The 72,089-nt window shown below is 40.3% G+C and overlaps 2 protein-coding genes and 1 pseudogene across 3 annotated transcripts in view; 2 read left to right on the forward strand and 1 right to left on the reverse strand.

The window, feature by feature from the left end:
- Positions 1-2,504: 2,504 nt before the first annotated feature.
- On the forward strand, positions 2,505-5,251 carry LOC136127041 (steroid transmembrane transporter SLC22A24-like; annotated as a pseudogene).
- Positions 5,252-19,369: 14,118 nt separating this feature from the next.
- Positions 19,370-53,190, forward strand: LOC136127535 (organic anion transporter 7). Of its 2 annotated transcripts, none has more exons than XM_065883090.1 (10): positions 19,370-19,963; positions 20,842-20,945; positions 35,697-35,851; positions 35,954-36,122; positions 37,180-37,303; positions 48,227-48,342; positions 49,013-49,227; positions 50,851-50,959; positions 51,416-51,619; positions 52,516-53,190. In XM_065883090.1, the coding sequence occupies exons 1-10, from the start codon at positions 19,562-19,564 to the stop codon at positions 52,574-52,576; spliced, it is 1,659 nt and encodes a 552-aa protein (XP_065739162.1). In that variant the 5' UTR covers positions 19,370-19,561; the 3' UTR covers positions 52,577-53,190. The 2 variants fall into 2 exon arrangements, with proteins under 2 accessions (XP_065739162.1, XP_065739163.1); XM_065883091.1 differs by having other exon boundaries at positions 19,562-19,963; positions 52,519-52,576.
- Positions 53,191-65,452: 12,262 nt separating this feature from the next.
- The window catches only part of PLAAT5 (phospholipase A and acyltransferase 5), a 22,955-nt gene continuing 16,318 nt past the window's right edge, over positions 65,453-72,089 (reverse strand). Inside the window, 4 exon segments of the mRNA XM_065882873.1 lie at positions 65,453-65,545; positions 67,333-67,590; positions 69,533-69,624; positions 69,627-69,645. Of these exon segments, the coding sequence (XP_065738945.1) occupies positions 65,453-65,545; positions 67,333-67,590; positions 69,533-69,624; positions 69,627-69,645 (462 nt within the window).

Consider the following 72,089-nt stretch of genomic DNA (forward strand, 5'->3'; position numbering starts at 1 on the left):
ATTCATATACACTAATGGTGAAAAATCTGAAAGAGAAATTAAGGAAACACTTGCATTTACCATTGCAACAAAAAGAATAAAATACCTAGGAATAAACCAACTAAAAGAGACAAAAGACCTGAATGCAGAAAACTATAAGATGCTGATGAAAGAAATTAAAGATGATACAAAGAGATGGAGAGATACACAATGTTCTTGGATTGGAAGAATCAGCATTGTAAAAATGACTATACTACCCAAAGCAATCTACAGATTCAGTGTAATCCCTATCAAACTACCAATGACATTCTTCACAGTACTAGAACGAAACATTTCTCAATTAGTATGGAAACACAAAAGACCCTGAATAGCCAAAGCAATGTTGAGAAAGGAAAATGGAGATGGAGGAATCAGGCTCCCTGACTTCAGACTATGCTACAAAGCTACAGTAATCAAGCCAGTATGGTACTGTCTAGAAATATAGATCAATGAAACAGCATAGAAATCCCCAAGATAAACTCAAGCATATATGGCCACCTTATCTTCGATAAAGGATGCAAGAATATACAATGGAGAAAAGACAGCCTCTTCAATAAGTGGTGCTGGGAAAACTATACAGCTACATGTAAAAGAGTGAAATTAGAATACTCCCTAACACCATACACAAAAATAAACTCAAAATGGTTTAAAGACCTAAATATAAGGCCAGACACTATAAAACTCTTAGAGGAAAACATAGGCAGAACACTCTATGATGTAAATCACAGCATGATCCTCTTTGGCCCACCTCCTAGAGAAATGGAAATAACAACATAAATTAACAAATGGGCCCTAAAGAAACTTAAAAGCTTTTGCATAGCAAAGGAAAACATAAACAACATGAAAAAGCAACCCTCAGAATGGGAGAAAATATTTGTAAATGAAGCAAGTGACAAAGGATTAATCTCCAAAATTCATAAGCAGCTCATGCAGCTCAATATCAAAAAAACAAACAACCCAATCCAAACATGGGCAGAAGATCTAAACAGACATTTCTCCAAAGAAGATATACAGATTGCCTACAAACACATGAAAGCATGCTCAAAATCACTAATCATTAGAGAAATGGAAATCAAAACTACAATGAGGTATCACATCACTCTGGTCAGAATGGCCATCATTAAAAAATCTACAAACAGGGGCTTCCCTGGTGGCACAGTGGTTGGGAGTCCACCTGCCGATGCAGGGACACGGGTTCGTGCCCCGGTCCGGGAAGATCCCACATGCCGTGGAGCAGCTGGGCCCGTGGGCCATGGCCACTGAGCCTGCGCGTCCGGAGCCTGTGCTCTGCAACGGGAGAGCCCACAACAGTGAGAGGCCCGCGTACCGCAAAAAAATAAAAAATAAAAATATCTACAAACAATAAATGCTGGAGAGGGTGTTGAGAAAAGGGAACCCTCTTGCACTCTTTGTGGGAATGTAAATTGATACAGCCACTATGGAGAACATTATGGAGGTTCCTTAAAAAACTAAAAATAGAACTACCATATCACCCAGCAATCCCACTACTGGGCATATATCCTGAGAAAACCATAATTCAAAAAGAATCATATAGGGCTTCCCTGGTGGTGCAGTGGTTGAGAGTCCGCCTGCTGATGCAGGGGACATGGGTTCGTGCCCCGGTCCAGGAAGATCCCACGTGCCACAGAGCGGCTGGGCCCGTGAGCCATGGCCGCTGAGCCTGCGCGTCCGGAGCCTGTGCTCCGCAACGGGAGAGGCCACAACAGTGAGAGGCCCGCATACCGTAAAAAAAAAAAAAAGAATTATATAGCTCACTGTTCAATGCAGCACTATTTACAATTCCCAGGACATGGAAGCAACCTAAGTGTCCATCGACAAATGATAAAGAAGATGTGGCACATATATACAATGGAATATTACTCAGCCATAAAAAGTAATGACATTCAGTTATTTGTAGTGAGGTGGATGGACCTAGAGACTGTCATACAGAGTGAAGTAAGTCAGAAAGAGAAAAACAAATACCGTATGCTAACACGTGTATAGAATCTAAAAAAAACGCAAATGGTTTTGAAGAACCTAGGGGCAGGGCAGCAATAAAAACACAGACATAGAGAATGGACTTGAGGACACGGGTAGGGGGATGGGTAAGCTGGGACAAAGTGAGAGAGTGGCATGGACACATATACACTACCAAATGTAAAATAGACAGCTAGTGGGAAGCAGCTACATGGCACAGGGAGATCAGCTCGGTGCTTTGTGTCCACTTAGAGGGGTGGGATAGGGAAGGTAGGCGGGAGATGCAAGAGGGAGGAGATATGGGGACATATGTATACATATAGCTGATTCACTTTGTTATACAGCAGAAACTAACACACCATTGTAAAGAAATTCTACTCCAATAAAGATGTTAAAAAAAGAGGGTCTCAGCTGTAGGAATAATGTGGTTATCAGGGGAGACCACAGAAACCTAGTTCAGCTCCTTTGGGGCAAAAATTCACCCAGCCCAGGGTGTGTAACAGCCAAGGATGCCTCCATCCATCTTTCAGAGTGTCAACCTCTCACTTGAACCTCAAAATAAACTGAATGCTGTGGACTGTGTGGATCACCGTCACCATGGTCGTGGAGAACAAGCTGGTGATGTTGAAAAAATCAAAAACTGGGTAATTTTGTCTCGCATCCCCAAAAAGAACAGAAAACGATTATTTGTTGGAATGTTGGTTGTGCTTTAGAAAAGGAAACTAAATGAAATATAAATGACTGATTCCAAACAGCCAATAAGGAAAGACGAGATGAGATGTTTGGGATCCTGGTGGTTGATCTTTGTGCTTCACTGCTGACCTGCTTTAGGCCCTTAATTTCCACAATGTCTACTCTTTAGAGATGTGAGATCTGTGACTGTGTGGTGCAGGCTGGTCTGTTCTCCAGCTTCTTTGCCTTCTTCTCCCTGGTGAAGATAAAATGCAGAATAAAGCTGATCCTAAAACTGAAAAAAAAGTGATTGTATTTTGTTAATTATTTTAATCTAAATTCAGTGTAAACAATAAAAACACTTGTTTTCTGTTCTTTCCACAGGAAAATCATAAAGCAGTTCACTTCTGTGTGTCTCAAATTCCATTTTCTGGAAGTGACTGAAGACCCTGTATCAGCCTTATTTTAGCTTGATTAGAGACCATTGTACATGCCAAAGTCCAAATTTGACTTTACAGAAATCACTGAGCCCAAGCACATTCAGAGAGTAAAACTTTAAACAGATTTAATGGTCATCAGAGAGAAGTATCTTTGGTAAATTATTTTCTCTGTGACTTTTCTAAAGAAGAAATACCTCCTGATTCCAAAAGGACTGGGGACATTGCTTCCACTGCTCTGTTGCAGTAGTGAGGTCACAGGAACCATTGATGAGAAACTGGTGTGAGGTCACATAGACTTAGTGTCAATTAGTGAAAGGAAATGTTTTTCTCCCTTTGAAGTTGTAGCTAAAGTCATCCTGACTCTTCGTGAGGATCACCTGTACACAATGGCCTTTGAGGAACTCCTGGATGAATTTGGTGACCTGGGGAAATTCCAGATCCTTCAGCTGGTTTTTTTTTTTTTTTTTTTGGCGATACGCTGGCCTCTCTCACTGTTGTGGCCTCTCCCGTTGCAGAGCACAGGCTCTGGACGCGCAGGCTCAGGGGCCATGGCTCACGGGCCCAGCCGCTCCGTGGCATGTGGGACCCTCCCGGACCGGGGCACGAACCTGCGTCCCCTGCATCGGCAGGCGGACTCCCAACCACTGTGCCACCAGGGAAGCCCCTTCAGCTGGTTTTAATTCTTCCTTCTCTCATGATAGTAGTTTGTCATCTACTATTGGAGAATTTCACTGCAGCCATTCCTAGTCATCGCTGCTGGGTCCACATCCTTGATAATGGCACTGTCTCTGATAATGACACTGGGACCCTCAGCCCTGATGTCCTCCTGAGAATCTCCATCCCGTTAGATGCTAGCTTGAAACCAGAGAAATGTCATCATTTCCTCCTCCCCTAGTGGCATCTCCTTCACCTGAATGGGACCTTCCCCAACATGACTGACCTGGACACGGAGCCCTGCGTGGGCGGCTGGGTATATGACCGAAGCTCCTTCTCCTCCACCATCGTGACTGAGGTAAAGGCCCCATCTACCTCTCGTGAGTTCATGTTATGGGTGTTTACAATAGCATAAAATAAACACAGTTCAACCGTTCAGTTGCTGAGTAGATAATGTAGCCACCTCTCTTTCATTCTTTTAGGAAAAGTGATTGCTTATCTACTTAATTGCCAAGCACTTATAGCACAATTGATGACAGTGAAATCAACAAACTAGACATGAATTTCACTATCACAAAGCTTTAAATTTAATGTGAAGATTGATGGTTGGATAAGTACTTGATATAAATTGTGGAAAATTATTCTTGGTCGTTTGCTCTCAACCTAGTTGCAAATTGCAACTATTTGTTAGTTTTTTAAAAAATTCCATGTCCTGGCTACTTGTCTGAGAAACAAATTGGAGTGCATTTCACTCTGGGTGTGAAATCTGGGAATCAGTGTTGAAAAAAAACTTCAGTGGGGCTTCCCTGGTGGTGCAGTGGTTGAGAATCTGCCTGCTAATGCAGGGGACACGGGTTCGAGCCCTGGTCTGGGAAGATCCCACATGCCGCGGAGAAACTAGGCCCGTGAGCCACAACTACTAAGCCTGCGCTTCTGGAGCCTGTGCTCCGCAACAAGAGAGGCCGCGATAGTGAGAGGCCCGCACACCGCGATGAAGAGTGGCCCCCGCTTGCCACAACTAGAGAAAGCCCTCGCACAGAAACGAAGATGCAACACGGCAAAAATTAATTAATTAATTAATAAACTCCTACCCCCAACATCTTCAAAAAAAAAACTTCAGTGTTTTCAATGTGTGCAAATATTGCGGTCTACTGAGGTATGCAGTGTTAAGTGAATGTAAAGATTGGCCCCAAGATAACCTAGGAGAGTTAGCTGAGGAATTCTAGAAAATATATGCTTAAGCTGAGACATGAATGATTCAGATGAGTAGATGTAGTAAAGGAAGCCATAGGCTGTGTTCACTGAGGGCTATTGGAGTCAGTGCACATCAAGGGATACAAGATGCTGTGAAGCTCCTCTGTGCTGGTTTCCTTCTCTTCCGGTGGGACCTCGTATGTGATCATCAGTCACAGAAACGAGTGGTTCAATCCCGATTCATGGCTGGAATGCTGGTGTGGGGCCTCATATATGGCCATCTCTCAGACGGATGAGTGTCTCTAGCTCACTGCTGCCCTTCCTCTGTGGTGTTTTCACAGTTTATGATTAACTGTTTCATAAAGAAGTCTTTATTGAGCTCCCCCAGTATACAATTTAAACTGTTGTGGGTTGCCTTGGTTCCCAGGGAGCTATAGATGGAATTGCAGAATTAGACTCATTGTGATAAATGCCATTTTGTTGCCACAGAGCTCTCTGTACTGGACACAGAAATGACCTCTTTATGAGATCTGGGAACATTTCAGAACAGCATTTAGAGGCAAGTTACCCTAAACTTCATTTATAGAGATGAGAAGGAGTTGCCAATGGGAAGTAAAAGGAATGCAGGCCTTTGCCATAGCTTCTATATTAAGCACCTTACAGATTCAGTGAGCTAAATGCTGTGGCTTCCTACATCAGTCACCATGCTGTGGTTACCCCACTGCAATTAGTATTCATTCTATAAAACCTGGTGCTTTGTTACTTGGTGCTGAAGTTGAATTAAGACATGTTGTGGCTATAATCTGGATGTTTGATTCTGTAAAAAAAAAAAAAAAGCCTCGTTAGAGGTAATACTTGCAAGCATGTAAGGTAATTAATCTGTAGACCCCTGGTGTTATAACTTGTGTGTGAGAGGTTTGGGTTATTCTGTTTCTGGCAGTAATCATTTGAAAGTAAGAGGACTACCATGGCAGCCATACATGCAAGTCTCCTGTAGGGGAGGTGAAAGGCTTAAAGTATCCCTTGTTGTCTGTAAGCCTAACATCATTTAATCCTACAGCTGAAAATTGTGGACTCTGAACGTATCACCTCAGTGTAATTCATAAAAGATTTCAGGGTCAGAGTGCTCATATTGGCCAGTCTTCCAACTGAACCCTTTACGATGATTCACAGTAAAATGCTGATTGATCTCTTTATATGGGCATAGGGTGATAGATATGTGTGGCTGTGTGTGGAAGTGGGTTATGACAGGTGATGAGTGTGGAAACTTAAGGAAAGAAGAGGGAGTCTTATAGCTAAGCTAAAGATTTTAAACTAAAAAGCTTCTGAATACCATCATGAAAAGGAAAAACAAAGTGGGATTATGTCAAACTAAAAAACTTTGCAAAGCAAAGGAAATGATCAACAAAGTGAAAAGGAAACCTACAGAATGAGAGAAAATATTTGAAAGTCATATAGCTGATAAAGAGTTACTATCCAAAGTTTACAGGGAACTACTACAACCAATGGCAAAAATCCACAAATAACCTGACTTTTTAAATGGGCAAAGGAAATCAATAGGTATTTCTCCAAAGATCACATAGAAATAGTGAACAGGTATATGAAAAGATGCATAACATCTCTAATCATTAGAGAATTACAAATGAAAACAACGAGATGTACCCTTATGCCAGTTCAGAAGTCTAATATATCCAAAACACTGTTTTCAAGACCAATGTCAAGGGGCTTTGTCCTTATCTTTTTTTCCAGGAATTTTACTGTTTCGGGGTATTGTGTAAGTCTAATCCATTTTGAGTGAATTTTTTCAATTGTGTATATAGGGGTCAAACTTCATTCTTCTCTATGTGATTATACAGTTTTCTCAATACGATTACTGAAGACACTGTTATTGGCTTCTTTACCACATATGGTATCTGAAGACTTAATTTCTGGGATCATAAATCTTTTCTATTGGTTTATGGTCTATTTTAATGCCAGTACCATTCTGTTTTATTACTATAGCTTTGTAGTATATTTTGAAATCAAAAGTGTGATGCTTCTAGCTTGGATCTTCTTTGTGAGGATTGCTTTGACTATTTAGGTCATTGGTGATTTCACATAAATTTTAGGATAGTTTTTCTATTTCTGTGAAAAATGTCATTAGAATTTTGAAAGAGATTGCACTGAATCTATAGATGGCTTTGCGTACTACGGACATTGTAAAAATACTAATTTTTCTAATATGAACTTGGGTCATCTTTCCATTTATTTATGTCTTATGTTCTTTCATCAAAGTCTTGTTTTCAGTGTCCAGATCTTTCATCTCCTTGGATAAAATTATACCTAATTATTTTATTGTTTTTGATGCTATAGTAAATGGGACTGTTTCTTTCTTTCTTTTTTTTTAACATCTTTACTGGAGTATAACTGCTTTACAATGGTGTGTTAGTTTCTGCTTTAAAACAAAGTGAATCAGTTATACATATACATATGTCCCCATATCTCCTCCATCTTTCGTAACCCTCCCTCCCACCCTCCCTCTCCCACCCCTCTAGGTGGTCACAAAGCACCAAGCTGATCTCCCTGTGCTATGCGGCTGCTTCCCACTAGCTATCTATTTTAGGTTTGGTAGTGTATATATGTCCTTGCCACTCACTCACTTAGTCCCAGCTTACCCGTCCCCCTCCCTGTATCCTCAAGTCATTTCTCTAGTAGGTCTGTGGGGACTGTTGTTTTATCAGCTTTTTCAGAACTTCTTTTTTTCTTTTTTAACATCTTTATTGGGGTATAATTGCTTTACAATGGTGTGTTAGTTTCTGCTTTATAACAAAGTGAATCAGTTATACATATACATATGTCCCCATATCTCCTCCCTCTTTCATCTCCCTCCCTCCCACCCTCCCTATCCCACCCCTCTAGGTGGTCACAAAGCACCAAGCTGATCTCCCTGTGCTATGCGGCTGCTTCCCACTAGCTATCTATTTTACGTTTGGTAGTGAATATATGTCCATGCCACTCTTTCACTTTGCCCCAGCTTACCTTTTCCCCACCCTATATCCTCAAGTCCATTCTCTAGTAGGTCTGCATCTTTATTCCCATCTTGTCCCTAGGTTCTTCATGACCATTGTTTTTTTTTTAGATTCCATATATATGTGTTAACATATGGTATTTTTTTCTCTCGTTCTGACTTACTTCACTCTGTATGACAGTCTCTAGGTCCATCCACCTCACTACAAATAACTCAATCTCGTTTCTTTTGAGCAATATTCCATTGTATATATGTGCCACATCTTCTTTATCCATTCATCTGTTGATGGAAACCTTGGTTGCTTCCATGTCCTGGCTATTGTAAATAGAGCTGCAATGAACGTTTTGGTACATGACTCTTTTTGAATTGTATCTCAGGTATATGCCCAGTAGTGGGATTGCTGGGTGGCATGGTAGTTCTATTTTTAGTTTTCTAAGGAACGTCCATACTGTTCTCCATAGTGGCTGTATCAATTTACATTCTCACCAACAGTGCAAGAGGGTTCCCTTTTCTCCACACCCTCTTCAGCATTTATTGTTTCTAGATTTTTTGATGATGGCCATTCTGACTGGTGTGAGATGATATCTCATTGTAGTTTTGATTTGCATTTCTCTAATGATTAATGATGTTGAACATTCTTTCATGTGTCTGTTGGCAATCTGTATATCTTCTTTGGAGAAATGTCTATTTAGGTCTTCTGCCCATTTTTGGATTGGGTTTTTGTTTTTTTGATATTGAACTGCATGAGCTGCTTGTAAATTCTGGAGATTAATCCTTTGTCAGTTGCTTCATTTGCAAATATTTTCTCCCATTCTGAGGGTTGTCTTTTCATCTTGTTTATGGTTTCCTTTGTTGTGCAAAAGCTTTGAAGTTTCATTAGGTCCCATTTGTTTATTTTTGTTTTTATTTCCATTTCTCTAGGAGGTGGGTCAAAAAGGATCTTGCTGTGATTTATGTCATAGAGTATTCTGCCTATGTTTTCCTCCAAGAGTTTGATGGTGTATGGCCTTATATTTAGGTCTTTAATCCATTTTGAGTTTATTTTTGTGTATGGTGTTAGGGAGTGTTCTAATTTCATTCTTTTACATGTAGCTGTCTTGTTTTCCCAGCATGACTTACTGAAGAGGCTGTATTTTCTCCACTGTATATTCTTGCCTCCTTTATCAAAGGTAAGGTGACCATATGTGCGTGGGTTTATCTCTGGGCTTTATATCCTGTTCCATTGATCTATATTTCTGTTTTTGTGCCAGTACCATACTGTCTTGATTACTGTAGCTTTGTAGTATAGTCGGAAGTCAGGGACCATCACTCTGATCCCAAAACCAGACAAAGATGTCACAAAGAAAGAAAACTACAGGACAATATCACTGATGAACATAGATGCAAAATTCCTCAACAAAATACCAGCAAACAGAATCCAACAGCACATAAAAGGATCGTACACGATGATCAAGTGGGGTTTATCCCAGGAATCCAAGGATTCTTCAATATACGCAAATCAATCAATGTGATACACCATATTAACAAACTGAAGGAGAAAAACCATATGATCATCTCAATAGATGCAGAGAAAGCTTTTGACAAAATTCAACATCGATTTATGGTAAAAACCCTCCAGAAAGTAGGCTTAGAGGGAACTTTCCTCAACATAATAAAGGCCATATATGACAAACCCACAGCCAACATCATTCTCAATGGTGAAAAACTGAAACCATTTCCACTAAGATCAGGAACAAGACCAGGTTGCCCACTCTCACCACTATTATTCAACATAGTTTTGGAAATTTTAGCCACAGCAATCAGAGAAGAAAAAGAAAGAAAAGGAATACAAATGGGAAAAGAAGTAAAGCTGTCACTGTTTGCAGATGACATGATATTATATAAAGAGAATCCTAAAGATGCTACCAGAAAACTACTAGAGCTAATTGATGAATTTGTTAAAGTAGCAGGATACAAAATGAATGCACAGACATCTCTTGCATTCCTATACACTAATGATGAAAAATCTGAAAGTGAAATTAAGAAAACACTCCCATTTACCACTGCAACAAAAAGAATAATATATCTATGAATAAACCTACCTAAGGAGACAAAAGACCTGTATGCAGAAAATTACAAGACACTGATAAAAGAAATTAAAGATGATACAAATAGATGGAGAGATATACCATGTTCCTGGATTGGAAGAATCAACATTGTGAAAATGACTCTACTACCCAAAGCAATCTACAGATTCAATGCAACCACTATCAAACTAGCACTGGCATTTTTCACAAAACTAGAACAAAAATTTCACAATTTGTATGGAAACACAAAAGACCCTGAATAGCCAAAGCAATCTTGAGAAAGAAAAACGGAGCTGGAGGAATCAGATATTTCTTTGTTAGCATGTAGAAATGCATTTGATCTCTATATGTTGATTTCATATCCTACAAAGTTACTGAATTTGTAGATTAGTTCTAACAAATTTTTTTGGTTGAGTTTACAGGATTTTCTATGTACAAGTTCATATCATCTGCAACCACAGAGAATATAATTCCTCCTTTCCAGTATGGATACATTTTACTTCTTTTTCTCTCCTGGTAGCTCTGAGTAGGAATTCCAGGATTATGTTGATAGGAGAGGTGTGAGTGGGCACACTTTTTTCCCCTGAACATAGAGGGAAATATTTCAAAGTGTCACTACTATGTGTGATGTTATCTGAAGACCTGTTGTATATCATTTTTATTATGTTCAGGTATGTTCCTTCTATACCCAGTTAATTGGGCACTTATATTTTTATTACAAATACGTAGACATTAACAACACACTCTTGAACAAACATTCCACTGAAGAGGAAATTGAAAGAGGGTTTTAAAAATATCTGAGACAAACAAAAACAAAATCACAGCACACCATAATTTCTGAGATGTGGCAAGATACTAGTAAAAGTGAATTTTATATTAACAAATGTCTATGTTAGAAAGAAAAAAGATCTTAAATAAACAATCTAACTTTATACCTCAAAGAAGTAGAAAAGAGAACAAACTAAGCCAAAAGTTAGTAGAAGGAATTAACAGTCAAGATTACAGCAGCATTAAATGCACCAACATTCAAATTATAGGGGTCCCAGAAGAAGAAGAGAAAAAGAAACGGACTCAGAAAATATTTGAAGAGATTATAGTTGAAAACTTCCCTAACATGGGAAAGGAAATAGTTAATCAAGTCCAGGAAGCACAGAGAGTCCCATACAGGATAAATCCAAGGAGAAACACGCCAAGACACATATTAATCAAACTATCAGAAATTAAATACCAAGAAAAAATATTAAAAGCAGCAAGGGAAAAATAACAAATAACACACTAGGGAATCCCCATAAGCTTAACAGCTGATCTTTCAGCAGAAACTCTGCAGGCCAGAAAGGAGTGGCAGGACATATTTAAAGTGATGAAGGAGAAAAACCTACAGCCAAGATTACTCTACCCAGCAAGGATCTCATTCAGATTTGACAGAGAAATTAAAACCTTTAGAGACAAGCAAAAGCTAAAAGAACTCAGCACCACCAAACCAGCTTTACAAAAAATGCTAAAGGAACTTCTCTAGGCAGGAAACACAGAGAAAGAAAAGACCTACAATAACAAACCCAAAACAAATAAGAAAATGGTAATAAGAACATACACATCGATAATTACCTTAAATGTAAAAGGATTAAATGCTCCAACCAAAAGACATAGACTGGCTGAATGGATACAAAAACAAGACCTGTATATATGCTGTCTACAAGAGACCCACTTCAGACCTAGGGACACATACAGACTGAAAGTGAGGGGAGGGAAAAAGATATTCCATGCAAATGGAAATCAAAAGAAAGCTGGAGCAGCAATTCTCATATCAGACAAAATAGACTTGAAAACAAAGACTACTACACGTGACAAAGGACACTACATAATGATCAAGGGATCAAACCAAGAAGAAGATATAACAATTGTAAATATTTATGCACCCAACATAGGAGCACCTCAATACCTAAGACAAATACTAACAGCCAGAAAAGGGGAAATCGACAGTAACACCATGATAGTAGGGGACTTTAACACCCCACTTTCAACAATGGACAGATCATCCAAAATGAAAATAAATAAAGAAACACAAGCTTTAAATGATATATTAAACAAGATGGACTTAATTCATATTTATAGGACATTCCATCCAAAAACAACAGAATACACATTCTTCTCAAGTGCACATGGAACATTCTCCAGGATAAATCATATCTTGGGTCACAAAATCAGGCATGGTAAATTTAAGAAAACTGAAATCATATCAAGTATCTTTTCTGACCACAACGCTATGAGACTAGATATCAATTACAGGGAAAAAATCTGTAAAAAATACAAACACATGGAGGCTAAACAATACACTACTTAATAACCAAGAGATCACTGAAGAAATCAAAGAGGAAATCAAAAAATACCTAGAAACAAATGACAATAAAAAACTATGAGCCAAAACCTATGGGATGCAGCAAAAGCAGTTCTAAGCGGGAAGTTTATAGCAACACAATCCTACCTTAAGAAACAGAAACATCTCAGATAAACAACCTAACCTTACATCTAAGCAATTAGAGAAAGAAGAATAAATAAACCCCAAAGTTAGCAGAAGAAAAGAAATCATAAAGATCAGATCAGAACTAAATGAAAAAGAAATGAAGGAAACGATAGCAAAGATCAATAAAACTAAAAGCTGGTTCTTTGAGAAGATAAACAAAATTGATAAACCAGACTCATCAAGAAAAAAAAGAAGACTCAAATCAACAGAATTAGAAAGGAAAAAGGAGAAGTAACAACTGAAACCGCAGAAATACAAAGGATCATGAGAGATTACTGCAAGCAACTATTTGCCAATAAAATGGACAACCTGGAAGAAATGGACAAATTCTTAGAAAGGCACAATATTCGACACTGAACAGGAAGAAATAGAAAATATAAACAGACCAATCACAAGCACTGAAATTGAGATTGTGATTAAATATCTTCCAACAAACAAAAGCCCAGGACCAGATGGTTTCACAGGCGAATTCTACCAAACATTTAGAGAAGAGCTAACACCTATCCTTCTCAAACCCTTCCAAAATATAGCAGAGGGAGGAACACTACGAAACTCATTCTATGAGACCACCATCACCCTGATACCAAAACCAGACAAGAATATCACAAAGAAAGAAAACTACAGGCCAATATCACTGATGAACATAGATGCAAAAATCTTCAACAACATACTAGCAAACAGACTCCAACAGCACATTAAAAGGATCATACACCATGATCAAGAGGGGTTTATCCCAGGAATGCAAGGATTCTTCAATATACACAAATCAATCAATGTGATACATCATATTAACAAACTGAAGGATAAACACCATATGATAATCTCAGTAGATGCAGGAAAAGTTTTCAACAAAATTCAACACCAATTTATGATAAAAACCCTCCAAAAAGTAGGCATAGAAGGAACTTACCTCAACATAATAAAGGCCATATATGACAAATCCACAGCCAACATCATTCTCAATGGTGAAAAACTGAAACCATTTCCACTAAGGTCAGGAACAAGACAAGGTTGCCCACTCTCACCACTATTATTCAACATAGTTTTGGAAGTTTTAGCCACACCAATCAGAGAGGAAAAAGAAATAAAAGGAACCCAAATCGGAAAAGAAGAAGTAAAGCTGTCATTGTTTGCAGATGACATGACACTATACATAAAGAATCCTAAAGATGCTAGCAGAAAACTACTAGAGCTAATCAATGGATTTGGTAAAGCTGCAGGATACAAAATGAATGCACAGAAATCTCTTGCATTCCTATACACTAATTATGGAAAATCTGAAAAAGAAATTAAGGAAACACTCCCATTTACCATTGCAACAAAAAGAATAAAATACCTAGGAATAAACCAACTTAAGGAGACAAAAGACCTGTATGCAGAAAACTACAAGATGCTGATGAAAAAAATTAAACATGATACAAACAGATGGAGAGATATACCATGTGCTTGGATTGGAAGAATCAACATTGTGAAAATGACTCTGCTACCCAAAGCAATCTACAGATTCAATGCAATCCCTATCAAACTACCAATGGCATTTTTCACAGAACTAGAATAAAAAATTTCACAATTTGTATAGAAACACAAAAGACCCTGAATAGCCAAAGCAATCTTAAGAAAGAATAATGGAGCTGGAGGAATCAGACTCCCTGACTTCAGACTATACTACAAAGCTACAGTAATCAAGAAAGTGTGGTACTGGCACAAAAACAGAAATATAGATCATTGGAACAGGATAGAGAGCCCAGAGGTAAACTCATGCACATATGGTCACCTTATTTTTAATAAAGGAGGAAAGAATATACAATGCAGAAAAGACAGCCGCTTCAATACGTGGTGCTGGGAAAACTGGACAGCTACATGTAAAAGAATGAAATTAGAACATTCCCTAACACCATACACAAAAATAAATTCAAAATGGATTAAAGACCTAAATGTAAGGCCAGACACTATGAAACTCTTAGAGGAAAACATAGGCAGCACACTCTATAACATAAATCACACGAGATCCTTTTTGACCCACCTCTTAGAGAAATAGAAATAAAAACAAACAAACAAAAAAAACAAACGTGACCGAATGATACTTAAAAGCTTTTGGACAGCAAAGGAAAACATAAACAAGATGAAAAGGCAACCGTCAGAATGGGAGAAAATATTTGCAAATGAAGCAACTGACAAAGGATTAATCCCCAGAATTTACAAGCAGCTCATGCAAGTCAATATCAAAAAAACAGAAACCCAATCCAAAAATGGGCAGAATACCTACATATACATTTCTCCAAAGGAGATATACAGATGGCCCAGAAACACATGAAAGAATGCTCAACATCATTAATCATTAGAGAAATGGAAATCAAAACTACAATGACATATCACCTCACACTGGTGAAAATGGCCATCATCAAAAAATCTATAAACAATAAATGCTGGAGAGGGTGTGGAGAAAAGGGAACCCTCTTGCACTGTTGGTGGGAATGTAAATTGATACCCCCACTATATACAACAGTATGGAGGTTCCTTAAAAAACTAAAAATAGAAATACCATACGACCCAGCAACCCCCTACTGGGCATATACCCTGAGAAAACAATAATTCAAAAAGAGTCAATTACCACAATGTTCATTGCAACTCTATTTACAGTAGCCAGGACATGGAAGCAACCTAAGTGCCCATCAACAGATGAATGGATAAAGAAGGTGTGGCACATATATACAATGGAATATTGCTCAGGCATAAAAAGAAACGAAATTGAGTTATTTGTAGTGAGGTGGATGGACCTAGAGTCTGTCATACAGAGTGCACTAAGTCAGAAAGAGAAAAACAAATACCGTATGCTAACACATATATATGGAATGTAGAAAAAGAAAAAGAAAAAGAAAAAATGGTCAGAAGAACCTAGGGGCAAGACGGGAATAAAGACACAGACCTACTAGAGAATGGACTTGAGAATACAGGGAGGGGAAGGGTAAGATGGAACAAAGTGAGAGAGTGGCACAGACATATATACACTACCAAATGTAAAATAGGTAGCTAGTGGGAAGCAGCTGCATAGCACAGGGAGATCAGCTCGGTGCTTTGTGACCACCTAGAGGGGCGGGATAGGGAGGGTGGGAGGGAGGGAGATGCAAGAGGGAAGAGATATCGGGACATATGTATATGTATAACTGATTTTGTTATAAAGCAGAAACCAACACACCATTGTAAACCAGTTATACTCCAATAAAGTTGTTAAAAAAAAAAAGACTGTTACAAGAGACAAAGAAGGACAGTACATAATGATCAAGGCATCAGTCCAAGAATAAGTTATGACAATTGTAAATATATATGCAGCCAACATAGGAGCAAGTCAATATATAAGGCAAATGCCACAGCAATCAGAGAAGAAAAAGAAATAAAAGGAATCCACATTGGAAAGAAAGAATTAAAACTGTCAGTGTTTGCAGATGACATGAAACTATACATAGAACATCCTAAAGGTGCTACCAGAAAACTACTAGAGGTCATCAATGAATTCAGTAAATTTGCAGGATACAAAATTAATACAGAGAAATCTCTTGCATTCGTACACACTAACAATGAAAGATCAGAAAGAGAAATGAAGGAAACAATCCCATTTACCATTGCATCAAAAAGAATAAAATACCTAGAAATAAACCTAATTAAGGAGGCAAAATACCTGTACTTTGAAAACTGTAAGTCACTGATGAAAGAAATTGAAGATGACATAAACAGATGGAAAGATATATGAAAGTTCTTGTACTGGAAGAATCAATATTGTCAAAATGACTATACTACCCAAGGCAATCTACAGACTCAATGCAATCCCTGTCAAATTACCAATAGTGTTTTTCACAGAACTAGAACAAAAAAATCTTAAAATTTGTATGGATACACGAAAGACCACCAATAGCCAAAGCAATCTTGAGAAAGAAAAATAGAGCTGGACGAATCATGCTCCCAGACTTCAGACTACACTACAAATGTACAATAATCAAAACAGTATGGTATTGGCACAAAAACAGAAATAGAGATCAAGGGAACAGGATAGAAAGCCCAGAAGTAAACCTACGCACCTATAGTCAATTAATCTATGACAAAGGAATCAAGAATGTACAATGAAGAAAAGATAGTCTCTTCAATAAGTGGTGCTTGGAAAACTGGACAGCTCCATGTAAAAAAAATGAAACTAGAACGTTCTCTAACACCTTACACAAAAATAAACTCAAAATGATTAAAGTCCTAAACGTAAGATCAGATACAATAAAACTCCTAGAAGAAAACATAGAACACTCTTTGACATAAATCACAGCAATATTTTTTGGATTCACCTCCTAGAGTAATGAAAACAAAAATAAAAATAAACAAATGGGATCTAATTAAACTGAAAAGCATTTGCACAGCAAAGGAAACCATAAAAACAAAGAAAGAAAGAAACAAACAAAAAAACCCGAAAAGACAACTCACAGAATGGAAGAAAATATTTGCAAATGAAGCGACCAACAAGAGATTAATCTCCAAAATATACAAACAGCTCATGTGGCTCAATATCAAAAAAGCAAACAGGGCTTCCCTGGTGACGCAGTGGTTGAGAGTCCGCCTGCCGATGCAGGGGACACGGGTTCGTGCTCTGGTCCGGGAAGATCCCACATGCTGCGGAGTGGCTGGGCTCGTGAGCCATGGCTGCTGAGCCTGTGCGTCCGGAGCCTTGCTCCGCAACGGGAGAGGCCACAACAGTGAGAGGCCCATGTACAGCACAAAAAAAAAAAAAAAAAAAAAGCAAACAACCCAATCAAAAAGTTGGCAAAAGATCTAAATAGACATTTCTCCAAAGAAGACATACAGATGGCCAAAAACACATGAAAAGATGTACAACATCACTAATTATTAGATAAATGCAAACTACAATGAGATTTACAATAGCCAGGACATGGAAGCAACCTAAATGTCCATCAACAGAGGAATGGATAAAGAAGATGTAGTACAGCGTTTCCCTGGTGGCGCAGTGGTTGAGAGTACGCCTGCTGATGCAGGGGACACGGGTTCGTGCCCCGGTCCGGGAAGATCCCACATGCCACAGAGCGGCTAGGCCCGTGAGCCATGGCCGCTGAGTCTGCGCGTCCGGAGCCTGTGCTCCGCAATGGGAGAGGCCACAATGGTGAGAGGCCCGCATAACACAAAGAAAAAAAAAAAAAAAGAAGATATAGTATATATATACGGTGGAATATTACTCAGCTGTAAGAAAGAATGAAATAATGCCATTTGCAGCAACATGGATGTACCTGGAGATTATCATACTAAGTCAGAAAGAGAAAGACAAATATATCTCTTATATGCAGAATCTTTTAAAAAATGATACAAATGAACTTATTTACAAAACAGAAACAGTTTCACAGAAAAGGTGGGGGGAGGGATAAATTGGGAATTTGGGATTGACATTTACCCACTGCTATATTTAAAATAGATAACCAACAAGGACCTACTGTATAGCACAGGGAACTTTGCCCAATATTCTGTAATAACCTAAATGGGAAAAGAATTTGAAAAAGGATAGATACATGTATATGTATAACTGAATCACTTTACTGTACACCTGAAACTAACACAATATTGTTAATCCACTATACTCCAATATAAAGTAAAAATTAAATATATATGTAGAAAAATAATAAAGTCAAATTAATTGCCAAAAATAGAATTAATTAGTCATAAAAAGGAATGAAAGAATGGCATATGTTACAACATAGATGAAACTTGAAAACATTATGTTAAGTGAAAAAAAAAAACAGAAAGAAGCCAGATACAAAGGCCCACATACTTTATAACGTGATTTCTATGAAATACATAAATTAGGCAAATCCATAGAGACAGATGTAGATTAGTGGTTGCTAAGAGTTAGGGGTAAAGTGGGGAATGGGGTGTGACTCCTCATGGGTACAGGTTTCTTTTGTGGTGACAAAAATGTTCTGTAATGAGAGCGTAGTCATGGACGCACAACTGTGAACAAATAAAATCCACGTAAGTGTATATTTTAAAAAGAATTACGTGTTATATGAATTATACCACAATAAGGCTTCAAAAAAATGTTAATGGAAGATTTAGTGCTAACAAAGGTGACATTTTTCCTATATTGCTCTTCAGTTCTTCCATAGCACATTGAGCATTTGCCATATATATGTTTTATAATATCAGATTGTAGTTACTTACATACCTCTCCCTTACTCACCATAGTCTTACACTTAAAGACCTTGTCTAACACAATGCTGTATTCCTAGAACAGAGCAGGTCCTCACAAATGTTATCCGAATGAATCTATAAGCCTGTAAAAAATAAACTTCTCTATGCACTGACTTAGCCCTCTGCCCTCCATCACTACCCACCCTGACCCCCATTTTGAGTAATTTATTTTCAATGTGAAATCATGGTTTGATTTGACTTTCAGCAGAATAATGTCATTTACCAAAAGAAAAATATTGTATCATATTTCACTTGCTTTAAATTAACTCAGGACTATTTTCATTAACTCTTTTAATCAAAAGTCAGTACTAAAAAGCAAAGCACTTACTTTCAGTACTTTTCACAGAAAAACAAAAGACGTTTCACTTTTGAGTCTGACAAATGACATGTTCTGAAAGGGACTGCAAACCATGTAGCAGGTTTATTTTATTTTATTTACAGATGTGTAGCTCAAAGTCCAGTGTCACTTTGGGACACTGCTGATAAAAAGAATTTTCACAAAGTAGACCTTTAAACAGTTTTGTCAATTGCTGGAAGCATCTCAGCAAAATATTTCTCTGTGACTTTAAAGAAGACAGTTACCGACCTGATCCCCAAACAAGTTGGAGAAATAGCTTCCATGGCCTTGCTGTGAAGGTGAGACAGGGCCCATTGAGCTAATACTGAGATCAGGATCAATACACACTTAGTGTGTGACATAGTGAAAGGAAACTTTTTCTCCCTTTGAACTTCTCTAAATAGTCATTTTGCCTCCCCTTGGGGATCACTGCTCAGCTCAATGGCCTTTCAGGACCTCCTGGATCAAGTTGGAGGCCTGGGGAGATTCCAGATCCTTCAGATGGTTTTCCTTTGTATCTCCAGCCTCATAGTGTACCCTCATATTCTATTGGAGAACTTCACTGCAGCTGTTCCTGGTCATCGCTGCTGGGTTCACATCCTTGACAATGACACTGACTCTGCTAATGGCACTGGGACCCTCAGCCAAGACACCCTCCTGAGAATCTCCATCCCACTGGACTCAAACCTGAGGCCAGAGAAGTGTCGTCGCTTCCTCCTCCCCCAGTGGCAGCTCCTTCACCTGAACGGGACCTTCCCCAACATGAGTGACCTGGACACGGAGCCCTGTGTGGACGGCTGGGTGTATGACCGAAGCTCCTTCTCCTCCACTGTCGTGACTGAGGTAAGAGGCCCCGTTTACATCTTATGAGTGCATGGTCTGGGTGTTTAAGGGTAACAGAGTAATGAACAAGCTTCTAGAAGTTTTAGTCACTATTAGGTGCTCATTCTTCATTCTTTCAGCAAATATTAATTACTTCTTTACTGAATGTCAGACACCTATATATTTCATGAGTCTAATGAACTCAAAAATAGATGTGGGGCTTCCCTGGTGGCGCAGTGGTTGAGAGTCCGCCTGCCGATGCAGGGGACACGGGTTCGTGCCCCGGTCCGGGAGGATCCCACGTGCCGCGGAGTGGCTGGGCCCGTGAGCCATGGCCGCTGAGCCTGCGCGTCCGGAGCCTGTGCTCCGCAACGGGAGAGGCCACAACAGTGAGAGGCCCGCGTATCACAAAAAAAAAAAAAAAAAAAAAATAGATGTGACCTTGCTATTATATGGCTTTTATTATTTAAAAGATCAAAGGTTAAGCAAGTAATTTATGCGATGTGTTTAAAAGGCCAGTAATGCTCAGCCTGGCTTGAAAATTAGAAATATCAGGGATATTGATCAAAACCTCCAAGCGCTGTACCCCAGAGCAACCATATGAGAAGATCTGTAATGAAATTCTGGCATCAGTAAATTTTTAAATCTCCTCAAATGATTGCACTCTGTGGCCATATTCGAGGATCACTTATTATGGAATTTAAAAAGGCATAAATATAACCAACAGGTTTAAGCTGATACCTGCATGATAAAAGTCAACTAAAGTAAAAAAGGAAGCTGGAGAGGAAAAAAGGGCTGAAACAAAGAAACGTGTAAATCATTTAAACTGTTTCAATCAGGTTTCCACTGAGGGGTTATAAGTTGTGGAGCTCTCCTTTGTTGGTTTCCTTCTCTTCCAGTGGGACCTGGTATGTGAATCTCAGTCGCTAAAATCAATGGCCAAATTCTTATTCATGGCTGGAATGCTGGTGGGAAGCATCATATATGGCCATTTATCAGACAGGTGAGTGTCTCTGGATCACAGCTCTCTTTACTCATGCATTTTCATGAACTCATAAATCATTCTACCATTAAGCAACACTTATGATTACTGTAGCTTTGTAGTATAGTCTGAAGTCAGGGAGCCTGATTCCTCCAGCTCCATTTTTCGTTCTCAAGATTGCCTTGGCTATTCGGGGTCTTTTGCGTTTCCATACAAATTGTGAAATTTTTTATTCTAGTTCTGTGAAAAATGCCAGTGGTAGTTTGATAGGGATTGCATTGAATCTGTAGATTGCTTTGGGTAGTAGAGTCATTTTCATAATGTTGATTTTTCCAGTCCAAGAACATGGTCTGTCTCTCCATTTATTTGTATCATCTTTAATTTCTTTCATCAGTGTCTTATAATTTTCTGCATACAGGTCTTCTGTCTCCTTAGGTAGGTTTATTCCTAGATATTTTATTCTTTTTGTTGCAATGGTAAATGGGAGTGTTTTCTTAATTTCAGTTTCAGATTTTTCATCATTAGTGTATAGGAATGCCAGAGATTTCTGTGCATTCATTTTGTATCCTGCAACTTTACCAAATTCATTGATTAGCTCTAGTAGTTTTCTGGTAGCATCTTTAGGATTCTCTATGTATAGTATCATATCAGTATGATACTGGCACAAAAACAGAAATATAGATAAATGGAACAGGATAGAAAGCCCAGAGATAAACCAACGCACCTATGGTCACCTTATCTTTGATAAAGGAGACAAGAATATACAGTGGAGAAAAGACAACCTCTTCAATAAGTGGTGCTGGGAAAACTGGACTATTACATATTGTAGAAGTATGAAATTAGAACACTCCCTAACACCATACACAAAAATAAACTCAAAATGGATTAAAGACCTAAATGTAAGGCCAGACACTATCAAACTCTTGGAGGAAAATATAGGCAGAACACTCTATGACATAAATCACAGCAAGATCCTTTTTGACCCACCTCCTAGAGAAATGGAAACAAATACAAAAATAAACAAATGGGACCTAATGAAACTTAAAAGCTTTTGCACAGCAAAGGAAACCATAAACAAGACGAAAAGGCAACCCTCAGAATGGGAGAAAGTATTTGCAAATGAAGCAACTGACAAAGGATTAATCTTCAAATTTTACAAGCAGCTCATGCAGCTCAATATCAAAAAAATAAACAATCCAATCCACAAATGGGCAGAAGACCTAAATAGACATTTCTCCAAAGAAGATATACAGATGGCCAACAAACACATGAGAGAATGCTCAACATCATTAATCATTAGAGAAATGCAAATCAAAACTACAATGAGATATCATCTCACACCAGTCAGAATGGCCATCATCAAAAAATCTAGAAACAATAAATGCTGGAGAGGGTGTGGAGAAAAGGGAACCCTCTTGCACTGTTGGTGGGAATGTAAATTGATACCCCCACTATATACAGCAGTATGGAGGTTCCTTAAAAAACTAAAAATAGAACTACCTTATGACCCAGCAATCCCTCTACTGGGCATATACCCTGAGAAAACCATAATTCAAAGAGTCATGTACCAAAATGTTCATTGCAGCTCCATTTACAATAGCCAGGACATGGAAGCAACCTAAGTGTCCATCAACAGATGAATGGATAAAAAAGATGTGGCACATATATACAATGGAATATTACTCAGGCATAAAAAGAAACGAGATTGAGTTATTTGTAGTGAGGTGGATGGACCTAGAGTATGTCATACAGAGTGAAGTAAGTCAGAAAGAGAAAAACAAATACCGTATGCTAACACATATATATGGAATCTAAGAAAAAAAAGGTCATGAAGAACCTAGGGGTAAGACGGGAATAAAGACACAGACTTACTAGAGAATGGATTTGAGGATATGGGGCAGGGGAAGGGTAAGCTGGGACAAAGTGAGAGGGTGGCATGGACATATATACACTACCAAATGTAAAATAGATAGCTAGTGGGAAGCAGCCGCATAGCACAGGGAGATCAGCTCGGTGGTTTGTGACCACCTAGAGGGGTGGGATAGGGAGGGTGGGAGGGAGGAAGATGCAAGAGGGACGATATATGGGAACATATGCATAGGTATAACTGATTCACTTTGTTATAAAGCAGAAACTAACACACCATGGTAAAGCAATTGTACTCCAATAAAAATGTTAAAAAAAAAAAACACTTATGGCAAATTACACTTCCCTGGGGCTTCCTTGCTCCCTAGGGATCTAGAAACACAAACAAATGGAGAATTACAGTCCATGTGGTGAGGGCTATTTTATCAGCTGTGAGCACTGTGTATGGGATACAGAAACAACATCTCCATCAGACATGGGAGCATTTTAGGATGAGGTTTAGAACAGAGGTGCCACAACATGTGGCTTATAAAGACGAGAAAGAGGTACCTATGGGAACAGAGAGGAAGATGTTTCGCATCATGAGATTCAACCTGCTCAATGATACAATATGGAAAACAGTGTTGCATGCCTTAGCCAGGGGGCCGTGTTCAGTCCCTCTTAGCTGAATGCTTGTGGATTTTCAGAGCATGGTCATCATGTCCCTGTTTCTCAAGTGTGATGTGTAGACATTCCTAAGAAACCTGTGTTATACATAGCAAAGTGTCTTGGTGGTGTATTCCAAGGACCTTGATTTTTATTTTTGCTGAAACATTACTTTAAAGGTAAATTTTTCAACCATGTAGGGAATTAATCTAATGACAACTTCTGTCACCTTTTGTGATATTAGAAATTGGAATACCCTGGGCCTGACCATACCACTTCTGAATTAGAAAGCCAACCTTTGCCACCACCCAAGCCTGTCTCCTCTAAAGGGTGTGGGGAATTAAGGTGCCCCTTACCACTACTAGCATAATGCCATCTGTTATCTCAGGTGAAAACTGTGAATTCTGAATTTATGACCTTATAAAAGGTACCTTATAAAAGTTTTCAGAGTCAGAATGTTCATTTCTAACAGTTCTATAACACAGAACTACTCATCTTGCAGAAATAAAAATAAAACAATATATCTATGCTGATTGATTTTTGAAAAAGCTTCCAAGACCATTCAATGCGTAAAATATGGCCCATTTAACAAATGGTGCTGTGACAATTGGATATCCACATGCAAAAGAATGTGAATAAACCTAAAACCATAATAAATAATAACACAACATGGATTAGCAACTTAAATATAAGATCTAAAACTATAAAACTCAGGAAAAAACAGGTGTAAATCTACATGACTTTGGGTTTGGCAATGTATTCTTAGATATAATACCAAAAGCCTGAGCAACAAAAGAAAATATATATAGATAGGACTTCATCAAAATTAAAAACTTTTGCACATCAAAGGACATTATCAAGAAAGTGAAAAGATAACCTATCTGATGGGAGAAAATATCTATAAATCATATATAAAGAATAGATAGGCAAATAGACCAATGGAAAAGGGTTTAATATCTAGACTATACAAAGAACTCCAACTCAACAACAAAAAGACAAAATACTCAATTTTTAAATGGGCAAAGGACTTGAATATACATTTATTTCATGAAGTTATACAAATAGTGCATAAGTACATAAAAAGATGCTCAACATGATGTCATTTAAAAATGCAAGTCAAAAACCACAATAAAATGCCACTTCACACCTACTAGGATGGCTATAATTCAAAAAAAAAAAAAAAAGGAAAATAACATGCATTCACAAAGATATAGAGAAATTAGAATCTTGTACATTACTGATGGGGAGGTAAAATGGTGCCACCACTATGACAAATACTTTGGGAGTTCTTCAAAAAGCTAAATTTAGGGAAACCACATGACCCAGCATTCCATCGCTAGGTATAAAACAGAAGGAATTGAAAACCGGAACCCAAACAGATAGCTTATACAACAATGTCATTGCAGCATTATACACAATAGCCAGAAAATGAAAACAACCCAAGTATCCATCAACAGATGGATAAAATGTGATATGTACATACAATGGAAATTGTTCAGCCATAAAGGAAATAAAGTTCTGAATCATACTAAAACCATGAAAACATGTAAAGTAAAATAAGAAAAGACAAGACAAATATTTATGATTCCACTTATATAAAATATGTAGAATAGGAAAATTCATAGAGAATAATGTAGAATATAGATACCAGAAGATGGGGAGAAAGAGGAATGGAGAGTTATTGCTTAATGGGTACAAAGTTTCTGTTGAGGATTTTGAAAAATTTTGGCAGTAGCTAGTGACGATGGTTGCACAACATTGTAAATGTAATTAATACCAGTGAGTGATCTATACAGTCAAAAGTGGTTAAAATAGCAAATCATATTTTATATATTATACTGAAATTAAAAAGAAACTTAAGAGCATGAGAAGACAAACCACAGACTTGGAAAAAATACTTGCAAAAGACACCTGAAAAAGAATCGTTATCCAAAATATACAAAGAACGCTTAACAAAAGGAAAATGAACACTCCAATTTAAAAATGGTCAGAAAACTTGAAAGGCGCCCCACCAAGGAAATTATACAGATGGTAAATAAGCATATGAAAAGATGCTCCATAACATATATCATTAGGGAAATGCAAACTAAAACTATGATATACTACTGCACACCTATTAGAATGGCAAAAAGCAAAACACTGACAACACCAAATGCTGACAAAGATGAGGAGCAACAGGAACTCTCTCTTATTCGTTGCTGATGGGAATGCAAAATGTTACAGCCACGTTTGAAGGCATTTTGTCAGTTTCTTACAAAATTAAGCACACTCTTGGCAAATAATCTAACAATTAAGTTCCTTGGTACTTTCTCAAAGGACTTGAAAAGTTATGTCCACACAAAAACCTACCTGTGGATGTTCATAGCAGCTTTATTCATAATTGCCAAAACTTGGAAGTAACCAACATGTCCTTTAGTAGATGAACGCATAAATAAATTGTGTTACATCAAACCATAGAATCTTACTCAATGCTAAAAGTAAATGAGTTATCAAGCCATGAAAAGACATGGAGGAACCTTAGATATGTATCACAAAGTGAAAAAAGCTAATCTGAAAAGGCTACATATTGTGTGATTCCAACTATATAACATTCTGGAAAAGTCAAAACTATGGAAACAGTAAAAGGATAAGTAGTTGGTAGGGGGGGAAATAAATGAATAAGCAGTGTACAGAGGTATTTTAGGGCAGTGAAACTACTCTTTATGATACTGTAACGGTGGGCACATGTCATTATACATTTGTCAAAACCCATAAAATGTACAACACCAAGAGTGTATCCTAATGTAAACTATGAACATTGGGGGATAATGACGTATAACTGTAGGTTCATCAATCACATCAAATGGATCTTTGATATTTAAAATCCTTGTTGGTTAGTTCCAAAATTTGTCTCATCTCAGGAGAAGATTTGAAAGATTTCCATTCTCTTGGGAATGAGTTCCATTTTCTTGGTTCTTCACATATCAAGATATTTTGAATTACATCTTGAATATTATAAATATTAAGTTGTGAAGATTCTATTTTCCATTATTATTCATCAGTAATACTGATTCCTTCATTTTAACAAGTAATTTTCATGCCTGAAATTAAACTAAAAACTGTTTCTTATGCAGCAGCTCTGACCTCAGTTTAGATCTTTGTCCTTAGTTGAACTTATTCTGCAGGTGTATGTTTCAGGGGCCATCTGGGGGATGTGTGGTAGACACAATTGTGGGATCCCCTCTTTACCACTTTCCCTTGCTGGAACCCCCACTTTTTCCATTGTTCCCAGCTTCCCACCATCTGTGCCCTGATTCTCCAGATTGCAGGTTTTTTTCATGCACCTCATTCACTTTACTGTGAGGACTGTACCTTATTCCAGGCTAAAAGCCATGGAAACAGGATGTTCTTTATATTGCTCTCCCTCTGCTCTTATCTGAGAGAGTATACACTCCCCATTACAGTCTATCTGCTTTTGTTCACTCTCACCTATGTTCCAGTAGCTCCTTTTCATGTATGTACCTGCATGATATTTCTTTTCTGAGGGAATGGAGGGCAAATAGTAGGGTAAAAGGCCTTTATTCCTGGAACCAGAAATGTATGCATCAGAGGCTTTTAAGAGTATTATAATAGAATATTTTAAACCTAATTCTTGAATCTCCATTGATAATTAACTGAGAGAGCCAAAATCATGTTAGGGAAGACATTTTAAAAGTCTGTCAAAATAGGCCTTAGGAAAGATGGTGGGAATTTGAATTAGGAAGATGTCCACAGAAATGGTAACAGATAGCTGGATTTGGGTCATAATTTGAGGACAATGCAGTAGAACTTCCTGATGCTTTCAGATTTTTAAGGAGGTGATGGTGTGGCAGAGGGTCAAGGAAGATATCTATGTGTCCAGGCTGAGGAAATGGATGAATGCTGATACCATTTAGTGAGATGAAGGAGGATAGGGAATGAGGCACATATAGAGGAGAAAGTCAAGACTGCTGTTTTGGGGGAGGTGGCCAAGATAATTGGAGTGGGAAGACCCTGAGCTCACTTCCTCCCTTGGGCACACCAAAATTACAACTATTTACATAGCAACTATTGATAAGAAAGACCAGAATCTAGCAGGAAAAAAATCTTTTACAACTAAAGATATAAAGAAGGAACCAACCACAAAAAGACAGGGAGGAAGGACAGAGATTCAGTATAGTCAATACCTATACCCCCAGGTGGGTGACCCACAAACAGGGAAGATAATTACAATTGCTGAGGTTCTCCCCAAGAAGCCAGGAGCCCAAACTTTACATTGATCTCCCCAGCCTTGGGGTCCTGCATCAGGAAGATGAGCCCCCAGAAGGTTTGGCTCTGAAGGCAAGCAGAGCTTAATTTCAGGGGAGCCAGAGGGTTGTGGGAAATAGAGACTCCACTATTAAAGGGCTCACACAAAATCTCACATGCTCTGTGATGCAGTGCAGAAAGAGAAATTTGAAAGGAGCCTGGGTCAGACCCACTTGCTGATCTTGGGGAGCCTCCCAGAGACGCAGGTAGTAACTGGAACTCACCCTGGGGACATAGACACTGGCATCAGCCATTTGGGGAGCTCATTCTACAATGTGGACACTGCTGCTGGCTAGTGCCATTTTGGAATCCTCCCTCTCCCAGAACCTGGCCCTGCTCACCAGCTTGTCAACACCAGTACTGAGATGGCTCAGGCCAAGCAACTAGCCATGTAGGGACACAGCACCACCCACCAGCAAGAGAGCAGCCTTAAGATCCCCTGAGGCCACAGCCACCCAAGCACACATCCATTTCCACCAGAGGACTCAGGACCCAGCAACACACACCAGTGTGCCATCACTAGCCACAGGACACCCAGGGCCTGGCAACCAGAGAATCTGGAACCCATCAGATGGCCAGCTTCACCCACCAGATGGCCAGCACTAGCCCTGGGCCAGCCACACACATGGCAGTGGACAGGCATCAACTCCAGGACCCATTGGGCCCCAGCCCTGCCCACCAGCAGGCAAACTCCAGCCCCAGGACCATGGCAGCTCCACTGCTCACCATGTCAGGACCCAGCCCACTCACCAGCAGGCTAACACCAGCTCCAAGACACCTTGGACCCCTCGGCCAGCTGCCCCAGGATCCAGCCCCACTCACCAACAGGCCAGAAACAGCTTTAGAATAACCCAGACCTCACAGCCAGGTATGTCAGGAACTGACCCAAACGACGAGCAAGTCAACACTAGATCTGGAACACTGGTCAAAAAAGCAGCCACCCCAGAACACACCCACCAGAGGGTCAGAACTAGCCCTGGGACAATGCAGGACTCTGCATCAGCCTCCTTACAACCGAGCCCAGCCAGCCAGCAGCCAGCAGCCTCTGCACAAGGCAGGGCCTGGCAACCAACTGGACTGGGGACCAGCAACTCCTATAAGGCTGCGCACAGTAGGCATCCACAACAACAGAAGCACCCATGCGGCCCACATAGGGGGCACCTCTAGAGCATATAGCTCTGGTGACCAAAGGGAGTTGCACCACTGGCATGGATAGGACAACTCCTACAAAAGGCCACTTCTTCAGGTCAGGAAACATAACCAACCTACCAAATACATAGAAATAAAAACAGCAAATTATAAATAGAGCTAGCACATATATATGGAATCTAAAAAAACAAAAGTTCTGAAGAACCTAGGGACAGGACAGGAGTAAAGATGCAGACAAAAAGAATGGACTTCAGCACATGGGGAGGGAGAAGGGTAAGCTGGGATGAAGTGAGAGAGTGGCATGGACATATATACACTACCAAATGTAAAATAGACAGCTAGTGGGAAGCAGCCGCATAGCACAGGGAGATCAGCTCAGTGCTTTGTGACCACCTAGAGGGGTGGGATAGGGAGGGTGGGAGGGAGATGCAAGAGGGAGGAGATATGGGGATATATGTATACATATAGCTGATTCACTTTGTTATACAGCAGAAACTAACACACAATTATAAAGCAATTATACTCCAATAAAGATGTTTAAAAAACCCCAGCAAATTAGGCAAAATGAGGAAACAGAGGAACGACATTCCAAATGAAGGAACAAGATAGACCCCAGAAGAACTAAGTGAAGTGGAGATAACCAATCTACCCAATAAAGAATTCAAAGTAATGATCATAATCGTGATCAAAGAAATCGAGAGAAGATTGGATGAACAGAATGAGAAGTAAGAAGCTTTTAACAAAGAGTTAGAAAATATAAAGAAGAACCAAACAGAGATGAAGAATTCAATAACTGAAATGAAAAATACACTAGAAGGAATCAGTAGAGTAAGTGATAAAGAGGAAGAAATCAGCAAACTGGAAGACAGAGTAGTAGAAATCACTAAAGCTGAACAAAAGAAAAAACAATAAAAAGAAATAAGTACAGTTTAAGAGACTTCTGAGACAACATCAAGTGGGCTAACATTCATATTATAAGGATCTCAAAAGAGGAAGAGAGAGAGAAAGGGGCAGAGGACATATGTGAAGACATAATAGCTGAAAACTTCCTAACCTGGGAAAGAAAACAGACAGCCTGGTCCAGGAAGTACAAAGAGTACAAAACTCAAAAAATAAGAAACAAGAAAATTGTGAAAGGAAAAATCTCATTGGTTAAGGCATATATACAGTAAAGGTAGTAAATGAACCAGGTATAAAGGTTAAAAGAAAATTAGTTAAATCATCTCTATGTGCAATAAGTATTTAAAGGATTCCAAAAACAAAAAGAGGGCTTCCCTGGTGGCGCAGTGGTTGAGAGTCCACCTGCCAATGCAGGTGACACGGGTTTGTGCCCCAGTCTGGGAAGATCCCACATGCTGCAGAGCAGCTGGGCCCGTGAGCCATGGCCGCTGAGTCTGCATATCCGGAGCCTGTGCTCCACAACGGGAGAGGCCACAACAGTGAGAGGCCCGTGTATCGCAAAAAAAAAAAAAATGTAAAATATGACATCAAAAACCATAATTGTTGGGGGAGGGGAGTAATAATGCAGGGTTGTTAAAATGCATTTAAGTTAAGAGATCAGCAGCTTAAAATAATCACACATATAGAGAGACTGATATATATATATACCTCATGGTAACCAGAAACCAAACACCTATAATAGATGCACTCCCCACCTCCCCAAAAAGAGAAATGAATCCAAAGATAACAATAAAGATAGTAAAATCTATCACAGGTAAAATCAAATCACAAGGGAAGAGAACAAAAGAGAAGAAAGGAACGAAAAAGAACTATAAAAACAATTAACAAAATGACAATTAGTACATACCTAACAATAAGTATTAAAAATGTGAATAGACTAAATGCTCCAATTGAAAGACATAGTGTTGCTGAATGGATACACACACCTAAAAACAGACCCCTATATATGCTGCTTACAAAAGACTTACTTCATATCTAGAGACACACACAGGCTGAAAATGAGGGAATGGAGAAAGTTATTCCATACAAATGGAAATCAAAAGAAAGCCAGAATAGCAATACTTATATTAGACAAAAGAGACTTTAAAACAAAGACTGTAACAAGAGGCAAAGAGGGCCATTGCATAATGATCAAGGGCTCAATTCAGGAAGAAGATATAAAAATTATATATATATATACATACATACACAAATATATATGTATGTGTGTGTGTATATATATATATAAAACATAGGAGCACCTAAATACATAAAGGAAATATTTACAGACATAAAGGGAGAAATCAACATGGCACAATAATACTAGGGGACTTCAACACCTCAATTACACCAACGGAGACATCTTCCAGACAGAAAATCAATAAGGGCTTTAAATGACATATTAAATCAGATGGAGTTAATAGATATATATAGAATATCCCATCAAAAAGCAGCAGAATACACATTCTTTTCAAGTACTCATGGAACATTCCCCAGGATAAGTCATATGATAGGGCACAAAACAAGTCTCAGTAAATTTAAGAAAACTGAAATCATATCAAACATCTTTTCTGACCACAATGCTGTGAGACTAGAAATCCAATACAAGAAAAAAACTGCAAAAACCACAAGAATGTGGAGGTTAAACAAATGCTACTAAATAACCAATGGTTCACTAAATAAATCAAAGAAGAAATTTAAAAATACCTAGAGACAAATGAAAATGAAAACACAACGATCTGAAATCTATGGGATACAACAAAAACAGTGCTAAGAGGGAGTTTTATACAAGCTTACCTCAGAAAACAAGAAAAATCTCAAATAAACAACCTAAACTTACACCTAAAGGAATGAGAAAAAGAAGAGCAAACAAAACCCAAAGTTAATAGAAAGAAAAAAATCATAAATATCAGAGCAGAAATCAATAATACATTAAAAGTATCATAAACCATGATCAAGTGGGACTTAACCCAGGGATGCAAGAATGGTTCAATATCTGTAAGTCAATCAATGTGATACACCACATTAACAAACTGAAGAATAAAAATCATATGATCATCTCAATAGATGCAGAAAAACCTTGACAAATTCAACATCCATTTATGATAAAAAAGAAACCTCTCAACAAAGAGGGAACATACCTCAACACAATAAAGGCCATATGTGACAAGCCCATAGCTAAGTAGCATCATACTCAATGGTGAAAAATTGAAAGTATTTCTAGTAATATCAGGATGAAGACAAGGATGCCCACTCTCATCAATTTTATTCACTTTTATTTACATAGATTTGGAAGTCCTAGTCACAACAACCAGTTGAAAAAAGAAATAAAAGTAATCCAGGGCTTCCCTGGTGGCACAGTGGTTGGGAGTCCGCCTGCCGATGCAGGGGCCCCAGGTTCGTGCCCCGGTCTGGGAGGATCCCACATGCCGCGGAGCGGCTGGGCCCATGAGCCGTGGCCGCTGAGCCTGAGCGTCCAGAGCCTGTGCTCCGCAACAGGAGGGGCTGCAGCAGTGAGAGGCCCGCGTACCGCAAAAAAAAAAAAAAGTAATCCAAATTGGAAACAAAGAAGTAAAACTGTCACTGTTTGTAAATGCCAAGATACTATACACAGAAAATCCTAAAGATGCTACCAAAAAACTACTAGAACTCATCAATGAAATTGGCAAAAGTTACAGGATATAAAATTAATACAGTAAGTTGAAAACTTTCAAAGATGCGAATGTGCCCAGAGTAAGGGCGAAGAGAGAGAAGAGGAAGAAAAAGTAACTGAAGAACCAAAGAGATTCATGATGCAGGAAATGGCAAGAGGATTTTCTTTCTTTGAGGAGGCACTGTTAGTTTTTGAGACAGAGGACCAAAATGTAGAACAGTACATGAAGTTTGCAGCAGCCATTCAGAATGGAATCCAGTGCTACAGTGTCATCTATGATGAGAAAAAAAAAAAAAAAAGATCTACTACCAAGACATCACTGGATTGTTTTTTCAAGAGGGTAGAGAGAATTGAATCTAGCAAGGAACCAGAAGCTGTGCCATCAATGACACCCATGAGTGCAATTGCAGCTTGCTCTCAGTCTCCTATTGCTGACGATCTTCCAGCTCTACTATCTCCCACCTCCCCTCCCTCCTCCAGTCAGTAACTCTTCTTGCCTGTTCACTTGATGCCAGCTCCTGTATGCCAGCTGTTGTACTGTACTACTGTACTTTTCAAGGTACTGGACTGTAAGATTAAAAATGTTTTCTTTATTTTTGTGTTTGTTTTTTATGCATTATTTGCTTGAAAAGTATTATAAACTTATTACAGTACAGTACTGTACTGTACAGCTGATTGTGTTAGTTGGGTACCTAAGCTAACTTTGTTGGACTTACGAACAAATTGGACTTACGAATGTGCTCTCAGAATGGAACTCGTTCATATGTAGGGAACTTACCGTATACAGAAATCTGTTGCATTTCTATACACTAACCAAGAAGTTATCAGAAAGAAAAATTAAGAAAACAATCCCATTTACAATTGCAACAAAAAGAATAAAATTCCTAAGGATAAGTCCAACTGAGGGAGTAAAAGGCCTGTACTTGGAAAATTATAAGGCACTGATAAAAGAAACTGAAGACAACAAAACAAATGGAAAGATAACCTGTCCTCAAGGATTGGAAGAATAAATATTGTTAAAATGACCATACTGCCCAAGGCAATCTCCAAATTCAATGCACTCCCTATCAAAATACCAATGGTATTTCTCACAGAACTAGTAAAAATAATTCTAAAATTTGTATGGAAACATGAAAGACCCCAAACAGCCAAAACAATCCTGAGATAAAAGAACAAAGCTGGAGTATCATGCTCTCTGGTTTCAAACTATACTACAAAGCTACAGTAATCAAAACAGTATGATACTGGCTCAAAAACAGACACATAGATCAATGGAACACAAGAGAAAACCCAGAAATAAACCCACATTTATATGGGCAATTAGTCTCATCAAAGGAGGCAAGAATATACAATGGAAAAAGACAGCCTCTTCAATAAATGGTGTTGAGAAAACTGGACAGCTACACACAAAAGAATCAAACTAGACCACTCTCTCACACCAAGCACAAAATAAATTTAAAATGAATCGAAGACTTATATGTAAGGCCTGAAACCATAAAAATTCTAGAAGAAAACATAAGCAGCACATTCTTTGACATGGGTCTTAGTAATTTTGAGGGGCGGGGTGTATGTCTCCTCAGGCAAGGGAAGCAAAAGTAAAAATAAACAAATGGGACTACATCAAACTAAAAAGCTTTTGCACAGGGAAGGAATCTATCAACAAAATGAAAGGCTACTACTTAATGGGAGAAGATACATACAATAAGGGGATAATATCCAAAATATACTGGAATTCATAGAACTCAACATCAAAAAAGCAAACAACCTAATTAAAAAGTGGGTAGAGGATCTGAATAAACATTTTTCCAAGGAAGACATACAGATGGGCAACAGACACATGAAAAGATGCTCAGCATCAGTAATCCTCAGAGAAATGCAAATCAAAACCACAATGAGAAACCGCCTCACATCTGTCGGAATGGCTATTATCAAAAAGACAATAAATTGGTGAGGATGTGGAGACAAGGGAACGCTTATGTACTGTTGGTGGGAATGTAAATTGGTGCAGTCACTATGGAAAACAGTATGGAGAGTCCTCAAAAATTAAAAATAGAACTACCGTATGACCCACAAATTCCACTCCTAGGTATTTATCTGAAGAAAACAAAAGCAATAATTCAAAAAAATATACGCACCCCTAAGTTCATTGCAGCATTATTTACAATAGCCAAGATATAGAAGCAACCTAAGTGCCCATCAATAGATTAATGGATAAAGAAGATATATTATATATATATGAAACATATAAAACATATGAAAGAATGAAATCTTGCCATTTTCAACAACATGGATGGACCTAGTGGGTATTATGCTAAGTGAAATGATTCAGACAGAGAAAGACAAATACTGATTTCACTTAAATGTGGAATCTAAAAAAGAAAACAGTGAACAAATATAACAAAACAGAAGCAGTTATAGATACAGAGAACAAACAAACGGTAGTTACCAGAGGGGACAGGTGTGTGGGGAAAGAAATAGGTGAGGGAGATTAAGAGGTATAAACTTCCAGGTGCAAAATAAATGAGTCAAGGGTATGAAATGTACAGTGTGGGGAATAGAGTCAATAACAATGTAATATCTTTGTATGGTGACAGACGACTTATCGTGGTGATCATTTTGAAATGTATAGAAATATGGAATTACTATGTTGTGTAACAGGAACTAACACAGTGTTGTAGGTCAATTATACTCCAAAAACAAACTCATAGAAAAAGAGATCAGTTTTGTGGTTACCAGAGTCGGGCATGAGGGGAGGGGCAACTGGATGAAGGCAGTCAAAAGGTAGAAATTTCCAGTTATAAGATAATAAGTACTAGTGATGTAACATATAACATGATAAATATAATTAACACTGCGGTGTGTTATATATGAAAGCTGTTAGTACGGTAAATCCTAAGAGTTCTCATCACAAGGAAAATTTTTTTCTATTTCTTTAATTTTGTATCTATATGAGATGATGAATGTTCACTAAACACTGTGATAATCATTTCATGATGTATGTAAGACAAATCATTATGCTGTACGCCTTAAACTTGTCCAGTGCTGTATGTCAATTATATCTCAATAAAACTGGGGAAAAAAAGAAAAACAGAAAAATTTTTAAAATAAAATAAAAATAACAAAACATCCCCTAAATTTCAAAGTGTGTCTTCTTTTTGTTCATTTCTACAACAGGTTGTTACTATCACTATATCTAACCTGTTTCCATTTCTCAGGTTTGGGAGGAGGTTAATGCTCAGATGGTGTTTGCTCCAGCTCGCCATTACTGACACCTGTGCAGCCTTTGCTCCCACCTTCTTCATTTACTGCTCCCTACGCTTCTTGGCTGGGTTTTCTACCATGAGCATCCTGACAAATATTTCTGTGCTTAGTAAGTCAATACTTCGGGTCTTTGACATTTTCCAAGCCTTAACTTTGACTTTGAAATTCTAACTTTGTTTGAAGTCAAAATCCTGTTTGTGTTTTCTTTCAGTTGTAGAATGGACAGTGCCCCAATTCCAAGTCATGGGAATGACCATGTCAATCTGTGCTGCTTGCATGGGACAGATCACCCTAGGAGGACTAGCTTTTGCCATTCGAGACTGGCACACCCTTCAGCTGGTGTTTTCTGTACCATTATTTGTCTTCTTTCTTTCCTCAAGGTATAAGCTTTCTTACATCCTTCGTCTTAGAGGATCCTAGATGCAAGGTACCTGAAATTAGGATGCAAGAATTCTGGGTGGTCTTAGTCAACTCTTGAGCACATGCTCTACTAATCTGTGTCCTATGTACAATTAAAGAAGCAGAACGGGTAGGGTTGCCAGATAATACCAAGGACATTCAGTTAAACTTGAATTTTAGATAAAACAACAAACTTTTTTGTATAGTACGCCAAATATTGTATGGAGCATAGTTACACTAAAAATTATTCATTGTTTATATGAAATTTCTACTTACCTAAGAATTCTGTATTTTCATTTACTAACCAGATAAAATACAGTGTCTCATTAAAGTAAAATTTCAAATAAACAGCAAATACTTTTTAGTGTATGTCCAAAATATTGCATGGGACAGTCATACTCAAGAATTACCCATATTCACTGTCCATTCAAATTTAACTAAACACAGTGGATTTTCTTGTTGTTTGGGGTTTTATTTATTTATTTATGGCTGCCTTGGGTCTTCGTTGCTGCGCGCGGGCTCTCTCCAGTTGTGGCGAGTGGGGGCTACCCCTCGCTGCGGTGCGCGGGCCTCTCATCACGGTGGCCCCTGTTGTTGCAGAGCACGGGCTCCAAGGAGCACGGGCTTCAGTAGTTGTGGCACACAGGCTCAGTAGCTGTGGCGCACGGGCTTAGTTGCTCCACGGCATGTGGGATACTCCCGGACCAGGGCTCGAACCTGTGTCCACTGCATTGGCAGGCGGATTCCCAACCGCTGCGCCACCAGGGAAGCCCAAACACAGTGTTTTATTTGCTAAAACTGATAATATCCCCCTGAATAATGGGGGGAGGGCACTATGACTCCAACTCTATATTCCTGGCAGTCAGTGAAGGTGTACTGCATGGAGAGGTCATCTTCACAGCTTCCTAGTTATGGTACAAAAGAACCTAAGTTTATATTTCCTGGTATAACAAAACAAGAGATAGGTATTAGATGGGAGGGGAGAGGCATTTCAGGGCAATGAAAGTTGATGGCACCTCTGTTCTCTTCTTTGATCAGGTGGCTGGCAGAGTCTGCTCGGTGGCTGATTATCACCAACAAACCCGAGGAGGGCTTAAAGGAACTTAGAAAAGCTGCTCACAAGAATGGAAGGAAGAATGCTGGAGACGCTCTAACCATGGAGGTGAACAGGAGAGGGAGTTGGTTATGGAATATAGGAAACACATGACCTGACATATACACTAGTCGGCGTCCATAAAGTGAATAAAGGGTGGGAACACTGGTGTGGTCTGGGATCTTCTTACCTCTTTGTCCTGGTCTTCAAGAGCTGTCGACATGGCTTGAGTGAACACTAGGATGCTGATGTCGAAAGGACTGGATGGAGGTACTTTACTCAACAGAGGTAGATAACGCATATATGTGGAAGCTAGAAAAATGGTACAGTATTCGATTGTAAAGGTTGTTGTTCTCACTTTGTGTTAGAGAAAGTAACCGAAACGAATCCATTTCTTTCCAATTAACACTTCAATGTTTTTTTTTTTTTTCAGGATAGTAAGGCAAGTTGAAGGGCAGCTTAGTGACCATGCAGAATAGCGCATAAGGAGGCTTATTTGTCAAGTCAATCATATATGCTTCCATTCATGGTATATTTACTGAAAGGGCATTCTGTTCTATATAGGAAATACGGTAATGACCACAATAGTCCAAATCCCTGTTTCGCGGCGTTTACATTCTACTTATTACAAGTTCCAAGAACATGACTGAGTGGAAATGCTTCAGAGAGATCTTTCTCTTTTTTTATTTTCCTCCCCAGGTATGGAAGGCAGACGCTGCTGTATGTCATAAAGTAGACCATTCATCATGTCATGAATGTATAAATTATTTATTGAAAAATTATAATGTAGTAGGCATGGTGCTTGGTCATGAATAGCTGTATGAGTCAGAATTCCATTTTTCACAGAGTTTTAATATTAAAAAGAGAAATTTTAACATATATTTTCAAATAACTTTTATTGTGGTCAAAATGCATAGAATGAAATCTAAAAATTTTAACTGTACAATACAGTATTGTTAACTATGAGTACAATGAGCTCTAGGACTTTTTCATCTTGCATGACTAAAACTCTGTACCCATTAAACAACAATTTCTCAATTCCCTTGTCCCCAGTCCCTGGTGACCACCATTCTACTTACTGTTCTATTATTTTAATATTTTAGATACCTCATATAAGTGGAATCCTGCAGTATTTGTCCTTCTATGAGAACTATTTATCCTTTTGTGACTGACTTACTTCACTTAGCAAAATTTTCTAGATTCATCTATGATATAGCATATGGCAGGCTTTCCCCATCTTTATGGTTGAATAATATCCTATGGTATGAATATACTACATTTTCTTTATCCATTCATCCGTTAATGGGCATTTAGGTTGTTTCCATATGTGAATCGTGTGGCAATGAATATGAGTATGAAAATATCTCTTCAATATCCTGTGTACATTCTCTTGGCTATATAACCATAATTGATATCGCCAGATCATATGGTATTTCTGCTGTTAACTTTTTTGTTTGCAACGATAAGAGAATGAAAAGGATGCTAAAAGAGACAAGGAGAAACCATCTGCCCTCATTTAACAGGAAAAAGAGAGTGCTAGGAGCTAGACAGCCAAAGAGAAGCGATAAAACATTTCTGCAAATAAGTTCACTTACACGTGTGATAGATTTTTTAAAAAACACTTTACTGAGGTATGATTAACATACAAAGAGCTGTACGTATTTAATGTACACAACTTGATGTATTTGCAGATGAGTATACATCTAAATATCATCACCACAGTTTATGCAATAAACATATCCATTACCTCCTAAAACTCTCTCTGCCCTTTCTTCATTATTTTTTTGTGATAACACGCAACATAAGATCTACCCTCACAGCAACTTTTAAGTATACGGTACAGTATTATAACCCTGGACACTAGACTGTAAAGTAGATCTCTAGGATTGATTTATCTTGCACAACTGAAACTTTGTACTCTATGACAAATATTTCCCCATTTCTCACATCCCCCAGCACCTGGCAAACACCGTTCTACTCTCTGCTTCTTCGAGTTTGACTCTTTCAGATTCCTCGTATAAGTGGTATCATGTAGTATTTGTTCTTTTGCACATGGATTATTTTACTTAGCATAATGACCTCTAGGTTCATTATGCTGTGGGAAAGGGTGGAATTTCCTTCTTTTTATTGCTGAATAATATGCCATTTTACATATATATGTGTATACACACACACACACATATATGTATATTCTATTCATCCATGGATGGACATATAGGTTGTTTCCATATCTTAGTTATTGTGAATAATGATCCAGTGGACATGTGGGTGCAGATATCTCTTCAAGATCTTGATTTTAATTCCTTTGGATATACACCCAGAAGAGGGATTACAGGATAATATACTAGTTCTATTTTTAAATTTTTGAGGAAACTCCATACTGTCTTCATAGTGGCTACACCATTTCACATTCCTAACAGCAGTGTACAAGGGTACCCTTTTCTCCACATCTTCACCAACACTAATTACTTTTTTTTATAATTGCCATCCTAACTGGTGTGAAGTGATAACTCGTAATTTTGATTTGCCTTTCCCTAACAACTAGTGGTGTTAAGGACTTTTTCATGTACCTCTTGGCCACTTGTATGCTGTCTTTGAAGAAATGTGTATTCAGTTCGTATGCCAATTTTTTAATTAAGTTATTTGGCTTTTTTACTATTGAGTTGTACGAGTTTCCTATGTATTTTGGATATTAACCCTCGATAAGACATATGGCTTGCAAATATTTTCTCCCATTCTGTAGGTGCTTTTTCATTTCGTCAGTTATTTCCTAGCTGTGTAGAAGCTTTTCAGTTTGATGTATTTAGTACGATTTGTCTATTTCTGCTCATGGCCTGTGCTTTTGGTGTCACATCCAAAAAATTATTGCTAAGACCAATATCAACAAATTTTTCTCCTATGTTTTCTTTAGGAATTTTACAGTTTAGATCTTACATTTTATTCTGCAATCCATTTGTGTTGATTTTGTCTATAGTGTAAGTTTCCAGTTTCATTCCTTTGCATGTGGATATCCAGTTTTCCTAGCACCATTTATTGACAATATCCTGTCCCCATTGTGAATTCTTGGCACAACTGTCAGAAATCAATTGTCTGTATATGTATGAGTTTATTGCTGGGCTCTCTATTCTGTTCCGTTGGTCTATATGTCTGCTTTTGTGCCAGTATCACACTCTTGGTTACTGTGGCTTCGTAATATATTTTGAAATCAGAATATGTGATGCTTCCAGCTTTGTTTCTGTTCAAAAATGCTTTGACTGTGGGGACCGTCTGTGTTTCCATATGAATTTTAGGATTGTTTTTTCTATTTCTGTAGAGGATGCCATTGGGATTTTGACAGGGATTTATTGAATCTGCATATTGCTTTGTGTTGTATGGACATCTTAACAGTATTAATTTATTTGTTTAATCCATGAACATGATGTCTCTCAATTTTCTAGTATCTGCCTTAATTTCTTTCTTCAGGGATTATAGTTTTCAGTATACAAGTCTTTCACCTCCTTGGTTAAGTTTATCCCTAAATACTTTATTATTTTGATGCTACTGCAAACAGGATTGTTTTCTTAATTTTATTTTTAGACAGTTTGTGGCTGGTGTATAGAAATATAACTGATTTTATATGTTAATTTTGTATCCTGCAACTTTACTGAATTCATTTATTAGTTCTAACAATTTTTTGGACATGTATTAGGGTTTTCTACAAATTAGATCATGTTGCCTTCAAACAGACAATTTTACTCCTTCCTTTCTGATTTGAATGCCTTTTATTATTTTTTTTCTTACCTAATTGTTCTGGCCAGGACTTCCAGTCTTACATTGAAGTGTGATCCTTGTCCTGTTCCAGATCTTAAGGGAAAAGCTTTCAGTTTTTCACCATAGAGTACGATGTTAGCTGTGGGCTTTATATACATGGCCTTTCATGTAAGTTCCTTCAATATCTAATTTGTTGAGAATTTTTACCATAGAAGTGCATTGAATTTTGTCAAATGTGTTTTCTGCATTTATTGAGGTAATCACATGATCTTTAGCCTTCATTCTGTTAATCTGGTGTATTGCATTGATTTGCTTATATTGAACCATCCTTGCATCCCAGGAATAAAGCCCACTGGGTAATGGTGCACGATCCTTTCAATATGCTGTTGGATTTGGTTTGCTAATATCTTGATGATTTTTTCAACTATGTTCTCCAGGAATATTGGCCTGCATTTTTCTTTTCTTTTCTTTTCTTTTCTTATGGTATCTTTGTCTCACTTTGGTATCAGGATCATATTGGTCTGACAAAATGAGTTTAGAACTGTCCCTGTCTTCTATTTTTTGGAAGAGTTTGAGAGGATTGGCATTAATTAATTAATATCTAATTAATTAATCTTCAAATGTTTGGTAGAATTCACCTGAAAAGCCCTATGGTGTTAGGCTTTTGTTTCTGGAATTTTTAAAATTACTGCCACATACTCTTTATTAGTTATTGACCTATTGAGGCTTTCTGTTTCTTCTTGATTCAATCTTTGTGGGTTATATGTCATATCTTTGTGTTGCAGTGATCCTTTTATCATTATAAATTACCTTCTTTGTCTCTTGTGACAGTATTCGATTAAAGTCTATTTTATGTATACAAGTTGACTATCCCTGCTCTCTTTTGGTTATCATTTGCATGGAATGTCTTTTTTTACCTGTTCACTTTATGTCTACTGTGTTTTTAAATCTAAAGTGACTGTCTTACAGATAGCATAACATTGGATCTTTTTTTTAAAAATTCATTCAGCCACCCTATATCTTTTGATGGATGAGCTTAATCCATTTACATTTAAAGTAATTATTGATAGGTAAGTATTTACAATTGATAAATTGTTTTCTCTCTGTTTTATTGTTCTTTTTTCCTCTCTTCTATTGCTATCTTCCCTTGTGATTTGATTTTTTATAGTGATATACAATACTTTGATTCTTTTCTGTTTTTATTTTGTATATCTACTGTAGGTTTTCTCTTTGTTGTTTCCATGAGACTTGCATAAAACTTCTTATAGTTATAACAGTCTATTTTAAGCTGATAACAACTTAAATTCTATTATGAGCAAAAACTATACTTTTACTTTCCCTAAACACATGTTTGATGTTATTAATGCCAGAATTCACTTCTCTCAAATCATGTATCTATTAATAATTTTTGTGGTTCTAGTTATTCTTAACAGTTTTGTCTTTTAACTTTTATACTAGTGTTAAAGAAATTTACATGCCACCATTACGGTATTAGATTATTCTGTATTTGTCTTATATTTACTTTAACCATAGAGATTTTTACTTTCATATTCTTTCGTGTTGCTGTTTAGTATCTTTTTCATTTCAACTTCCTTTACCCCTTCCTGTAAGGCACATCTATTAGTGACAAATTCCCTCAGTTTTTCTCTGGGAAAGTTTTTATCTTCCTCATTTTTAGAGGACATTTTTGCTGGGTACTCCATTCTTGGTTGGCAGGTTTTTCTCTCAGTACTTTGAATATATTATTCCACTCTTTCCTTTCCTACAGAATTTCTGCTGAGAAATCCACTGATGGTCTTATAGTTTTGTTGAGTGTGGTAAGTCGCTTTTCTCTTGCTGCTTTCAAAATTCTCTCTTTATATTTCACTTTTGAGTATTTAGTTATAATATGTTTCCATGTAGACCTCTTTAGGGTCTACCTACTGGGAGTCCTTTGTGCTTCGTGAATCTGAATATCCACCACTCTCCCCAGAGAAGGGAAGTTTTCATCCATTATTTCTTTAAATGAGCTTTCTGGTCCTTTCTCTCTCTCTTCTCCTTATGTGATTCCTATAATGTGTATATTGATTTTTTTATATTGTTCCATAAGTTCCTTAGGCTGTCTTCACGCTTTTCCATTCTGTTTTCTTTCTGTTCCTCTGACTATGTAATTTCAAATGGCCTGTCTTTGAGTTCATAGGTCCTTTATTTTGTTTGATCAAATATGCTGTTGAAGCTCTTAATTGAATTTTTTAGTTCATTTATTATATGCTTCAGCACCAGAATTTCTGTTTGGTTCTTTTTTATGGTTTCTGTCTCTTCGTTGAACTCCTTATATTCTTTATGTGTTGTTTTCCTTGTTTCATTTTGTTGTCTTTCTGGGTTCTCTTGCAGCTCACTAGCTTCTTTATGATTATTGTCAAATATTTGTAGGCAGTCTGTAGATCTACACTTCTTAAGAACTGGTTACTAGTGCTTTATTTTGTTCTTTTGGTGATGTCATGTTTTCCTGATTCTTTGTGATCTTTGCAGCCTTGTATTGGTGTTTGTGCATATGAAGAAGCAGTTATTTCTTCCAGTCTTTACAGTCTGGCTTTGGCAGGGAAGCTCTTCACCAGTCCCTGGAAATTCTGGGCAGGCCACTTGGCAGAGACTACAGGTGGGCCAGTTAGCAGGGTTCAATAGTGGTCCTACTGCCTCAGTCCACATATGGCTGTGCCTTCAGCCAGGGTCTGCAGGTGGGAGGGCCCACTGCTAGCGTCCATGGAGAGGCAGAACTTGTTCTGGGGTCTGTGGCCAGGCCTGGTGCCATTGTCTGTGGACAGGCTAGATGCCAGACTCCACAGGTGCTGTTGTTGGTAGGCAAGTTTCATTTCATGGTGCCTGGATGGGCCTGCTGCTGGTCATGGGCCAAAGGCAGGTCTGGTGATGGGATCCACAGGCAGACATGTTGTTGGGGTCCTGAGAAGGGTGGCGTGGTGCCTGGGGTTATTACACAAATGCAGTGGCCCTGAGAGGCCCTGAGATGATAAAGAGCCATTGGCATAGTCCTTTTTTTTTGTAAATGTTTATTTATTTATTTATTTATTTTTGGCTGTGCTGGGTCTTCATTTCTGTGGGAGGGCTTTCTCTAGTTGCGGCAAGCGGGGGCCACTCTTCATCGTGGTGCATGGACCTCTCACTATCGCGGCCTCTCTTGTTGCAGAGCACAGGCTCCAGAGGTGCAGGCTCAGTAGTTGTGGTTCACAGGCCTAGTTGCTCCACGGCATGTGAGATCTTCCCAGACCAGGGCTCGAACCTGTGTCCCCTGCATTGGCAGGTGGATTCTCAACCACTGCGCCACCAGGGAAGCCCCAGCATAAGTCCTTTTTTAAAAGAAATTTTGAAATTTAGGTGGAGCTCTATGGCACTCTGAGACTGTATCAATATATACCTGACTTATAGGAAATTATTTTGGGCCAACTAACATCTTGGAAGTATCTTTAGTTCCAAGCCCACACCTAGTATTCTGCCTGCCAGGTTGGTCCAATCCAAAGAATTAAAGCTTAAATCTTACAGGAAAGTTATTTGCCAGGTAAATAACAAAAAATAAGTGTTACGAGCTGGAAGAAAGAAAGGAACAATGCATTATCAGGGTAAATGGCAAATGACAATCACCTCAGTGCCAAGAAGAAGAAAGACAACATTGTACAAGAGGAACAAATGAAATTTGGTTAAGGAACTGGATTCTATGCATGAATGAGTACCCAAAATTGCCTTAATTTCATTTTTTAAATTTTGTAAAGATTATTCAGAAATCTGTGGTCTTAGTCATGTTTAACCTCCGTCTGACAGATTGCCAAACACATTCACTCCAGACAATCCTTCTTACTTAAAGCTGTTCCCCTTCATATCAATAACAATCCATTGATTAATCCAGTTTTGGCCGTCTTGGAGTCCAGTAAATGATAAACCTTTCCTCTGCCTAAATCACACCCACCTGAGGGATAGCTAATGTGCTCAGAAAGATGACAACAAAAACTTACGTTTTTCACTACAGTGAAAACTGAAATAGAGGAAGTGTCTAAATTTCAAGCAACAATAAGTTTGCTAACACTTCAACCCACAACTGAACTTATTCACAAGTGCCAGGTTTTTCCACAGATGCAGAGCCTGCGTTGCTAAATATAAGGTGTGACCCAGGCAGCAAATCTGAATGAATTTTCATTCTAAAGGCATTCTGGGTCACTGAAGCATATCCATTGCATTCTCCTAATTTACCAGTCAAATACCTCAGTCCTCCAAGAGGCAGTGAGGGTAGGTATAAAGTGAAAGTGGTCTGTAGTATTACTCTTTCAAAGTCTTTCTTCTTGGAAACATGAAGATTATGAAGAAAGTGCCCCTACCCTAAGCCACCAGTGTTTCTCAGGCAACTTCTTTTTGGTCAGTTCTTATTTCAGTCATCCTTTGGCAGATTCATTTTTCCATCTTTTCTTTCTTTACCTTTTAATAAATTGTCCTCCTCCCCTGCTCATTTCATTCTACTGGTTCTGGTATTTCAATGCAATTGTGGTCTTATCTACCTTCCTTCCTGCTCTAAACTCTGTACATTCCAAATTCTGATACTCTCCTCTTACCTCTGCTCTGTCCAATTTCCTCCTCCTATTCCTGTGTGACAGTCTTTTTCAGTCTTCTTTTCTATTGTCCTAATTGTTTCAGACCCAGTAGAAACACAAGAACTCATGCTCCACAGTAGCCCAGCCTGAAATACACTTCAGGCTGTATAACAAATACACTTTCTTAAAGGATCCCAAGGTGCACTGTCCAATCAAACCATTAAAAAGTATTCAATTGAAACTCGATTCTCACAAACTCAATGATGGCACACTTGTGTGATGGTAAGTGACATGGCAACTATGAGAGAACAACACAAATTTCTCCCCAGAATCCTCCGCAGGTTTCTCTTACATCCATAAAACTTCAGAGTTTTCCCAGCTATTCTACATTAAGAGACATTTCTTTCTAGATATCATAAATTGTAATTTTGAAGAAATAAATGTCCATTTTCTCCATTTCTGATCTCATTGACAAACATCTTCTCAAAGCTCTCCCGATCCATGTTTTATACCTATATTGGTTCTTGAATTTCAAGTCTTTCAGCTTCTAAATGCATTCCACCCTCAGCCAGTTTCTTCCACCCTCCCTGTCGTCCCTCTTTCTTTTTGTCTTCCTCTTTCCCTTCCAAATTTATTTCAGGACTACTTGATGACAGACCCTGTGACAGTCGCAGAGGGGAAAAGTCTACAGTTTCTATCTTCATAAAGATCACACTCAACAAGTAAAATGGGCTTGATAAAGTCTCTTTGAATTAAAGCAAGGGTGGAATGTGACTGTCAAGGAGGAATATATAATCTGAACTGCAGATATGTGGGCAATGAATGCATCTTGGAAGTAGTTATATCTGAAATGGGTCTTACAGGTTAAGGTAGAACTATCCAGGTTTAAACCAGGCAGAGAGATGATTAAATTTGCAGTTGAGAGCAGTCCAAATGACTTACAGAGGGGTCAAACCAGGGTGTGCTGGTAAATGTTTAACACTTAACATTACAAGAGGAAAAGAAGCATGGACTCAGATTTGTGGCAATTATCAATTTCCGTGGTGTGACTATTACCACCACAGTGAGTTTCATGCCACCAACAAGATGGCAACTGCTTTACAAACTATCTAAAAATTTAACAAAGGGTTTTTGTGAATTTTTACACACTGATTCCAGAACGCCACTGGGCAAGGGCTCAGACGAGGGCTGTTTCATGCTTTTTACCCCAGGATAGTGTTATGAGTGGTACAAAGCACTTTTTAAGCAAGAAAATGAAGTGAAGGTCAGAGAGAAAAGTACCTTTTAAAAAGTGAAGATACAGCAGGCTCCCATTTGAATACGGGCCTCTTTTCCCCTGAATAAGGATTTTACCAGGTAGGAGGAAGTCCTTGAGCTCCTGTAAGTGATCTGGCATCGCCCCCCAAATACATCTGCTAACACTATTCACGTCTCTGCTTGCTCACCAAAAACGAACGGCCAGTGTAAAATAACCACACCATATCCCAAACTTTAACTTTGATATTGGATGTAATTTAAGGCTAGTCTTGCAGGCATTGCATCCCTCATCTGGCCCAAGTTTAAAGTATTATTTGAGCACATTCTTACATTATCATCCATGACAATGGCCTGTGGTCATGGGATTCTGGTGTTAGATGCAATCCTGACTCCTCTCTTCTAAAAGTGTAAGTCCAATATTTCACTATTTGGGCTTGTTCTTTAAATGAAAGGACATTCTTGCATGTGTAGGTCCTCAGTTAGGGTGGCCTTTCATTTCTCTGAATTCCTCATGGAATTATTCCAATGGACTTCATGGTACATTTTCATTTGTAGAGGTGGGATAAGAATTCAGACTATACTGTTTGAATAACTAATAAGTAAGTATCTGAGGTATGCTGGATATAATTCCTTATGCATATTTTTAGCCTCCTGTATGGACCAGGAAATCCTTGTGAGGGAAATGCCATTATTTTTCTCCACCTCTTCTCCTCCTACTCTGATTCTTCTACCTGTTCTTCTTTTAAATGACAAGTAAATTGAGTTTTAGAAATATTTAATTACCTTCCTCAAGGTATATACCTAGCATGTTGCAGGGCTATTAAGTAACTCCAGATTACAACCAACTCTGGGTTTAAATCATTCTATACCAAGATCTCTCCTAATTTCATCCTCAGTTTTAATTCTAGGCATCTCATTCATGGAGGCACAACATGCCAGGATTTCCCCCAAAGTGACTGAGAAAAGAACCAAAATAAAGATTCTCAGGAAATGTTCTTTTTCCTGAGATAAGCAGTTTCTCTGCACAGGACAGCCAGCCAGCTGATAACCAAGCTTAGTTCTCAGGTCTTTCATGCCCATCTGGCACAAATGGAGCTTTGGAACATAATCCAAGCAACTCTGCATTTGATTCCCTTTCTAATATGAGTATCTAAGGTACACTCCCTTTCTGATGCCCTGTAGTCCTCTCGAATCTTGTGTTTGAATATTTTTGTTGCTGCATCATTTCCTTCAGTCCCCTTTAACTCTGTAATTCTCTAGTCATACCACTTTTACTCCTGTCATTACATCCTCAGTGGCTATATTTTCCAGCAGACGGAAAGGGACATCATCTATCTTGTCATCTGTTGAGGGCCTCACAGTGCCTCCCGTTGTGTGACAACTGAACGGTCTGCTGTTGTTGTTGTTGAAGGTCGTGAGATCCATCCTGCAGGAAGAGCTGGAGGCCGCACAGACCAAACCTTCTGTGTTTGACTTGTTCCGCACACCCAACCTGCGTAAGAGCATCTGTCTCCTGTCCTTTGTGAGGTGGGCTTCTCAGAATGCGTGAGGGATGCTAAAATAGTGGAGACATGAATCTATCCCATATCAAAGGATACAACATGTTGTGGGAACAGATTTGAGATAAAATACAGAGGAAGCCATAATGATAATTGCTGTGTTTAGAGTAGTCAAAGAGTTATGAAAAATACTGACCCAGAGCTATTTATACAACGGCGGGTTTTGTTTATCATATCACCCTACCAATCTCATCACTGGAAACTGAGACTGAGAACTTCAGTCACGGTACAGACATTGGCTTTAACTTTCTTCACTTGTTTGTTTCCATTTTAACGGAGGTAAAATTACAAGCAGTAAAGTGCACAAAGATATACATCTCAATGAATATTTCCATATGTAAATATGCAACCATCACCCAGATAAAGATATAGAAAAAAGCTCTAAAACACTAGAAGGCTCCATCATGCATCCTCCACAAAAAACACTCCAAACCCTCCCCCAAAACTTAACAATAATTAGGAGCTCCAATTTTAGAATTTTAAAATCATCACCTTGCGAGGAATTATTCCATAAAATAGACCATGTTTTTATACTTTAAAACCAACTATTGGCTGCGTGGCTAATATTTATTATCATCATTTGTAAGACAAAGGCTCTAAACCTTATGATAAGTGTCTTTCATTTTTGTTCACCACAGATTTGCAAACTTCATGTCCTTTTTTGGCCTGATTCTCCACCTCCAGTACATAGGGAGCAATGTTTTCCTGTTCCAGGTTCTTTTTGGTGCAGTCAACCTCCCAGCCAATTATGTTGCATTTTTGGCACTGAATCACCTGGGCCGTCAAGTAAGCCAGACGCTCTTCATGTTTCTCCTTGGAGTCTCCATTCTGGCCATCACATTTGTGCCTCAAGGTGAGAAGAGAGCACAGGTTGAAATAAGAAAATGTCTTACCTCAGAGATTTGAAGACAGGATCCGAAGGCAGAACGAAGTGAAGACTAGGGTTCTAAGGATTTTCCAGAACCAATCTGAGGATTTAGGATAGATTCTGTCATTAAGTGGCTGAGAAAGAGGCAAAGGTCCGTGAAAGTCAGTTCAGACATGTGCTTGTCTTCATCATATCAGAGATGTGTTTGGTAATTGGTGACATTTATTGCTGACAGTTTCTCTGGGAGAGCAATTGATCACTTTCTCTTTGGCCAGTCACACTTGTAACTGTAAATGACAGTGTTATGTCACTATATATAATTATATCTCATGTGAGGACACAGCTGTCACTTCCTTTATCTGGTCTCTTTCTTATTACTACAGTTTCAGTGAAAATTTACTCCCTGATTGTATGTATCCACTCTTGTGTCTGGAATTAGGTCGCCATAACTGCAACCCTGGTCCCAGGGTGTCATCTTGACTCTAAGGTATTTTTAATCCTTTGTCTTCGAGCATAGAAGGTACAGAGAGTAGGAAAAAGGCATTAAGCTGTTAACAGCCTCTCTTAAAATCAATTTTACTAAATTAAATGACCATATGTAATTCATAGGGGAACCCAGGTGGTCACCATGCTTCAGCTAGCTCCCAGTGCAGTGATGCACTTTACAGGATCCCATCTTGAATATCAGCATCAACGCAAATTTGCTGCCTTACAACAGAGCTCACTCCCACGTTGTCACGCTTTCATGATTTTTTGTTTGTTTGTTTTGCGGTACGCGGGCCTCTCACTGCTGTGGCCTCTCCCGTTGCGGCGCAGGCTCAGCGGCCATGGCTCACGGGCCCAGCCGCTCCGCGGCATGTGGGATCCTCCCGGACCGGGGCACGAACCCGTGTCCCCTGCACCAGCAGGCGGACTCTCAACCACTGCGCCACCAGGGAAGCCCGAGCCCCATTCTCTTATTACTCTCTACTGCATTATTAGCCCCATGTCAACATTGTGTAAACACCCAGGTTTTGAACTCCTGGAGGATATTGACGAGTCTTACATCCATCAGTAATTGCTCATATAATACTCCTATGTTATACATGAAAGGCAGAGGAGACACTGGACAGAGTAAATGAAAGCAAACTCTTGCTGGGTTTTTGTTCCCCTTTCCATCTTTGGCAAATTTCTGAAATCTCTGATATGTAGGAAGAGTTGATGCAATAACTCAGGTTTTTAATTTCTTATTTAAGTTGTAATATTTCTCAGCTATTAGGCTGTGCACATTCTCTGCCCCTGTGTGCTTTCTCTACCAGGTATTTAACACATGCAAGTGTCTCCAACTGTCTTTTTCTTTTTAAATATTTATTTATTTACTTATTTGGCTGCACTGCGTCTTAGCTGCAGCACGCGGGACCTTCATTGCCATGCGCAGGATCTTCAGTTGCGGCATGTGGGATCTAGTTCCCTGACCAGGGGTCGAACCCAGGACCCCTGCGTTGGGATCGTGGAATCTTAGCCACTGGACCACCAGGGATGTCCCCCAACTGTGCCTTTTTCATTTATAATTTGGTGGATGATTTCTTCAGCTCAGATTTCCTGAGTCTCACTTGTCTTCTTCTCCAGAAATACAGACCTTGCGTGTGGCTTTGTCAACTTTGGGAATAGCAGTTTCTTCTATGGCTCTCATGTGTTCTTTTGCCCATGGAAATGAACTAGTCCCCACCATTGTCAGGTACACAATCTCATGGAAGCTCTATCAGGGTCAAAACAGACCTTTCCCAGCTAATCAAGACTTATAGTGGAAAGAAAACTAATCTGATTCATTATCAAAAGCATTGATTATAATAATATTAACAAAAATTATAGCCAAAATTTTTGTTAAAATCTCACTTTTGTCAGGCATGAGTTAAGCCCTTTAATGTATCATCTCCCATAATCTGCTGAACCATTAAAGGGTAGGTGCTGTTGGTAAGAGTATTTTTTCAATAATGAAAACATATCTTAATGCACTTGTGCACTTGAAAGATTTGTGAGCAAACAAGAGCATATTTTAAACGTAAGGGTACGTCATCAGCCTTCATCTAAATATTGCTGAGGTGTCTCCCATAATCAAAGCAAAATAATAAATCACAAGTTACTTGTACGGATTTATACCAGATTATTTTTGTATTGTTGTTTGCACTCCAAGGGTAACAGCCTCAGGATTCATGGGAATTGCTTCTAATATTGGGGCAGCCCTGGCTCCCCTCCTGATGATCCTAACAGTATATTCTCCCCACCTACCCTGGCTCATCTATGGAGTCTGCTCCATCCTCGCTGGCCTTGTTGTTCCACTCCTCCCTGAAACCAGGAATAAGCCTCTGCCTGACTCCATCCAGGATGTGGAAAAGGAGTGAGTAAACCGCTGGCTCTCCCTTAGGGTTGCTGTGTGATGTAGGCTCGTGCTAGGAGGGCAAGGCACCGTGCAGGGTCATTGTCCCCAGAAGGCTTACACCTAGACTACTCCAGGTGGTCAGTGCGTTTGGTTTAGCTACAGCCTCATCCCTCCTCACAGTGACCTCAGACTCCCCCAAGCCTCCCTAGATCACACAGACCAACACCAGTAGGCACCAGTAGGTTTAGTGATGAAGAAGCCAAAATTAATGCCCTCATGTGACATACATACCCTTGAAAGCGTTTCACAAACATGCACAGATCCAGACATCAGATTCTCATCCCTCAGATCCTGGCAGCCCTCAGCCCAGTGAGGGCAGTGACCTCCCTGAGATTGCTGGTGTCTGTAGGTCTGTGACCTGCCCTGGTCGCTGAAGATCTGAGGGAGATCAGGGAGAGGACAAGAGCCCCTTCCACAGGTGACAATATATCTCAGGGGAAGGAGTCCTACTGTGTTGCCTGTAAGATTCAGACCACCTGGTTTTCACTGGGAATGAAAGTGTTAGGAAAAGAGAGGAAAAGGGTGGTAGTTATTGGTATTTTTAAGTGATCAAGAATTTGAAAGGGTTTAAATACTTTAATATACTTCCCTTGCCTCTTCCAAAGACCCCGTTAGCCAATACCATGGTGTCCAAGGGTGAGCGCTGAAACTATCAAAGCTGCCTCTCCAGATTCTGCCCTGGGAGCTTGGCTTTTTTCTTCACAAAATCTACTCAAATTCTCAGGGCAGGTGTCATGGTTTTTATCAAAGCTCGTGGACCAAGAATCAGCTTGCTCTAAAGAATGCAGGACATAGATGTTTTTCCATGTTTTTAAAATTTTGTTTGTTTGTTGTTTTCATTGTATTTGTTCTAGGAGAAAAGGCTCAAGAAAAGCAAAGCAGGAAGATACTTCCATGAAAGTGACACAGTTTTAAAGGATTCCAGGAACTAACTGCTAATCAAAGAGCGAGATAAACAAGAAAAATTAGGATCATTCCCAGATATTGGCAAAATTTGGAAAACAAATAAATAAAAAGATATAAAGGAAAAATGGACCCCATTTACAATTGCAGTTCTAAATAACTATATATAAAATGCCTATGACTACTCATAATAAGAAGTCTGAGGAAAGTCATAATACTTTTAAAGGGATCATAATAAAATATGTGTATAACTGTAGAACCCTAGCATGTTTCTGGAAAGAAAGAATAGTATTTAAAACACTGATTCTGCTCTAATTAATGACAGAGTAATTGATGTAATGATTACTTTGGGGACAATCTGAAAAAGTTCCAAATATATCTACAAATTAATTATAGACAAGATCCAGAAAAATGAAGTTTATGGAGGGAAAGTGGTGCAAGTATTCGGGGCAGCATACGCTGAAATGAAATGTAGATGCATTTACAAATCAAAAGAAGTCCAGAATGAGACGGTGGTGTGTAGAACACTTAAAATTTGATAATTTGGGCATCATAAATCACTGGTAGAAAAAATGATTATGTAATAAATATCATTAACTAACTTTAGAAATAAATGACTAATAATTTGATTTCATTCTCTAAACCAAAAAAATATATATTCCATATGGTTAAAATGACAAATGGAACAATTAAGCCATGTTATTCAATAGAAAACGTGGGTACAAAGTCTTGGGATTAAGAAAACGTTCTGATAAGGAAAGCAAATGCCAACGATTTAAATATAGGTAGATTTGACTAAATACTCATTTAAAACCTCTATTGGACAAAACTCGAAAAACTTATGGGAGAAGTCTAGAAAAAATATTCACCAGAATGATAAAAGCTGTTAACTTTTAGTGGTGTACCTTTATGAGATTTTACTTTCTTCTTTGTAAGTTTCTGTACTCTAAGTTTTAAAAGGATAACGCAGCATTCTAAAATATTATAAGATACTATCAAAAATAAACTGCAAAAGACAAGTTAACAATTTTCAAAATTATTCTATATTAATATGTAGGATTCTAATAAATATTCATGAAAGAATACATAATTCAATATTAGATGGTCAAAAGGCAAGAGCATATAATTTTCAAAAGAAAAAAATCCTATGACTAATAAATTTATGAAAAACTGTACAAAACCACTGAAATTTAAAGACATGCAAGCTAAGTAAAATACCAACTTTTCTGAAGAATGTAAATGGAAACTTGCTAATTGATGGTGGAGTTATAAAATAACATATACCACACAACTGCACAAAACAGAATGGTGTCATTATAAAGAGCTTTAAAAATCTTTCATTGATTCAGCAACCATTTATTCAGCATGTAATAGTTACCAAGCAGTATGATAGGAACCTTGGATACAAAGAAGAAATGAAAAAAAAATGTATAAAAACAGATGTAGCAGATATTAGTCTCTGTGTACTGGCGTGGCATCACATTTTTATTTTCTATGGGCAAAGAAAATTTATTTTAAAGTCCTCATTCCCTCCAGGCTGGTAGAAAATTGCAAATCAGTTACTTTGGGAAATTATTTCCACAAGACTTCCACACCAGAGCTATCCAGATTCCAGGAGTATATACGGTTACAAGGAGGAGCTGCACTGGTTATCGGTTACCTGTTCAAAGAGGTTACTACCAGACCAGTAGACACTCAAGTGCAGCAATTCTGCCATTCACACCACAATGAAATGTTGGAATCTGGGGCTTCTCATCTGACAGCTCAGCTCCTTTTACAGCCACAATGGAAGGGGTCTTCTGTTTCCATAGAGTGTTGCCAGGGCTCAGGACTGGGTTCCTGCTCCCCCAGAACCTACAAGCACTCCTCCATCCTCAGACTTCCTAGACACTCAACTTCTTTCTCTTATTAGCTCTTCCACACATACCTTCTAGTTACCCCATGGGCTTTAGTTTTTGAAACACAATCAAGTCAATCAGTCTTACAGTCTTTTTTTTTTAATTTCAGTTCTTTTTAAAATAAATTTATTTTTTTAGTTTTGGCTGCGTTGGGTCTTCATTGCTGTGCAAGGGCTTTCTCTAGTTGCAGCGAGCGGGGGCTCCTCTTCGTTTGGTGCACACGCTTCTTATTGCGGTGGCTTCTCCTGTTGCGGAGCTCAGGCTCTAGGTGCGCGGGCTTCAGTAGTTGTGGCTCAGGGGGTTAGTTGTTCCACGGTATGTGGGATCTTCCCGGACCAGGGCTTGAACCTGTGTCCCCTGCATTGGCAGGCGGATTCTTAACCACTGCACCACCAGGGAAGCCCCAGTCTTACGTCTTCTTTTGCCTTTTCCCTGCCAAATGACTTCCAAGAGATCAAGAAGCACAGAAATTACCACTTGCAGAAAGTGGGAAAGAGAGAAAGGGAATGCCAAGGAATTATCAATAATGAATGTCATTGGTTTCTCTGGTCTTCTTCCTAATGCATTGTTCGATATCCCATCAGGAGAAAGACTAGACAGCATCTATTGTGCATCACCCCAAAGGCTAGCTTGGCTGCCAGTCCATAAAATCTGATGTTTCACGGCAGATAAAGTCCCACAGGTCCTCATGGGTCTTTGACGTTACACCAGCAGCTGCGGCCCAGCAGATGCTCTGTGATACAGAGAGGAGAGTGAGGTATATTTTGGTGGAGAAGTATAGTAAGCACAAGTATAGAAAATTGTGGTGAGAGGGTTGGGGAATTTTCCTTTCAGTCTGACACAGAGTTGCAGGGTCATTCTTCAAAAACGTCCAATCTGTCATTGTTCTGTAACGGGATCATGAGTGAACATGTTTCGTTTACTCTACATTTTGTAGTATCTCTTAAAAGGATTTTTAGAAAAGGAAAAGCCGAATTCAGATAACTAATGACATTTAAAGTCAAGTGAGGAAATGCTATATGGCAAATCTTGCCTCCTAATTGTAATATCAGAGCTTCTTCCTGGACATAGACACAGACTACCCACTTACAGAGGCCTTGTCAACCATACCCTTTCGAACCATGAGGCTGTATATAATTTTTGACAATCGTTACATAATATCTGATTCTATTAATTATTCAGAAATAGTATCATGGAATCTAGTCAACGGTTCCTAAAGAAGGACAGTACATAAAGCAAGTGCAGCTGTTTTTAGGACAGCAGGTGATTTATGTAATGACGTGGCATGGAAATCTCTGCTGAAAGAGGCTTCCCTTGGTACCCTCTCTAAGCGATTACCCTTTATTATTCTCAAAGTTATTAGGACATCACTGAGTGGAATACAGTCTTGTAGTGAACCTGAGAAAAGGAAATGTGTGAAAGCTAGAGACCTGCAATTGCACTCATGCAACTGAGTAAAGCTGGGGTTTGTTTGTTTTTGTTTTTTACCATCCTATCATCTTTCTTTTCAGAAAACTCAAAGACACATTAGTTGATCCCTGTTTCCCAGAATCTGTTTTCTCCAGAGTCCATGAGCTGCTGTCTCTGCAAGACAGAGACTAAGTGGCTTAGTCACCATAAGCCGTCGTCTGTATAGCATGTTCATAGGAGCTGAAAACTCTTATACAAGGATATCTCAACTAAAGAGCTGCTTTTTGTCATTTATCAACGTGTTCACTTCCTAGATATAGCATGTATTGTTCTATTTTAGATAAACTATGGCAATGACAAATAAAGCATACCATCCCTATGGGCAAGATAGATGGGCTACAACAGGAGTATGACTTAATGCACACATCTATTCCTTGGACTGGTCCTTGGTCAAACTGATGTACACCCTTCAATGTTACACTCCTGAGGGACTGCTCATACACAATAACTCATCCTTGTGGCGTTAACTTGGTTCATTCTGTGACTCGAGACCAGACATTTCTGAAGGGCTCTTCCATCTCTACCTCCTCCTGTAGGTTGCCTGGGCACTCTGTTGCAACAATACTGGTTCAACATTTAGCTGTAACCAGTCATGCCTTCCTCACAAACTTATAGATTGTAGTTCTAATAAACCTCCTGCATGAAAATTAATGGTTAAGAGGGTTTTTTTAATCCCAAAACACCAGACGCAAAACAAAGACTAATCTGTTAATTTACCTTCACTGAAGTATCCCAAGAGTGTTGTGGGTCCCCAAGAACACACTTGAGTTTCATGATTTACTGGAAGGAGTAACAGAATTCTGAAAAGCCCTTATAGTATGCTTATGGTTTATTACAGCGAAAGGAAAAATTTAAATCAGAAAAGGAAAAATGCCTTAGGTGGAACCCAGAAGGAATCAAGCACGAGCTTCCTGTTGGCCTTTCCTGTTTGGAGTTACGAACACCACTTAATTCTACCAGCAACACGTATGAAGAAATTCCAGCCACAGAAACTCACCCAGGCCTAGGTGTCCAGGGTTTTTATTGGGTGTCTGTCTTGTAAGTTGGACCACCCCAAGTGACTGCCCTTAACTACTCAGTTCTAGTCCCCCAAGAGGTCAGACTGATATAAAATGACCCATGGCCCCAGGTTAACAAAAGCACTCACTCACCATAAATCAGATTCATAGCTAAACTATCTGTCATAGCCCAAGTCCCAAATATACAAATAAACCCTTATCAAATCAAATATTCAAAAGACTTATAGGTTGTCTCCCAGGAGAGAGAAAAAGGCCAGTCCTTTCCTCAGATAGAGCAGGTTTTGAACATCCTAAGCCATTGAGTTAAAGTCTTTACTGTACACCAAGAGACCGTGAACACTGTTTCTTCAGTTTGGGCTAAAATTGTATTAGGTCAGGAAATGTTACGATTTTCATTCTGATTTCATTACGATGATGGAAATAGATTTAGTGGATAGAATTGACCGAATTTGACATTGTTTGAATTTTGAGGGAAGGACAATAAAGAGTTCAGGGAAAACCAGGCATCTTATTTGGATGAAATGAAAATTAATCCATTTATATGGATCCATTTGTATGGGTGAGGGTAAAATGTACAGAGACATCAGGAGAAGCAAGCAATAATAAGTAAAAGAATATCTGAAGTAGACAATATCTAACATAGATTTTCTAGCTATTCCTAATATCTCTTTTGCTGGTTATATTTCCTCCATGCTCCCTTTTCGAACCACAACTCCAAGAGCTCATCCTTAGTCTGTCAAGATCCCATCAAAAGATCAGAGCCTTAACTGATTCAGAGAATACAGATAAAACAAACATTTTTATTTATCTACATAGACAGTGAAGTGACAAGTAGCCGAGGATACAAGTTCTTCATCGTCTTTGTACCACAACCCACAAAGGAGGTCACAAAAAGGGATCAGAAGACTACAATCTGAGTTGTGGGACACCCCACTGATGAAGAGCTGACGCCAGCCTGCAGCTAAAGTATCTATTTTATACTCGGCAGCTCCTTTCTGAGGGAGGCAGAGCGGGAAGGCTCATACCTCACTAGAACCCAAATGGCAATAAGAAACTGTCTCTTAACAGGCATTAGCAATGTCATCATCACTGCTTAACACGTGCCCTCGGTCTGCACAATGGACTCCATGACGACTCCATGACTTCATGATATCACAACTGCAGTCGCAAGGGAGATAATGCCTCCCTAAATTTCAGGGGTCCACGGTGGAGCACCAAGCTTCACTGGACTTTTTTGATTGATCACACAAAGCTATTTAATAATGTGATATTTTTAGTAAGCTCTTCTTCCTCCGTTATCTCCATGATTACTGTAGTAACCTGCTTCCCTCTACAATGCTATCCTCTACTATCACAAAGGAACTACGTGACAACGCTGGGGAAGATAGATGGTTCCTGGTGTGCACTTATCTTACTAGTCTGCTTCGAATTGCGACATTTCCCCATTGGGAACGTCCCTTACAATAACCAGAATACTACACAGATAGAACATATTGATTCCCACAATACATCCCACAATACAGTATCAATCACCACTACTTGACGTGTATCAGCCCTGAAGTTCCCACCCACAAAATCACAACAGTCCATTGTCCAATCTGAAAGTTATTTCCATATCCAGTTAAAGTAATTATCCAGTGTAACATGAGTACCTCCTGGTAGCACAGTGAATTATTCCTCAGTGTCCAAAAATACGAAGAGATTCCTTTGTTGCCATAAGTTCCCCAATACACCTTCATCAGTGCATAACGTATCTGGGGCTCCTTAGGAACTGATGAATTTTAGACTTTGCCCCAGTTCTGTTCTTCCTTGAACGGATAAAGTTTGACTATAGGGATTACGTCAAAGTCATTGAATCAATACCAGTCCACACAGCATAGGCGGGAGGGAGCCACATTTTGCACTATAAATGAGAGAGCTCACTGATCTTCAATCTGGATCTTAAAATTCTGTTGCCATTTGCTGGCCTGTTATCAATAGGTAATATCCATCATGAGAACGTTATCAGTCACTTCTGTGGGTACCCCCTAAAGTAATCATCAGATACGTAAGAGTCTTACAGCATGGATCTTCAATTGGCCTGTATAACTGCCCAGTAGCCTAAAGAGCATATACCATAGTTTGTGTGCAGGCTTTAATTCTGTGGTTTTCATTGCCCAGGAGGGGAATCATTTTCCAGAAACACAAGAGAATATGTTATTGTCCAAGGAGCAGGAGAAAACACACATTTCCTATGGAATAACCCAAGGGGGGGAAACTGTTAACCAGTGCTACCCGTGTATCTCACTACATAGAAAGCTTCTCTAAGGAATCCCAGCCATGAGTCTGGACAGAACGATCAGCTTCTGTGCACTAGATCATGTTTGGGGTCCTACTGGGAGAGGAAGAGCAAAGATCTGAGATCGTAAGGTGTACTGTGGTCATTGGCTGTTTCTGCCCGCCTGACTCCTTCACTTCCTAACCCACAATAATCACACAGTTCTGGAGAACTGGCCCATCAGGGTATTTTGACGCTGATGTTATGAAGGCCTAAGTCCAGATGTACTCTTTTCTGTGCCAGGATTTGACAGTCACTTAAGCCAGTAAATTCGTCACTTCACTTAAGCACTTTTGTTGTTTCTGTCCCTTGAAACTAAGAGAGTCCTAACGCAGGTCTACTTGTGGCTCAGGGGATATCCAGGGGTGAGACTTCAAGACGTCTCTAACAGGTTATTTCCCTGTATTTGGAGGATGACAGCTCAACCATGCCAAATATCCTTCTTTCCACACTTTTCTTAATATTATATGTCTGGCCGCGTCCTCGTGTTTGGGGTCTGGGTAGTGCCCTTAAACCGACAAGGCTCAGTGAGCCTCTCCCGCCTCACCCTTCCGGAGCCCAGCCTTGCAGAGTAGAGGTCCTGGGTGTGAGCCCCCAAAAAGCAGTTTCACCAGTTCAGAGCACTGTTCTCCTATTGCCCTGCGAAGCCCCACGGCTGCCACCCATGGGGCACAGAGGAATGGAAGAACAGAACCCTCAGCGTCTGCATGTGAGTGAGAAATATTGAAACTTCTTGTTTTATCGCCCTGAGCCGAGATGGCGGTGAAGGCTGCTCCTGCTACAATGTGCCAGACTGGGATCCCTGAGACGCCAGATGCTGCCCTCCCGGTGGGTTTCAGCGTCCGGGCAAGCTCTGCTGCAGCCACTGGTGGGTGGCCCCGTGCAGCCTCGATCCTGGAAGTGGATTCCCACCAAAGAGGTTCTGATGATCCATGGCTCCCGAGTTCCTCCCGGGATTGAGTCTTTTCCCGCCACCTCCCGGTAAAGAGGACACACCTTGTTGCTTCAGCCCTGTGAGAGACACTGCATTTGGGTAATCACAATTCAGTGTCTGTACCCTGAAGGGACTTTCTGTCCCAAAGGTATCATAGGTCAGCTCGAAAGCTTATCCTACTCATGAATATCTATTACTATTCACCCCAAAGCCAAGGTCTGGTATTAGGATTATATGCAATTAGTTCTGCCTCTGCTGTGAGCCCCGTGGATGACTAGCCCTTTCTCCCTGCCCACACTTCCCTTTTCAATTATGCATCTTCGGGCCTTAAATACCCTCTTCTGGTATTTATCTCTGGGTTCATGATAAAGCAGCTCTTGATTTTAAAGTCCTTATTTTGCCAAGTGGAGACATTACTGCTATAAACATTTACCCAGTTGGAGCACTGTGTAAAGCTGGGTGAGTGGGTGCTACGTGTTCACGGGGGCCAAGTCTGTAATGGAGATAATGAACACATAGAGCCACAGGGTGACTGAAGGTCGTCCAAAAGTATTTAAAACAGCACAGGGATAAATTAGGAGGCTGGGATTAGCATATACATGCTACTATATATAAAATAGATAATCAACAAGGACCTACTGTAGAGCACAAGGAACTCTACTCAATACTCTGTAATGACCTAAATGGGAAAAGGATCTGAAAAATAATGGGTATATGTATACGTATAACGGAACCACTTTGCTGTACATCTGAAACGAACACAACATTGTAAATCAACTATACCCCAATATAAAATAAAAATTACATTAAAAATTTTTTTAAATAAAATTCACTATAAATTTTTAAAAAAGAAAGAAACGACACCTGGGACAGCGTGAACGGTCCGCGAATGTCACTGCTGTCCTTGTCATTACTTTATTGCCCTCAACTGTTGGCGGAGCCTGTCCGCCAGGGCTTCGGGTCTAGCACACGCCCCCCAGGCTGCCCAAGTGAAGCTCTGGGCCCTGCCCAGCCCAGCCCAGAGCTGCTCCATTTTTCCCGCTTCACTCATCAGGCAGCTCGATGATGTTATGCCTAAAGGGAGGGTTCTGATGCTCAAGCAAAGTGCAGAAGCCAGGGCTCTGGGAAATCCACTAAAGCCAGCCAGATCTCCCTTGTCTTTCCAACTCAGAACTCTCCCTGCCAACACGCTCACGACTCGCAGGATCAAGCAAAGGTTGGGGGAGCCATCCTGCATCAAGACGGAAACACCAGGAACCTGTGGCCTCCACTGGTTTCTTTTCAAACGCCCTTCTTTTGAAACGGAACTGGCAGAACCCCAAATTACTCATTTACAAGGCACCCCCCCCACGTTGCTACAAACTCAAATATGCTTTAACTTTGAAGTTGAACTTTAAGCAATCTTTCTGAAAGTACACAGAAAAAAATCGTCTTTTTATATTTAACCTAGCAAACCAAATATATTTTAATACCCACCATAATCAAACAAAAAGAAGAAGAAAACAAAAAAAGAACCACTTTGCACCAAGAAACATCGTGTGGTCCATAAATAGTTGTCTTCTGGTTAAAGCATCTGCCCAGTTAACGATGGGCTGGTGGGCTTCAAAAGCACTGGGAACTAGGCTTCCCTGGCGGCGCAGTGGTTGAGAGTCCGCCTGCCGATGCAGGGGACACGGGTTTGTGCCCCGGTCCGGGAAGATCCCACATGCCGCGGAGCGGCTGGGCCCGTGAGCCATGGCCGCTGAGCCTGCGCGTCCGGAGCCTGTGCTCCGCAATGGGAGAGGCCACAACGGTGAGAGGCCCGCGTACCGCATAAAAAACCAGCACTGGGAACAGACACTTCAAGAGAACAGAACTTTGAGTGGCTCAGAAAGCATTCTTAGAGTTTGTATTGTTCGGCTAAAGTGATAAAAGAAGTTTCAGTAGGAACAGTGTAGGGTCAGAATGGTCTATTAGCATCAGCATGCCATGCATCCAACACCCCCTCCCCTTGTGCTGTGCTTGACTACGTGTGACACAAAAATCCCAGTCCTGCAGAATCAAAAGTCATGACTCCCTTTAAAATCTTTACTTTTTTGAACAAGCTCCCCTCCCGCCTGACTGCGGGAAATCCAGTTCCATCCCAGAAGGTTCCAGAGGACTCCCACACGGAAACTCTGGTCTGCTTGCTCCCAACGGACTCCCTCTGGGGCATCCCTGAACCTCTCCTCCCCGTAGCTGCAGCCCTCTCGGGTGCTAAAAGCCGTGCACACTAGCCCCTTCCTTTATGCCCCCCACACACAGCAAGCAGGTGGCTTGCGGCTAACAGAAGGTGATTATAAGCGTAAGACAAAGACATAAAACTAGGAACTGGGGAGCAGCTCATCCCTACTCCCGGTGTCACTAGGGGGTCCCCTCTGTCTGGTTCTCTCCTCAGCCCCTGGCCTGCTGCCCCAGAGATGGGCTTCATTCCCCACGTGTCAGTTGGCACGTCTGACTGGTATATTTTCCCCTCGTTATCTCCCACTCCTGGCCAGCAACACCAGATCCCTCTGTCATCACAATAATCTCTGCAGAGGTTATTCAGGGTTTCCCGAAGTCCATCTTTCCATCCTTAAGCAAAACAACTGGGTTGTACGTAGCACCTGCCGGGCCATGTGTCACTTAGACTGGGCCTCCCTAATTAAGGAACACAGAACGTTTCTGTTCTCTGTTCCCTGTGATATGTCAAGCGAACCAATGCCACCACTGTCCCCACTCACCCATGCCCCCAAAACAAAAAGGAATAAACACTAAAAAAAATAAGAACACAAACAAGAGACCAGTATTTAACATCTCAGAAACATCTGCATTCAGATGACTTTCCCTTGGAATCTCCCCTCCAACAGTGGGTATGCGCCTTATATCTATCTACAAGACTAAACAGGCTCACCAAGGGGTCCCACTCAAAGCAGAATTGTTTTTACCCTAGAATGCAGGAACTGCTACAGGTTTTTTAGTAACACTTCAGGAAACGCTCCCCTCTTCATCTGTAAAATATGGTGTGTGCATTCCAGAGCTCATGACTTTATGGACAGCTCGGAAGCAGGGGGAGACCATTGGCCAGCAGGTAGTCTCCACCTCATGCCCCACTGCGTCTTGCATCCCCCCAACCATCTCAGAACTGCTCACTGCCAGCCCTGACCAGCGCTCATGGGTTCAGGCAGAGGTGGGCGGAGCCAGGGCTTGGCACATGGCAGACACTCCAAAATATCTGTTGGATGAATGAGTGAACATAAGCCCTGAAATGCTCCTGAGGGTCTCTGCCTCACTGGGTACAAACCAGAAAGGACCCAGGGAAGTGTCTTTCTGTCCCAAACATAATAAGCAAAAGACAGATGAGTGCCGTATTTCGAAGTTACTACGTACGCCCTGGCATGGGGGAGTTGTTGGTCTGTTAATCAAACAACACCTGGTCCCCTTGATTAATGATTAATATGGTCTATGAGTTCAAAGTGATCTTCAGATCAAAAGGTTTACTAACCCATGACTGAGTTAATTCAAAGCTAAAATTTATAGAGTATAAATTCCCGGCACTTGGGTCCTCCTCCAAAGGAAGATTCCAACCTAGACCATATCATGAATAAAGAGACTGAGGGAGGGGTATTGGGAACTCCAGTGATCTTGTGGGGTGGGGAGGAGGTGATTACGGGAACTAGGGACAATGGCTTTATCCTAGTCGTGATTCACAGAAATGGGGGCGAGCTCCACCTACCAGCACCTGTAACTGCAGTGCAAAGCAGAGAGAGGGGCCGCTCGGGACGAGCAGAGGGAAGACAATCAAAGAGACACACCCAGACTCCAGCATCTAGGACACAGAGAGAGGCAGTCAAGCTCGGATTGCTAAGAACAGAACAGAGAGGGGGAAACTGAAGAGTTTCCCTGCAGGTCTGTTTCCTCCAAACAGGAGAAAGCCTCTAGAAGATCCTAACAGATCTTACGTGAGATGCTCGGGGGTTCCATCCTGCTCTCTTCACGTTCCTCATGTTTCCCCAGGGCATTTCGACAGCCCTTCTCTGGCTTTCTGGGGTGGCTTCAGCTCTCAGCCGCCACTAACGATCTCCAGCCATCATCTTAGATCTTCCATCATGTCCACATTGCTCAAAGCACAAAAACCACTCCTTTCTCTCCCTCATTCACACTGAAGTCCATTGATTAAATTATTTTAAGTATTCCTCTGAAATCGGTGAAGATAGAAATTTCTAATTTTCTGGTGCTTATGAGGCAGAAAAGCAAAACAAATGCTCTCGTTGATTAAACTTTAAGTTGGGAGGTTTTTTAGACAATAAAGAATAAAGCTGTGGATAAACAACAAGGTCCTACTGTATAACAAAGGGAACTATATTCAATATCCTGTGATAAACCATAATGAAAAGAATATGAAAAAGAATGTATGTATGTATGTGTAAGAGTCACTTTGCTGTACAGCAGTATTTAACACAACATTGTAACTCAACGTTACTTCAATTAAAAAAAAATAAAAGTCATGTATAATTTTTTTTTTTTTTTTTTTGCGGTACGCGGGCCTCTCACTGCCGTGGCCTCTCCCGCCGCGGAGCACAGGCTCTGGACGCACAGGCTCAGCGGCCATGGCTCACGGGCCCAGCCGCTCCGCGGCATGTGGGATCTTCCCGGACCAGGGCACGAACCCGCGTCCCCTGCATCGGCAGGCGGACTCTCAACCACTGCGCCACCAGGGAAGCCCCATGTATAATTTTTAAAAGAAAATATTTCTTGGGAAAGGTGTTCCTAGATGAAGGCACAGGTGGCCCTGAGCAGCGAGTTACAGGTTTCCTAAAAGGCCTCCTCCCCTGAATCGCACTGTGGGTCTGAAAGGGCAATAAAACGACCTTCTGAAAAGAATCCTTCATTCCTGGGAACGCTCGGCAGAGATTTCCAGGATGTTTCAAGCGCCACAGACTAGGTTCAGCCTAAAAAGTAAGTAAGGCTCCTTCCTACAAAGAGAGTAAGATGAAGTATGTGAAATGCCTAGCACAGTGCCTGGCACCTAATAGATGCAGAATAAATATTAGGTTCCTCCCACCCTGAGAGTCCAGGGGTCAATGAGCACATATATTGGATGTATTTCTGGAGGCGTAATTGGGTACATTCTAGATTCTTCCAGAAACTCACAATTTTCTCACACGGGGCGGTGGGAAGAGCGAGGCAGGGGAGGGAAGGAGGCACGTTCTCTCTGCCGACGTCAGTAGCTCTTCCTCTTCTTCAGAGGCTTCAGGCCATTGCTGCTTTGGGCCTTAGGCTGTCCACCACGGCTGAAAGCACCGCCCCTGCAGCCTTGGCTCCCTCCGTCAGCATGTGCTCTACCTGCAAAGCTGACCAGTTCATAGGACCCTCCGTGAGGCTCCTAGGCTCGCACCCTGCCCCACCCCTACCTCACCACACCCCGTCAGGAGCTGGCCTGCCTAAGAAGCAGCCACCTTCGATTCCCAAAGACCCTAGAGCTGCAAGAGACCTGGAGAAGCCAGGACGGCCTGAGGTGCACATCAGAGGCAGGAGCGAGCCCTTTCCCCAGGAGGCATCCAGGGCCCCTGGTCCCCTTCCTCCCCGAGAGCCATTCAGCCCACGGTCTGCCACTAGCACGGGACTCAGAGGAGCACAGCCACTGAGTCCCTCATTCTACACACAGGGAACCTGAGAGCCAGGGAGGGGAGCTCACTTGGACAAAGTGACACAGTGAACGGCATCCGCACTTAGATCTGGGCTTGGGTCTCATGCACGCCAGGCCCAGGCTCCTTAGCAGGACCTCCTATGACCCCCTTGCGCCCTGGGGTCTTCTCTCCATGCACAGATGCTCAGGAGACAGGAGATCCCTCATACCAGAGCCCACCAGGCCCGAGCACTAGTACAAGGTCTCACAAGCATGGAATGGCTGGGAGAAGAGGCAGAGCAGGAAGGAGGAAGATGCAGAGTGGAGGGGGGTGAGTGGGCGGGGCTGCTAGCCCTCACTGAGAAACGGGAGAGGGACAGACCAGCACTGGGATTCGAGCCCCGTAGGTCAAGAGAACACAGGTAACATAGAAAAGAAAATGGGAAAATTATGTTCCACCTTTAAACCTTGATCTTTCTAATCTATTAAAAAGGCAGCAGTACACACTTCCTCCTCTCGTCTCATGGGGTTTTAGTAAGGTCCAAATAGTAACAAGAGCAGCTCAAATTGTCACAGGCATTTAGGCTTCCAAAGCTTTTTCACATGTAGCGTACCACATTTAACTTATCACCATCCTATATGTGGGGGAGTGGGGGGGAAGGAGGCCAGACCCAAGTGCACAAAAGCCAGGCAGGGAATGTGGGTGAAGCTGGTAGGTGACATGCTGATGCCCTACACCCCTTCTAAAGGGGGATCTCCTACTCGGCCCTGTAGAGTGTTAGCAAGCTGGAACGAGGGCCCAGTGGCCTGATCAATAGGTTATCCAAGACAGGCTGGGAATCCAGATTTTTTCTTTTTTTTTTTTTCGGTACGCGGGCCTCTCACTGTTGTGGCCTCTCCCGTTGCGGAGCACAGGCTCCGGACGCGCAGGCTCAGCGGCCATGGCTCACGGGCCCAGCCGCTCCACGGCATGTGGGATCTTCCCAGACCGGGGCACGAACCCATGTCCCCTGCATCGGCAGGTGGACTCTCAACCACTGTGCCACCAGGGAAGCCCCAGATCTTTTTATATAAAATTTCTATATTCTCAAATGTTTGCAAGTCATTCAAATTAAGAAAAGAAAAAAATACTAGTCGTCCAAGCATGTGGCCCACAGGCTGCTAGTTTGCAACTTTAGCTCTGAGTATCTACCGCAGTTTTTCCCCTTTCTGTAAAGGAAAAAAACAGTTTCAGAAATAAGATGATTTGGCCAAGGAGACCATGCCAGTTTAAGTGGCTGAGGAGGGATTCCACCTGGTGGTCTTACTATGCAGCCCAGTACCCCCTCTACTCCTCCATGGGTCAGTAGAGGTGAAAACACCTCCTGAGCCGTCCTGGAGCAACGGAAGGCCCCACAAGCCCAACAAATAATAATGAAAACACCGATCACCAGTTGGACCCCTGATGCAGCAACAAGCCCCAAGACCCCGGGTCAGAGCCGGGCGGGGGCAGGGGGTGCCACACCTGCTGGCTCCTGGGCACGCCGTATCTCAGGTCGTTGACAAAGCGCTTGCAGTTCCCGTCGATCAGGCTGTACTGCGCTATCTTGCTGGTCATCTTTTTCATCTGCTGGATGACCTTGTCCACGGGCAGGGGCAGGTATGTCCCATCCAGCTCGTTGTTGACCTTCCAGGAGCAGCCATGCAGCACGTCCTCCAGACAACTGTATTTCACCACCGCCCGGTTGCTGAAGACGGACGTGATGCTGCTGGCCTCAAATGCCTCACCTAGAGGCCAAAGACAAGGCAAAGTTGGAAGCTGCAAGGGGGCAGTGGGGCAGAGCACCGGCTCAGTCCAGCCGCTGGATCAGTGGCTCCTCTTGGTGTCCTGGTTTCACCGTCTCTAAAAGGCACAGCAGAGGATGGCAAGTTGGACTAAATGAACTGCAAAGGGCCAGCTTTCCGCACTCCCCACTTTCGACCACCACTGCAATCTCTTTCTCATCAAGCTCCAGGCGTACCTTATGGTGTAGGCCCAGACTCCACTCCGTGTACAGACCTGACCAAGTCCTAGGACTGGAGTCTTGCTTTCCTAACCAGACTCCAGCAATCTTCACAAACACGTGACGAATACCCTTACAGGTAAGAGTCAGCTCCTGGACAAGGGGCTGTCATGCGGTTCCAGGAATAGGCCTCCCTCTGCCACCACGCAGACCCGCTCCAACCCGCTTCCACCCAGAGGCGCTCTGCCTTTCCCTCTGCTCAAGTGTCAGGATTCTCACTGAGTGTTTGTTTGAAAACAGGCTTCCACAGCTTGGAAAAGCAGAAACGTCTGAAAACTGCTGTATTACCATATTTAGTCCTTAGAGGAGGGAGAGCTCCTGAGAAGGTCTGGAAGCTGCCCAAGGCCAGGTGGGTGGTAATTTAATATCAGGACTGTTTTTCTGCTACAACCATATGGATAGGCAAACGTGGGAACCCTCCCCCTCTGTAAGTTGTCTGAGTGCAAGAAATGTCCCTTGTTCCTTTCTGAAGTATTTGACGACTATCTGCTGGTTTTGCAAAAGCTGGCAGTAGGCAATTCGGCTCTCAGCAACGAAGATGGCAGAATTCATGTGTGAAGGAAGATCTGATGGGGGGCGGTGGTGACAAAACCGTTAACTTGTACAACTCTTTGGTTACGCAAGAGGAAGGCTCCTGGACTTAGTCTGGAAAGGAGAGGTGAAGACGAATGCAACGTGGAGCAATTTTTCATCCTTCGTGTAGGCATCCAGACAGGAAGGGGGACGGGTGTGGATGGATGGGGTGGGGAAGCAAAGCCAGGGGAGAGGGACTCTGCTCTGCAGGAAGGTCTCAGCCAGGTGAGGGGCGGGGCCAACCGAGGGGGACAGGAGACAAGGATGAGAGCTGTGAACAAGGTGCGGCCACAGGCATTTGGTACCAGTGCCCTTCTGTAATCTAATCTTGAACGGGCAGTACTCGCACAGGAGGCAAAAATCCCCAAAGCATCAAAGATTACACAGAGGAGCCCCCGCCTCCCCTTCTCCCAGCTCCCCCATCTCCTGAGGCCACCATGTGACCAATGGTTCTGGATGTCCACTTTTAAGCTGTTTCACATTCTGTGCTGTCATCTTCCACTATCACCACTTCTGCCCCCATCGAATCTCCACCAGAATTTAATTAGTCACCCGTTTAATCTCAGCCCTGTGTTAATGCTGCAATGAAAGGTGAACGACGCCCACACTGGGGGTGGTGCAGCCTGGGACGGGTTGGAAAAGCAGGGAGACAAGGTGAGGATGGAGGTGCCAGAGGTGACCAGGAAGCCAGATGGATGCAGCATTTGGGGCAATAGGAAGCAAGTGACAATCAGAACACATAAGCATCTACACCCCTCCCAGGGGACCCTCAGAAATAGAGGAAGGGTATTGAACTGCTGTCATTACAAAACGGAGGCTCCGGTCCTTACGCTTCTATTTTAAAAGAAAGAGTGGTCTAGGTGGTCAGGGAACTTAGGAATGATCTTGATACTTTTATCTGTCTTAGGGCTGGACACTCAGTGGTTTTTGGTGGACAGAGACCAAGCTCTATCACACAGTAAATTAAGGTCCAGTCATGCTTTGGGTGTTCTGTTGCTAAAGTAAGGCAGCAGCTGAGGAACACAGTAATTCGCTGTCCTTCTCTTTACTTTGCTAACTTCAATATCAATATTTCAATAGAGTATTCACTCTGACTTGTGGGAGCAGGTGGACCACACAGTCATCTTCCACATAGACAGCCCAGTGCTCGTAGCCAACCCGGAAAATCTCAATCAGGTCTCAGGTCTGGGTCTTGGTTTACCCTATGATGGAAATGGAATGGAATGGAATGGAATGGAATGAAATGAAATGAAATAAAATAAAATAAAGTAGACTTCACATGCCCAAGGAAGTCCAGAGACCTCCTTGTTTGGGGATCAGCTACAGCTCAGCCTGAAGACACTGCCTTTCATCACTTTACAGAAACCCAGGCTGCAAAAAGCTCTCTTCACACAAATGGCCGAGGGACCCGCCCACTCCTGCTACCACCCTCATTATTAAAGCCACCGAGGCTGACGGTGCCAGCTCCAAATGCACAGCATGCCCTGTGATAAGCAAAGGAGATCCTGTAAGCATTTCTCCTTGAAACTCAGCACCATGAGAGCTTTCTCAATAGAGGGCGCTAGAGAGACACTGCAAGAGGAAAAGGTTCTCCTGCAGGTTCTGGCTTTGGGCTGGGGAGTTACACCAAACTCCCATTCTTGGGATAAATCTCACCTAGTAATGATGTATAATCCTTTTTATATGTTGCTGAATTCAGTTTGCTACTATTTTGTTGAGGACTTTCACGTCTACATTCATAAGGGATATTAGTCTGTAGTTCTTTTCTTTGCCTGACTTTAGTATCAGGGTAACATTGACCTCAGAATGAGTTGGGAAGCATTCCCTCCTCTATTTTTAGAGTTTGTGAGGGACTGGTAATTGGTAATTCTTCTTCTTCAAATGTATGGTGAAGTCCTCTGGGCCTGAATTTTTCCTTGTGAAAAGATTTTTATTTACTAATTCAATTTACATGTTATAGGTCTGCTCAGATTTTCTAGTTATTCCTGAGCCAGTTTTGTTATCTGTGTCTTTCTAAGAGTTTGTTCATTTCATGTAAGTTTTCTAATTTGTTAGCATAAAGTTATTCACAGTATTCCTTTATTGTCCTTTTAATTTCTGTAAGACTGGTAGTAAACCACCTCTTTCATTCTTGATTTTGGTAACTTGAGTTTTCTTTTTCTTGGTCAATGAACGTAGCCAAAGTTTTGTCGATTTTATTTATCTTCTCAGAGAACCAACATATGGCCTCACTGATTTTCTCCATTTATTTCCATTTTCTATTTCATTGATTTCTGCTCCAATACTTATTATTTCCTTCCTTCTGCTTGCTTTGGGTTTAGTTTGCTTTCCTTTTTACAGTTTACTGAGGTAGGAATTTGGATTATTGATTTGAAATCGTCCTTTTTTTTTAAAAGATTTTTTCGATGTGGACCATTTTTAAAGTCTTTATTGAATTTGTTACAATATTGCTTCTGTTTATTATGTTTTGGTTTTTTGGCCACGACACATGTGGGATACTAGCTCCCCGACCAGGGATCAAACCCGCACCAGCCTATATTAGATTTTATTCTAAGCACTGCTTTAACTGCATCTCATGAAACTTGATATGCTCTGTTTTCATTTTCATTCAACTCAAAATATCTTCCAATTTCTCTATTTTTTCTTTTACCCATGGGTTATTTAGAAGAATGTTTTTGAATTTCCAAATACTTGTAGATTTCCCAAATTTCATTCTGTTATTAATTTCTAATTTAATTTCATGTGAACAAAGAAATATTTTATATTATTTCAATCCCTTTAAATTTGCTGAGACTTGCTTTATGGCCTAGAATATGGCATCTCCTGGGGAACATTCATGTCTGCTTATGAAGAATATGTATTCTGCTACCGTTGGGTGGACTATTCTGTAAACGTTAGTTAGGTCAAGTTAATATCGTTGTTCAAATCTTCTATATGCTCACTGATTTTCTGTCACATTGTTCTATCCAGCATTGACACTGTAGTATTTAAAACCCCCAACTATTATTTCTGAATTGTCTATTTCTCCCTTCAATTCTGTCAGCTTTTGCTTCATGAATTTGGGGATTATGTTGTTAAATGTGTGTGTTTATAACTGTTACAGCTTCATGATGAATTAACGCTTTATCATTGCAAACAGTTTCTCTTTTTTCCTAGTAATACTTCTTCCCTTAAAGTCTATTTTTTCTGATATTAGTGTAACCACTCCAGCTGTGGTTCTGCTTGCATCTTTTTACATCCTTTTACTTCCAACCTATTTATGACCTTGAATCTAAACTATGCTTCTTGTAGGAGGCATATAACTGGATCTTGTGTTATCAAGTCAGATGATCTCTGCCTTTTCCGGACTGTTTAATTGAGTCACACTTCTCCCTGTTGATTTGATTTCTCCCTGTCCATTTCAGCCTCCCTCCCTTGTGCTATTATTGTCATATTTATTACATCTTGGCATGTTAAAAGGCCAAAAGTAAAATTTTATAATTACTGTTTAATTCGATTGTCCTTTTAATTAGGATAAAAGCTAAAATACATATTTATACTCTTTGATAATAATAACCAACGTAATTACCTTTATGGGTGCTTTTTTTCTTTTCCTTTTTGCCACACCGCATGGCTTGTAGGAGCTTAGTTGCCTGACCAGGGATTG

This window comes from Phocoena phocoena, chromosome 8 (genome assembly GCF_963924675.1).
Source record: "Phocoena phocoena chromosome 8, mPhoPho1.1, whole genome shotgun sequence".
NCBI classification, from domain to species: domain Eukaryota; kingdom Metazoa; phylum Chordata; class Mammalia; order Artiodactyla; family Phocoenidae; genus Phocoena; species Phocoena phocoena.

Excerpts from the sequence above, each read along its gene's own strand:
- LOC136127535 (XM_065883090.1), top strand. The coding sequence starts at position 19,562 with ATGGCCTTTCAGGACCTCCTGGATCAAGTTGGAGGCCTGGGGAGATTC. Across the intron at positions 35,852-35,953 it reads GACAAATATTTCTGTGCTTA|TTGTAGAATGGACAGTGCCC; the intron begins GTAAGTCAATAC and ends GTTTTCTTTCAG. Across the intron at positions 37,304-48,226 it reads GAGACGCTCTAACCATGGAG|GTCGTGAGATCCATCCTGCA; the intron begins GTGAACAGGAGA and ends TTGTTGTTGAAG.